At 36.3% G+C, this 72,089-nt stretch overlaps 1 protein-coding gene and 7 pseudogenes across 1 annotated transcript; 7 read left to right on the forward strand and 1 right to left on the reverse strand.

The window, feature by feature from the left end:
• The first annotated feature begins 1,160 nt into the window (after positions 1-1,160).
• Positions 1,161-2,205, forward strand: LOC105106270 (olfactory receptor 5AP2-like; annotated as a pseudogene).
• Positions 2,206-7,666: 5,461 nt separating this feature from the next.
• Positions 7,667-9,890, forward strand: LOC135319980 (olfactory receptor 5AP2-like; annotated as a pseudogene).
• Positions 9,891-14,943: 5,053 nt separating this feature from the next.
• Positions 14,944-15,940, forward strand: LOC135320014 (olfactory receptor 5M1-like; annotated as a pseudogene).
• Positions 15,941-22,395: 6,455 nt separating this feature from the next.
• On the reverse strand, positions 22,396-23,679 carry LOC135319981 (olfactory receptor 5M11-like; annotated as a pseudogene).
• An 8,233-nt stretch (positions 23,680-31,912) lies between these two features.
• LOC116155483 (olfactory receptor 5M5-like) lies at positions 31,913-32,970 on the forward strand (annotated as a pseudogene).
• Positions 32,971-40,541: 7,571 nt separating this feature from the next.
• Positions 40,542-41,814, forward strand: LOC116155454 (olfactory receptor 5M11-like; annotated as a pseudogene).
• A 10,929-nt stretch (positions 41,815-52,743) lies between these two features.
• On the forward strand, positions 52,744-54,268 carry LOC135319967 (olfactory receptor 5M5-like; annotated as a pseudogene).
• Positions 54,269-63,185: 8,917 nt separating this feature from the next.
• On the forward strand, positions 63,186-64,224 carry LOC116155485 (olfactory receptor 5M8-like). The gene has a single exon (XM_064482313.1). It carries the CDS (start codon positions 63,186-63,188, stop codon positions 64,122-64,124), a length of 939 nt encoding a protein of 312 aa, XP_064338383.1. The 3' UTR covers positions 64,125-64,224.
• Positions 64,225-72,089: the final 7,865 nt, after the last annotated feature.

Raw genomic sequence — 72,089 nt, forward strand, 5'->3', positions numbered from 1 at the left:
TGCTGTAAATGATAAATGATTTAATACTTTAAGCTATAATTTGACAGCTAGATTAGTACCATTTTATCTACTGTTTAATAATTTGAGGTCATTGAGTTAGGGAGTTAGGCTGGAAATGGAGAAGAATTCCCCTGGAGCTGTTGCCTAAACTTTTTCTTGAGAGATCTAAGCTGGACATCTATTTTGATTTCCCTTCCTTCCTTCCTTCCTTCCTTCCTTCCTTCCTTCCTTCCTTCCTTCCTTCCTTTTTTCCCCTCCCCCCTCCATCCTTTCTTTCTTTCATTCTTTCTTTTTCCTTGTATCTTTCTTTTTTCTTTAGTCCATGATTTCACTTCATTACACTCTGCAAGGGGTGAATTTTAGTTCCACTTAGATGACCTAGTGTAAAATTATTCCCCAGACTGAATACAGTGGAATATTCCACTTGCTGGTGGTGATGTGTTCTGGTTCTGTGGTAATTCTGTGAATCTGGGTGTTACATAGGAGTTTTCATTGCTGTATCTGATCTATTACTTTCATCTGGGATGTCTACTCATTCTTACAACTTGACTCTCTAGATATTGAAGGCAACTATCCAAAATGCTCAATATTTATTTAACTTTTTTTTTTTTTTCTGTAAATGCTGATACTGGGAAATTAGGGTAGGGTCAGAAACATGCTAGCTGTATGGGAACTGTCTCCTGGCTTGGCCTTCAGTTTTTAAAATTTCTCCCAGGCCCAGGAAGTTCAAACTTCTTTTTTATTATTATTATTATTTAGTTTAGTGACTTATTATTGTTTAGTGATGTTTATTAATTTTACTAACTTTCAATATTTTATATACACTCCATTAGTACTGTGGAGGAATAATCAGTGGCCTGAATTCATTTTGATCTTTTTTTTCTACAAGTTGTGTCTAAATGGTATATTAATATATCACTTAATTTATTTATCATAAATAATGATGCATCTAAAGGATAAGTTCCTGCAATTTCCCAATAAATAGTTAATGCCAGAAGTGACCTTGGTTAATGGATATTAAGTCACTCGTGTCAAGGTCATTTCTTAGTGTGCAACAAACCTAGAACTCAACTGTCTTTTCATGTCTTTTGACTTGGCATCAAGTCCAACACACTTCATAGTAAGTTTTTCACTTTGCTCTCTTCTGTTAGAATTTGCATGTGTACATACCAGTAAAATGATGTTTATAGCTCTGTCATGTATCCATCTGACCAAATGCCATGTTCCATCTTCTCTCTTGCTGCAGCTCAGATGATCAGGCATATGAAAGAGATCCAAGGTGAGAATCAAACAGAAGTGACAGAATTTATCCTCTTAGGACTCTCAGACAATCCAGATCTACAAATTGTCCTCTTTGGATTGTTTCTGTTCATCTACACGGCAACCATGGTGGGTAATTTGGGGATGATTCTGCTAATTAAGATTGATCCCTGTCTCCACACCCCCACGTACTTCTTTCTCAGCAGCCTCTCCTTTGTTGATGTCTCTTACTCTTCTTCTGTTACTCCTAAGATGCTGGTGAACCTCGTGTCTGAAAATAAGGCCATTTCTTTTAATGGGTGTGCTGCCCAGTTTTACTTCTTTGGCTCCTTCTTGGGGATTGAATGCTTCCTGTTAGCCATGATGGCATATGACCGCTATGCAGCCATTTAGAACCCTCTGCTGTATCCAGTTCTCATGTCTGGGAGAATCTGCTCCTTGCTAGTGACTACCTCATTCCTAGCAGGCTTTGGGAATGCAGCCATACACACGAGAATAACTTTTAGATTATCCTTTTGTGGCTCCAATAAGATCAACCATTTTTACTGTGACTCTCCACCCCTGCTCAAACTCTCTTGCTCTGACACCCACATCAATGGCATCGTGACCATGGCTTTCTCCAGTTTTAATGTCATCAGTTGTGTTGCAATTGTCCTTGTTTCCTACCTGTGAATCCTCATTGCCATCTTGAGGATGCCCTCATTAGAGGGTAGGCACAAAGCCTTCTTCACCTTTGCCTCTCACCTCATGGCTGTCACCATATTCTTTTGGACAATTATCTTCATGTACTTGCACCCTACATCTAGCTACTCAATGGAGCAGGACAAGATTGTCTCTGTCTTTTATACAGTAGCGATCCCTATGCTAAATCCTCTAATCTACAGTTTGAAAAATAAGGATGTGAAAGGGGCCCTACAGAAGATCTTACAGAAACAGATACTGTAAAGCCATATTACACATCACCCTGTTACGAAGAAGAAAATATGTTTTTGTATTAATTGTATTGTCAGATTGCTTAAGCTGTTTTTCTGTGTTAAGGCAGATTGTTTAAAGTGAGGTATGCTTCTTAATCTCTTGGTGTCTTAAATGTGTATTCATGGGCTTATAGGATGAATCAACATAGTGGGGGACGTGGTGTCTGGTAAAGTATCAATACTTGGAATTGGCTGACCTGGGTCTAAGTCTCAATGCCAATATTTAGCTTTTTTCACTCTCAGTTTTATTATTTACAAATATTGGTGTCTTTGATTGGGACCTGGGCAAACAGACTGTGAGACAGATACTTGCATGCAGGAAGTTGACTGGAGAGTGTTCCCAGGAATGGTATGTGTAAGGGAGTAGAAGAACCAGGGCTGGGTAGAAGTTGAATTGTGATGAAGTCACAACAGGGGACCTAGCCAATTCCACATAGAACCCTGGGGTTGAGATGATCCTTTAGATATATTCCAAATTGTGAAAAAAGGGCCAGGTATTTGTAATGCCACAATGACCAGTTTTGGATATGGGTCCCCTACTGGAAGGGGGTATAGTCTTGGGCATGACAATTCCATGCAGCAAAGATTATTCCAAGAGTGGAACTCAGCTGTGAGATATCAGTTGCCAATACACTTAGAAGCTGGGGAAATAAATACTTCAACCCTGAAAGGCAAATCTGGACACTGTATCACAGCATGCATTATAAATAGTGACACTATTCCCCTCACATGAATGTCAGGAGTACCAAACAATACACAAGAAAGAGTGTTATCGGGTCTTATAGCAACATGGATACCACACCAATAGCAGGGGAATATTTTACTGACTTTGTGAATTGGAATATTTTGAGGGTAGTAATCTCAAAGTTAAAGTAATTTAAAATTTTATGTCTAGCCTTGTCAAAGTTTAGATAGTTTTCAATAAACATTTACCAAATTAACTTATCTACCTATAGCTTATTATTATAAGGCTGGGGGCTGTCAATCTTAGAGCAATGGGAAAAAAATACTTCTTTGATAGTATGGCATACTGAAGAAGGACTAAATAATGATTTGGAATCAGGTAAATGTCTATTTCCTATTTCTGTCCACCCCACTATCTACGGAAGACAAGAACAGAGAACACTAGTGTGCCACATGCTCCAGGTTAGACCACCTCATCCCTGAAAAGCTTCTGAGAGACCACAAAGGAAGAGAAAACTCATCCTATCCACCCATAACAGTTCTCTGGTCTCCCTACAACTTCCTCTGTCAACTACTAACCATGGTTTCTCTCAAAGACATTCAAAGCTATCATGGCTGGCACCTTCCTCCCTGCTCCCTTTTATTCTAACTCATCCAATATAATATCTATCCTTTAACTGCTTCTTATTCACCAATCTAAAAAAGAAAAAGGTGATATTTTGTCATTATTCATCAGTATTCCTATATCCACATTTCACTGATTGCCCATCTGAGATTCCATGGTCCATTATATAATGATTCATTCTCAATCACTTTCCATTCCATGGTTCTACATTTTCTTCATGTATGCATCTGATTGAATCCCAATCAGTTAAACTTAATCGTTAACTTCTCCGTGTCCTCCGCTTAAGCTACTTGGTGCAGTTAGAAAAAACCCTCAGTATTCCACTGTCTATTGCTGATCTTTGGGTGGGAGCCAGTGCTGGCTGGGGTTACCTGTGGGTGAGACAGGGTGGGAGCCAAGAAGGGTGCTAATACTGGATGGGGCTGCCTGCCAGCTGGGGTGGAAAAGAAGCTGGTTTGGAGAACCTGTCCATGGTAGAAGGCTTGAGTGAGCTGGTCCTCAGGAGAATGCTGGGGAAGGGTGTATGATGTTGGTTAGGTTGATGGACAGTGACAGAAACAGTCCTGCCAGCACTGGGCCAGCTAGGTGGAGGGAGAGAAAAAAAGTAGGTGCCCACTAGCACTTTCATTACTAGGGAAGGTTTCACTAGATCCCTGCCCCTCTGGCACATATTGTAAAATCAATCAATGGATCTTCTTCTCATGTGGCTCCAACACTTTTCAAGCTGCTGCCTCTGTACTGGGACTCAGTAGTGAGTTTGTTGCAAGCCCTTCAAGAGTGAAGTTTCAGTTTCCCACAGTCCTCTGGCTCTCCCAGAACTCACCCCCGCTGGTTTTCAAAGACAGATGTTATGGGGGCTCATCTTCCTAGTGCAGGTCCCCCAGGCTGGGGAGCCAGATGTAGGTCCCAGACCCCTCACCCCTCAGACTGGACCTTTGAGGTTGTGATGTCCCTCCTGCTTCTGGGTCTCCACACCAGAGTGTGGGTTCTGACCAGACCATGTCTCTGTTGCTCCCACCCATCTCCATGTGGCCTTTTCTCCATATCCTTAGTCGTAGACAATCTGCTCTGTTTGTCTTCAGGTCGTTCTCAGAGACAGGTGTTTTGCTGTGGTTGTAGTTTTGGTGTGTCTGTGGAAGGGTGTGAGCTCAGCATCTTCCTACTCTGCCACCTTGATCCAGCCTCCTCCCCACTCCCCCTCAACAACAACAACAACAACAAAAGTATTAGTGGAAAAACCAGCATGTAATGCAAACTGAAGATACACAGGTGAGAAAACAAAGTTTCTCATTTCATGAAACTTGTATTCAAATGAGGAAGACATCATTGTCTGTACTTAATTTGTGTGCACATGTGCATAGTCATTTGTGTGTGTGTGTGTGTGTTTGTGTGTGTGTGTGTGACATGGATATGAGTGGTGCTTTAAAGAAGTTAAAGCAGGCAAGAGAATAGGGACTGGCTGTGTCAGAGATGAGCTTGCTGTGGAAATGACATTTGAGCAAGGCCTGAGTAGAGTGATTATCACATGAATGTCTGTGGAAGAGCCTTACACGTAAAATTACAGTGAATACAAAGGCCCTGAGGCAAGACTCTCTTTGGTTTACGAAAGGAATAATAAAGAAAGCTGATAAATAGGACTTGGACTTTATTTTTTTATATCACTTTGTAATAGCTGTTTTCCCCCCACCGCAGACTGAAAACTGCATGAAGAAATAAACAAGATTGACTTTGTTGGTTCCTCTATCAGTACCAAGGATGCTTCTGCTACATAAAACAAATTCACTAAATATTTGTTGAATGAATTAATGAGTGCGATGTGAATTATATTCTAATAGAAAGGAGTAGACATTTTATTTTAAGCGCAATTCTGAAATTTAGAGGCAGGATCTAATCAATCCTGTACCATTTAATTTAATGTTGTGCACAATGGAGGCTCAAGAATATAAAAGAGATTTTGTGTTTCTCTCAATGCCTAAGTAACTCCCCAGGGTATAAATGGTTCATTGGGGAGAATGTAGTTCAATTATCGGAGTGAAAAATAAATGAATGTCTTAATTTTGAATTAGCACATTTCAAGCTTCAGATTTTTTAGTGTTTTGTAGAGATGATTAAATCTCAAGAGCATTGTCACAAACTTAATAGGCTGACCCTCTGCCTCAGATTCAGAATCAGCATTGTTTCTACTCTTTCTGCTCATAGTTAATTAATTAACTATGCCTTAACTCTACCACAGCTGAATTTGTGATGCCACTTCCATTTTCATCAAAGCTGTGAACTTCACATTGTAAAGAAGAAAACTTGTATTCCTCCAAAACCCAAAAAATAAAATTAAACTAAACTAAACTAAACTAATAGACACCACTACTTCCAGGGAATATTTTTTAAGGACAAAAGGTAAGATGATTTAATTTACTTCAAAGTGTTGAGGTATAGAAAGTTTCCAGGAGGACTCAAAAAACATTCAAGTAATTAAGATTAAATATCTTTAATTGCAGTATGTTTGAAACACTGAATTTAATAGTATCAACTGAACTAACGTGGATTTTTTTAGAAGAGAGAAATTTAGAATGACTAATAACAGATGATAATTTTTTCAAATATTCAACATGTGCATACACATACATATAATTATATGTATACAAGCATATGTGTGTGAATATATGTATATGTGGTGTGTGTTTGTGTATGTGTATAAAGCAGGGAAATTTAATTTTGTGCAGGGAGAGTGACAAAGTACCTGGCATGTGTGCATGTAAGAGCAAATTACTTTATGCTTTTTATGCACCCATTGAGAAAATGACTGCAATATTCAGCCTTTATCTACATACACCCAAACACATATGTATACACATACACATACATATAGGATCATATATATCATACAGGCTAATATTCCATTTATGTCACTTTATGTGTTTGTTACATATAAAATTTATATTTGTATATGTATGCATACAGTAGGGCTTTATAAAATGGCTGTAAATTTTTAAAAGTGATATTTTACCGGATAACATTTTAGCCAAGTTTAGGGATAGAAAGATCAGTCAAAGGACTGTTGTAGTTATGTAGGTGGAAGATGATGTTGGCTTGAGCCTTCACAATAGGAATGGAGGTGGTAGGAGGCAGTTGGATTCTTGATATAGATTTCTTGAAGGTAGAGACAATATAATTACCTTAGAGACTGGTTATGGAGTGTGTGAGAAAGAAAAAAGAATGATTTCTCTAGTATTAATTTGTTTATATTTAATTTTGTCTGAACAAATATGAGTAGAGAGCTGTCACTGACTTGAGGCAGGGAATGCTATATTTGGAATATATTAAAGAAGGTCATGAGTAAATCAGATCTGGGTCATGTTGAGCCACTATTCAATAAATTAATGTGGAGACACAAGTAAGCAACTGAATTGTAAGTTGAGTTTGGAAAAGAGGTCAGGGTTGAATATGTACATTCAGGAGTTGTAAGTATGTAGACAGAATTTAAAGTCATGATACTGAGTAAGATCACCAAGGTAGAGTGTAAGCAGGAAAGAGAAGAGGGTCATGATGTGAGTTCTGAGTGAGTCTAACCTTAAGGGTCAGAGAGAAGAAGAGGAATAAATGAAGACTGAGAAGGAACAACCATATCGTAAGAGGGACACTCAGAGTCTGGTGTCCTGGAAGATAAGAGAGGGAACTTTTTCAAGATGTAGTTAGCCATCACCTCTGCCCAATGTTATGGATAGATCAAAACGATGGCTGAGAACTGACCACTGGATTTGGCAACATAAAGACCCCCGATGACTTTGAAGAGATCAGTTTCTGTGGAGTGATGGGATGAAAGCCTGATTAAAGTGGGCTTAGGAGAAAACAGGAAAAGCAGAACTGGATACAGCAAGTCTATTCAACTGTATCACACATTTAATTGCAAGAGGAATGCAGAGGAATTGGACGACAGATAGTGAAGGTAGTATGATCAAGGAGGGAGGAGATAAAATTTGAGGGGTAGGTTAGGATATAGAAAAATATACTATCAAAGCCTTCACACACACACGAGCATAAATATTCATTTTTAAATAAAATAAGTTATTTTACTGTTTAGTTACATTGTTTTGTTGTTGTTGTTGTTGTTTGGCAGTAAAAAAAGAAAAGGTTTTTTCATGTTCTTAGGACATCTTGGAAATAATCTTACCTACAGCAAAGAACAAGTTGTTTGATTTCCCTGATATTTTTGTGTAATTTATTTCCTTGGTTTCTTATCTCAGCAAATGACTCACCCTTTTGGAGACAAAAGTATAAGCAACCATTCAACAGTGACTGAATTTATTCTCTGGGGATTCAGTAATCATCTAGACTTACAGTGTCTCCTTTTTATGGTATTTCTAGTCATCTATATGATCACTGTTTTTGGAAATCTCGGCATGATCCTGTTAATCAAGATTGACTTGCATCTCCACATGCCCATGTACTTTTTCCTCAGCAATCTGTCCCTTGTTGACTTCTGTTATTCTTCTGTCATTGCCCCTAATATGCTAGTAAATTTCTGGACCGACAACTTAGTCATTTCATTCAATGAATGTGCCACTCAGTTCTTCTTTTTTGGTTCCTTTGCTGGCATTGAGGGCTTCCTGTTGACTGTGGTGGCCTATGACCATTATGTGGCCATCTGCAAGCCCTTTCTTTACACAGTCACTATGTCCCCCATCTTAATGTCATGCTGGTGTTGGCCACATATTTTGCAGGCTTTATAAATGCTGCCATTCACACTGGCCTTACCTCCCAACTGTCTTTCTGCCACTCAAATGTCATCAACCACTTTTTCTGTGACATTCCACCCATCCTGAAACTCTCTTGTTCTGACACACGTGTCCATGAAGTTCTCATTTTTCTTTTGCCAGTTTTAATGAACTGAGCTGCCTCCTGACTATTCTCATTTCTTATCTCTACATCCTCATGACCATCTTGAGGATCCATTCAGTGAACGGGCAGTACAAAGCCTTCTCCACCTGTGCTTCCCACTTGATGGTGGTCACCATCTTTTTTGGCACAATCCTGTTCATGTATCTGTGCCCCAGCTCCAGCTATGTGATGGACCAAGACAAAGTGGTGTCTGTGTTTCATACAGTGGTCATCCCCATGTTAAATCCTCTCATCTATAGTCTGAGAAACAAGGAAGTCAAAATTTCCTTAGGTAAAATTTTTAAAACAACCTCTTTTTGCTTCTGTACTTAGAATCATCAAAGCATGGGATTTTAGGGCTCGGAGGTAACTTAGAAATGATCAGTCCTCTTCCATTCACCCTGGGTCCATTTCATTATGTACTGAGGCTTTTTTAAATTTTTCTTTTCTTTTTTATTTTTTGGGGGAGGTAATTAGGCTTATTTATTAATTTTTTAATCTCTGGAGGTACTGGGGATTGAACCAAGACCTCGTGCATGCTGGGCAGGCACTCTATCCCTGAGCTGTGACATCCCCCAGAAAGGCTTTTTTCTGATAGCAGAGTTGGACCAAATGTCCCAGGCATCCTGGGGAATATGGTCACTCTGCATAAATCTCACTTATTCCACAGAGCCTATATGCTTGAAAATAACCAAATATCCCATTTCAACTCCCTGTTCAGAGGTATAAAACCCAGTACTGGCATACCTCAGAGATATTGTGAGTTTGGTTCAAGACTACTCCAATAAAGTGAATATCACAATAAAACAAATCACATTTTTTTGTGGTTTCCCAATGCATGTTTAAGAGTTACGTTTATACTATAGTCTATTAGGTGTGCAATAGCATTATGTCTTTAAAAAAATGTACATACCTTAGTTAAAAATACTTTATTTGGAAAAACTGCGAACCATCATCTGAGCCTTCAGCGAGTCATAATATTTTATTGCTGGAGGAAAATATTGCCTCCATGTAGATGACTGCTGACTGATAAGGACAGCAGCTGCTGAATATTAGGTGGTAATTTCTTAAAATGAGACAACAATGGAGTTTGTCACATCATTTGATCCTTCCTTACACAAACAATTTCTCTGTAGCATGCAATCCTGTTCCATAGCATTTTATCCACAGTAGAGCTTCCTTCAAAATTGTAGTCAGTCCTCAAAAACTCTGCCACTGCTGTTTCAACTAAGTTCACATAATATTCTAAATTCTTTGCTCTCATTTCAACAGTCTTCACAGCATCTTTACCAAGAGTAGATTTTATCTCAAGAAACAACTTGCTTTGCTCATCCATGAGAAGCAGCTCCTCATCCGTTAAATTCTGATCATAAAGTTGTAACAACTCATTCCCACTTTCAGGCTCTACTTCTAATTCCAGTTCTCTTGCTGTTCCCACCACATCTGCAGTTACTCCCCCACTACATTCTTGAACCCCTCAGACTTGTGGATCCCTTGATGGTTGGGATCCATGTTTTCCAAACTCCTGCTAGTGTTGATATTTTGACATCTTCCCAAGAATCACAAATGTTCTTAATGGCCTCCAGAATGGAGAATCCTTTCCAGAAGATTTTCAGTTTCCTTTGCCCAGATCCATCAGAGGAATCACTATCGATGGCAGCCATAACCTTACAAAATGTGTTTCTTAAACAGTAAGACATGAAAGTCAAAATGACTCCTTGGCAGAATGGACATTGTGTTAGCAGGCATTAAAAACACATTAATCTTGTTGTACATCTCCATCAGAGTTCTTGAGTGACCAGGTGCAACATTGCTAAGTAATCATATTTTGAAAAAAAAGTTTTTTCTCTGAACAGTAGATCACAGAAATGGGCTTAAAATAGTCAGAAACCACACTGTAAAGAGATGTGCTGCCCTCCAGGCTTTATTGTTTCATTTATAGAGCACAGGTAGAGTAGATTTTGTGTACTTCTTAAGGGCCCTACAACTTTTGGAATGGTGAATAAGCATTGACTTCAATTTTAAGTCACGAGCTATATTAATCTCTAACAAGGAAGTCAGCATGTCATTTGACACTTTTTGGTTTTTTTTAACATTTTTTATTGATTTATAATCATTTTACAATTTGTGTCAAATTCCAGTGTAGAGCACAATTTTTCAGTTATACATGAACATATATATATTCATTGTCACATTTTTTTCTCTGTAAGCTACCATAAGATCTTGTGTATACTGTCATTTGACACTTTTAAGACAGAGACTTCTCTCTAACCACAAAAGTTCTAGCTGATATCTTCCAATATAAGGATATTTCATCTACATTGAAAATCTGTTTTTTAGTGTAGTCATCCTCATTAATTACTTTGGCTAGATCTTCTGGGTCTGGTGTTATTGTAGGGTTATTAACTAACTTAATTCCAATATTGTTTCTCAAGAAATGGGAAGCCCTAGTAGAGGGAAGGAGATGGGGAATACTGGTTAGTGTAGAAGTCAGAGCACACACAATATTGATTAATTTTACTTATATGGGAACAGTTTGTGGTGCTCTGAAGCAATTATAGTAGTAATTTTTTGTTTCACAATATTTTCTGTGTTGCAATTAATGCTTTTTCTGTCCTTCCTAAGAAATTTTTGATTACCTCATGATTATAAAGACTTTCTTCTATTTTTCCTTTCCCAAGAGGACTTGTAGACTTAGTATTTACATTTAGTCTTATGATTCACATCAAATTAATATAGAAATATTTTATTATGGTGTGATATAGGGATTGAAGTCAATTTTTATATATAGATATCAATTTTTCCAATAATATTCCCCATTGAAATACATTTGTACTTTTGTTCTAAAATCCATTCACTATATATGAGTGGACATATTTCTGGATTTTCTATTCTGTATCATTAATCTGTTTGTTATCTTTGGATCTGCACATTGTTTTGAGTACTGTAGTTTCTTGTTAACTCTTAAAATTAGATAGTGTGAATTATTTAATAATGTTTCTTCTCTCTCATAATTGCTTTGGTGAATATAAATCTCTTTTATACCTCTATATATTTTACAATCAGTTTATCCATTAAAAAATAAGCCAATTGAAATGTAGACTGGACTGGCATTAAAACTATTGATCAATTTTGGAAAAAATGGCAACTTAAAAATATTAAATACTCCAAACCATGAAATATATTTCTCCATTATTTAGGTCTTCTTTAATTTATCTCTGCAGTGTTTTATAGTTAAGTACATAACTCTTCCAGGTTTTTAATATTCATTTTAAGTGGTTTATGCTTTTGTTGTTATTATAAGAGTTATTAATTTTTTCCAGTTGTGGTTGGTTTCTACATAATAATGTAAATAATCTATGTATATTGATCTTATAGTCATATGACCTTCCGAAACATACTCTTAATTTTACTTTTGCATATTAAAAAATATTCGGATGTATAACATGATTTGATGTTAGTATATATTGCAAAATGGTCAGCACAATAAGTCTAGTTAATATTTCTTTTGCATATTTTAAAAGGAGACTCTATGTAAGCTCTCATGTGACCTGTGAATAACATGATTTTGTTTTCTCCTTTCCAATCAGTGCAACTTTATTATATAGATTAGAACTTCCAGTACAATGTTTAATCTGCTATAACTCAAAAAATATAGCCAATTAAATAATCACAAAAACACAAGTAACAAATTTACAATGGCAGTGGGATGTTTCCAACTATAAGGCTGCTGTGACATTTGTGTAGCTAAAGTCATTAAGTGTTCTTTTAGCAGACACACATCAATTAGTCATTGCAATTGAAGCAGAGTGATATTAAGGAAGGAATTCATGTCTTCAAGTATAATTTAAACACAATCATCTGAAGGCTTTCTATAAAATAAAATAAGAATGCATAAAACTCTTTTTTTGAGTTAGGATCATACATCTAGGTAAAGTCTGTGCCCTCTAATCTTATTCATCATGATATATAAAAAAAAAGCATCAAATTCTTGTTGTGGGTTTCTGATCAAGGGATCGCATACTGAAAAATATTGATACTTTGCCCTTCCAGATCTGAAATAGCAAATACACTACCTTTCGGCTACCCATTCAGTTACTGTCGAGTAGTCCTATCTCTTGTTCTAAAAAGCTTTTGTAAATGTTATGATTATTGTAATGCTATTATATTTTAAAGTATATCATAAAACACATACATAAGTACTTTAGGCAAAATTTTCCTTCAAACTAAAAGCTGACATTCTACTTAAAGATGGACCAAACCTTCAACTATGTTTTTGTAAAACAAGGACTCTCCACGTTAAGGGAACAGGAATCATGCACTTTACAATCCTATAATGAGCTCTAAAATCAAACAAAAAACTGTTATTTCATGGGAATCTTTAAGCAATAGATTTTATTCTTTAAATTGTATTATTTTATTTTTGCAAAGAATCAGGAAAGAGCACATCAAAGTTGAGATACAGAAGTCTTTCCATCTCAATTTAAAAAATACATGGTACTGCTCAAATTTTCTCTAATGTGATACATTGGTAACAATCTGCATTTTTGTATTGCTATACAGATTTATCTCACTTGCTGCTTTCTCACAGTGTAACCCATCATTTGGAGATCTAACATAATTAAAGATGCCTCTCTTGTCTTGGTGAGAGCACACTTTTACTTCCTGTGACTGTGTTGACTGGAATTAACAGTGACTTGGAAGATACAGACTAGCATGGTCATCTCTTGATTCCTTATTCTCTAACAAACACAGTGCTAAGGAATTGATACTGTCCAAATAATCTTCATTCCACTTTGAAACCTCCTCCTAAATCACCAGCTTTATGAATCATCAATTTTATGAATGATCTTGATACTCAGACCCATCTTTGTTTCCTAGAGTATTGATGAAATCAACTCATTAGGGCAGATTGATTCCAGGATAAGCCCATGATGCCACCCTCCAAATGAGCCTTCCCCCTGACTTCCTTCCTCCCATGGCTCACTTTTCTGTTCCTCACACTCTGCTCCTCAAATCTTGCATCTCTTTTATGTTCTTACTTTTCACTCTTATTAGATGACTTTACCTCAGTGTTTATGGAGAAACACTGAAGCCTTCTGATGAGGATACTCTCATTTTCATATACTAAAAATATAAAAGTTATCTACCCACATTCTCCTCCTCCCATATTCCATAAAACTGATGGCTGATTTCTCAATCTGTGTTAAAGATCTCAGGCACTAATACTGAACAGAATACACAGATGTTTGGCAGAGATTTTGGCTTCAAAGAAGAATCTGATGCCTCAATACATCAAAGGTTATATCCTTGAGAAATATAAACTACTTTAATTGGCTTTTTAAATTTATTGTAAAAATACTCTACGGAATGTTCCTAAGAAATGTATTATAAATCTTCCCACCTTGTTTTTAGAAAATATAGTAAGTCAGCTTTGGCAGGCTCTTTTGATGTATATGTGAAAACTAAATAAAATAGCCTTAGGGTGAAATTATTAATGCACATTTTTTTCCAGTTATACCTTATTTTCTTCAAAAAAAACCCCAAAAAACTAACAAACCGGAGACAGTGGATCCAGCTGCGATCTAAGTCCATGTTTAAACATTATCCTAATGTGCGTCCCTAAACAAATTTCTTTTATATGTTAGTTGCAAAAAATGGGGACAAAGAAAACTTCCACATTTTTCTTCAGATACTTGAATTGTTTATTTACTGTTCCATTTCTGCCTTCTCAGAGAGAACTTTGCTGAATGGCCATCTGAAAGCACCCCACCTTTATTTTTCTTCATAATATTTTCTTCTAACTGAAATTCTGTTGTGAATCCTTGGCTGTGTGTTTAGTATCTATTCCTTCCCCTACAATATATGCTTATGAGGCTGAGGAATTTCTTCACTGCTGTAACCTCGGAAATTAGAACAGAAAAAAAATCAATATTTGCAGTGTACATAAATAATGAGTGGGTGAATTTACCAAGCAGAGAGAACAATTCTTCATTCTGTACCTTCTTAGCCATATAGCAAGAGATAAATTTACTAAGTCAACATCCTGTGAATGCAATTAAGCCAGACAAATATGAGTTTCAAGTGAAAATGCTGTACTTAGTGTGTCTTCTATTTTGTATCTGAAACACTAGTCTATCAAAGCTGGAGGGAACCTAGAAATTCAGCTCCCTTCATTTGTCCACTTGAATGATGCAAATAATCTGCTGCTTTTCATATCTCATTTTTATTCCTTTGGCTTTCTTTTTCACAAAATTTGAAAAAATACCAAATATGAAGCTCTTCAAGAAGACAGGTAAAAATTGTACACACACAAACACACACACACACACACACATACACACAATTAAGACAGAAAGAGTTTGGAAGTGTGTGAGATATATAGAGAGAATTAACATAGAGATGTAAAGTGAAAATAATTATGGAAACATTCTGATGCATTAGTTGAGAAGAGTAATTTCCCCAGAGATAAATAGATCAAAAGTAAATGATACAAGAATGGAATAAATGCAGAGTCTGGGTTAGACAGAATTCTTCATCTTTTTTGTCAATTCAGTTTTTCAAGGGACAAGAAAATGTCTTCCCCAAACCACACTCTGGTGACAGAAGTCATTCTCCTGGGACTCACAGACAACCCAGTGTTAGAGAAGATCCTGTTTGGGGTGTTTCTGGTGATCTACCTAGTCATGCTGGCAGGGAATCTGGGCATGATGTTGCTGATCAGGACCAACGCCCACATCCAAACTCCCATGTACTTCTTCCTCAGCCACCTGTCCTTTGTAGACATTTGCTATTCATCCAACATCACTCCAAATATGCTGTACAATTTCCTCTCAGACCAGAAGACCATCTCCTATGCTGGATGCTTCACACAGTGTCTGCTCTTCATTGCCCTGGTGATCACAGAGCTTTATATCCTTGCTTCAATGGCATTGGATTGCTATGTCGCCATTGGCAGCCCTTTACATTACAGCAGCAGGATGTCCAAAAGCATCTGCCTCTCTCTAGTCACTGTCCATTACTCTTGTGGCTTCCTTCATGTGGTCTCTCAGGCACTGCTGACTTTCTACCTGTCCTTCTGAGGCTCCCGTGAAATCAACCATTTCTACTGTGCTGACCCTCCTCTCATGATGCTGACCTGCTCTGACACCCAAGTCAAGAAGATGGCAATGTTTGCAGTTGCTGGTTTTACCCTCTGCAGCTCTCTCCTCATCATTCTCCTGTCCTACATTTTCATCATGGCCAGCATCCTGAGGATCAGCTTTACAGAAGGCAGGCACAAAGCCTTTTCTACTTGTGGTTCCCACCTGATAACAGTCACTATATTTTATGGAACCCTTTTTTGCATATACTTAAGGTCCCATCTGAGGAGTCTGTAGAACAGTCCAAAATAATTGCAGTCTTCTATACTTTTTTGAGTCCAATGCTGAACCCGTTGATCTACAGTTTACGGAATAAGCATGTGATCTGTGCCATGAAGCAAATGGTTAAGGGAAATCCCTTTCACAGAATTGTACTTTAGCCATCTGTTTGTAATTACTAAGTATCTGTAAGAACATAGTGATTCCCTCCAAAAGAAAACCTAGTCCTTTATAGTCATAATTTGTCTTCATAAAATCTCCTCAAAATTAATACCTTCAAGACAAATTATTTTAATACAAACTTTAACGTTGAAATGAAAATATAGTTTCTTTAATGGAGAACCTCTGAAAATAAATTGAGTAATATTCAGTAATTCCATATAACAATTTAATGTCTTTACGTATTTGAGTGTAAATATTATAATTAACTCATTCTGATGGTAACATTAGAAATTCATCTCATTTGAATTTAATGGTCTGCAGAACTACCATGAGGTTCTAAACTGAGTGATTAAGTTTTACACTTCATTTTTTAGAAATGTTATGAGCTAATTTCTTCTTCAACCTGTGATATAGAACAATGGCTCCAGTGCCCAATTAATCTCTGGATTCATCTTGGGGAAATTTTAAATATATGGATCTCCCAATGCTTTAAACTTTAATTTAATTTTTCCCCAACTCACAGCATAGATATCCTGAGAAACTTTTTGTCCATTTGTAAATACTGGGTTATGCTCCTCAATATTGAAAATAAATTGTCAATGTCTCCATGAGTTTCCAGGGATATGGATCCAATTCAGTCATCAAAAAGTTCAATGGCATTCTAGTTGTACTTTTCATGTAGTAGCTCTTACTCAGGTCTACTTTATCAAGAGTTAATAGACTCTATCAATTGACCTGTAGATAGAAAAATTGCCTTGAAACAATATACAGATGAATAAATGTCTACCCATCTCTCTGGAAGAGAACACCCAATGTTTACTTTGGTTTATAAATCTATCTATGAAACATTATTTTCTAGATAAGATTATTGTAGTCATTCTCAAATTTTCAATTGAGAAAATCAATAGTATAGAAGTGTATATAAAGAGATATGTGAATCATTCACATTGTACGTATATTAGTGGTCAACCAGATGATTGTATATTGAAAAACTGATTTAACGTTTTTTAAACTGCTTTAAATGTTTGTATTCTAATATCGTGCACCCTGTTTTTAACTAAGACCACAGTACTAAGTGCTTATATGAACCAATGTCTAAATTTACTGTAATGTGTTCAAATTAATTTCCAAAAAATCATCCAGATGACCTGCAGTTTTAGAAAATTGAATTTCATTCTTAAGTCTCAGTTGATTGAATAAGGCTGATTCTATTGAATACTTTCACTATAGATAAATAAATATGGGGACAGATGTGAGAAAGTAGCACTTACCAATGATATGTCCCAAACCAAAGGAAAATTCCTGTATGTATTTGTTATATTTTTTCAATAAATTGATACATTTATATACTCTTATAATTAATAAGACACAGTTGGAATATTATGCCATATAAGTTTGAATATTGATTTTTACTTGATAGTATAATGTTTGTTTTTTCATACAGACTAAATTTTTAGTGAACATAATTTTTAATGTAGTGTAATACAAAATATCAAATCATACTTAAACTTAACTATAAAAATATTACATATCAGTTGTAGAAAATAAAATTGAAAATACTGAAAGCTATTTCAATTTTGGAACAAAATGTAGTTTCAATTTTGAATAAAAGCACAATTTATTTGTAATCTCTTATTAAAAGAGAGCTTCTCTCTGCATTTGATGTATTTTTTATTTGTTTATTTCAGAAACCATTATTCTATCATATTTATCCTGTTTGTTTTTATGATTGTCTCATATTTCTATGTATATATCCTTCTGATTTTTCCTTTAGGATAGATTCCTAAATGTGGAAATGCTGACTTAAGTGCTAAATTTTTCTGTGGGTAAATTTTTCTCCAGAAGGCATCAGCCATGTACACTTATAACTAGTAATGTTTGAGAGTAAACATTTCACTGTACCTTTTTCCTTTTTTTTTTAATTGAAGTATAATTGATTTACAGTATTATATTAGTTTCAGGTGTACAACATAGTGATTCAATGTTTTTACAGATTATAATCCATTTAAAGTTATTGTATATGAGTTCATTAGTGTCTCCTTTTTCTTTTTTTAAATTACAGATACGAGTGATATGATACGGTATTTTCTTTCTCTTTCTGGCTTACTTCACTTAAAATGATGATCTCCAGGTCCATCCATGTTGCTTCAAATGGCGTTATTTTATTCTTTTTTTTATGGCTGAGTAGTATACAAAATGGAAATAGACATAGTAAACAATCTTATGTTTACTGGGGGAAAAGAGGATGGGAGAGGATAAATTTGGGAGTTTGAGATTTGTAAATATTAACTACTATGTATAAAAATAGATAAAAAAACAAGTTTCTTCTTTACAGATTAGGAAACTATAGTCAACATCTTGTAATAACTTTTAGTGAAAAAGAATATGAAAACGAATATATGTATGTATATGTATGACTGGGACATTATGCTGTACACCAGAGATTGACACATTGTAATTTGAATATACTTTAATTTAAAAAAAAAAAGAAAAAAAAGAAAGTGATAGTAAAATCTCCACTATACTTCTTGTGCTGTACAATATTTTCCTGCAACTTATTTATTTTATGCATAGTAGTTTGTACCTCTGATCTCATAGCCCTGTCTTGCTCCTTCCCCTGTCCTTTCCCCATTGGTAGCCACTAATTTGCCTTCAGAATCCCTCTGCTTTGTTACATTCATTCATTGTAATTTTATTAATGTTAGAAAATAGTAGTTAAGATTATTAGCTTCTCTGTTGTCTCAACTGAAATTCTTAGGAAAGGAATTTTTAAAATGGAACAGAAGAATTCAATATATATATATATTTAACCAGTAAAGGACATACATTAGTTAAATATTTTCACAGCCATATTTTACAGAAGTATCTTGAATATTTGAGATACAATGTTGTTGTATGTTGTAATATTACATATAAAATTTTTCTCACATTTTAACCCATTTCCCACTGCTGTTTGTTAAGCAATGCTTTATTTTCCCACAATTTGTGATTTTATCTTCTCTGTACAATGAATGAATCTTTTTATTTCTTCTTTGACCAATCTATAAGTATTTTAAGTTAAATTCTTGTAATTTATGTGGATTTAAAACACACTTTAATTCCTAGTAGAGAAATTCCATATTCATTATTTTTCCCTTTCAAATTTATCTCAGGAGAATACAAAGCAGATATTGCTAGCTATCCAATATTTTCAACCCAGAAATTATGTATATAGTGGTTCAATTTATGAGCTATATGCATACATATACATAAAAACAAACAATTGAATATCACCATACACATGATAAATATTTACTGTAAATTACTGGAAAATGTTCAAACATATTTTATTATTTGTAATATTGCTATAGACCTACTGCATAGCACAGGGAACTGTATTCAATTTCTTATAATAACATATAATGGAAGAACATCTGAAAAGAAAATGTACATGCATAACTGAATCACTTTGCTGTAGACCTGAAACTAACATTGTAAATTAACTACATGTCAATAAAAATTTTCAAAAATTAAAATAGTAGTATCGCTATAGTTCAGTCCCCAGATACAAAGAGCAGATGTATGGAATGGGGGCTTCAGGGAGGGCAGCTTAGGGATGAAATGTACAGGTGACTTAATTTTTTTTTGCCAGAAAGGTCGTGGCCTATAAATGAGGAGGAAATCATGTAACCTAGGGACATTAATGCTGTTTAATTATCAACATTTCTAAAAACATATTTTTGCACCATCCCGGTGTCCATAATGTAACATAGTTTTCCAACAAAGATATCTAAATACAGACTCCTATTCCTACTGGAATTTCCTTTTGCCAACCACTGCCCCTCTAAAGAACTGACATGCCATGCATACCCTCAACTGTGAGTCAGTCACTGAAAAAATTCCGTGTTGATCAAAACTGAAATAACTGAAATATTTCTGCAATGTGAAAGGATGTCTCTCAGCTTAATAGCAGTGCAAGAAATTCACAATAGAAGTCACTTGAATTTGATCATAAAACAATTTAAAATTAAGCAGCACCCAACAAGTTGACAAAAGGTTTTACTTCAAATAAAACAGAGTGGAGACAGTACCAAAATATAAGTTCATAGAAATCATTCAAATAACAACATGTTGAAGGCTATGAATAGAAAATTGATAAAAATTTTAAAATGTTAAAATTAGTGAGTAAAACTCTTGGCAATAAAAATATGAATTAAATACTGTTTTGTGTATTATATTTAAGAGAGTTGAAAGACTGGCACTTTTTTGTACATTGATGATGTCAGGAAAAATAGTAATACATTTTTTTCTAGAAATTAATTTAACATTATGTTTTTAGGAGCCTTAGAAATGAACACTTTTACTCAGTCTACTTTTCAGCATGTGCTGAAGGAATAGTAAGAAACTTAGGTGAAGATTTTCATCATAATGTCAGTTTTATAGTTGAGAAAAAGGGAACCACTGACATATTAATGCAGGCAGATCTCACTCTCCGTGATCTCCTATAAATGAATCTGGTGGAACCTGGAAATGTGTCTTTGCTTTGCATGGAACTCTGTGACCACAGCATATTCAAAGTGAGGCCTGCCTACATTTAATACACAATTAAGCACAGACATATGCAAATAGAACTGAGTCCTGCTGTATGTAACTAGAACCCCCGGAAGGTTGTGCTGGCTGTGATCTTAGAGGAGAGTTTAAATATTATGTGACATGTTTTGCACTAGAATGTATACAGACATTAAAACAAAGAAGTTCCCAATTTAAAAAAGGACAAATCATTTTATATGTATTTTTATGAAAAAGAAGGGTACTTCAATATATACATTATGATAGTTTATAAAATACTAGGGTTAAGCAAAAATTAAAACTTGTTCTTTATGTCTTATGCACCCATTTCCCATGATAAACAATTATTGCTTTATAAGCACAAAAACAAAAAGTACATATATCCAAACTCATCGAGGGGGAGAAAGTAAAGCTCAGTGGTAGAGTGCATGCATAGCATGCACTAGGTCTGGGTTCAATCTCCAATACCTCCATTAAAATAAATGAATAAATAATCTACTTACCTCCCCCACTAATAAAAGGGGATAAAAAGAAATTTAAAAAGAAAAAACAACCAACAAACTATCCATATCCCAAGATATAAAATTAAAGAATATTTATTTATTAATGTTAGAATTGGAATATGAAAATAGGAAAAAAAAGCAGGGACTCAAATATGTTCTGTAAAATTGTTGAACTGGATGGCCACTCAGGGTCCTTCTAAATCAAGCTTCTATTATTTTTCCCTTTAAATATATTGTTCTTCAGGATAGGCTGAGATCTTCAGAGGTAATCAGAGCTATCCTTATGTGTCTGTTAGGAGTGAGTGATGAGGGCCACTGACTGTCAATTTCTCTACCTACAATGTTTTAATCTGGAACCCCAATTTTTGTTTCATTCAGAAGTTTACTTCTCAAGAGAAATTTCCTCTGGATAAAGGCTCTTTTCTTCTTGAGATTAAATATCACTGTCATTGTAGCTAGCACACTATGAAATTGAGAAAAAGTAAAATAAGTAAAAGTTGAGTTCCAACAAATTGTATTTGATGCATGAATGCTTTCTGCATTGCATTTATATCTACAATATTCACACATGCACACAATCAAATGAGACTCCCAAGGCCATTAAGGATGTGGGGAAACTAAAGTGTTCATTGGCTGGTGTTGCTTTCTTATATCACTGAATTCAAAATGAGAGAAATATAAAGCAACAATGAATAAAATGGTGGAAATCTATCTTAATATAATAACTGATCAGAAGCAATAAATTACAGGTGTAAAGATTTTCCTAAAGAGGCAAAAGTAAAAACTCCCTAATTATTAAAAGGAGGTGGTGAACTATATATGTCATGTCAGTGTTGTTACATTATGCTTTTAAATAAAGGTCAGTTCCAAAGAGTATCAAGCAGCCTGAAATATGCTTATGCTACAATTTAGTTGCAAAACACTAAAACCAAATTTCATGCATATTAAACTAGATGTTATTTTAAAATTGTTTGTGGCGAGATGTGACCTGAAAAGAGATGTGTAAAACTGTGGCACAAACAATTGTTAATATTGTAGGGACAAGATTATATAAATATCTTATTTAAGAAATGAAAATTCTAAATCAGGAATGGGTATCTCATATTAATAAGGGTGTTTTATTTAAAGGAAATGAAATGAATCATTGGGTCATTAAAATGTAAAACATCAGGTTTTTGATTGAAAGAATAAACATATATGGGTCTCCATTCAAGCAAAGTAGACATAAAAATTCATCAAAGATTTATTCAGAGCAAACACAGAAAATTAGAGAAATGAGATTTTTCTGAGAAGATAATCAGATTTCTTTAAGGAATATACATAAGTTGTACCAGGGAAGAAAACCAGGTTCTTGAGGAAATTTACTACAATGCACATCACTTTGCTGGTGAGAGCAGCTTAGGGATGCTCCATGCTGGTGATCTAGGAAGTGAAAGGGAGAACTTCTCTGCTAACTAACCAAGTGGAAATGAGTTCCTGAGTGATGCTAAAACCATGAACCGGCTGAATCGTAGACAACTGACTTCTGCTGTCGTGATTCCTGCCCACCGTCATTTCCACTCAGCTTTGCCATTCTGTTTCCATAGACTCTCACTCGACCCCAAGCCCTGCGTGCATATAAACTATGACTGCTGTTCCAGAGGGTTGCATCCCAATGTTGGCAGAACCAACAAGGGATACTTTTGGATTGTTTTGAGGGATTCTTTCTTCTTTTATTGGGAAACTGGTAAGATAGAGCTTTTCCCCATCGTACCAAGGCTTCTCTAAATACCCTTCTCAAAGCCTGTTTCACATCCTTGTTTCTCAGGCTGTAGATAAATGGATTCAGCATGGGACTCACAAAAATACAAAACACTGAGACAATTTTCCCTTGTTCAACAGATTGCTCATTTGCTGGTCTCAGATACATGCAGAACAGGGACTCATAGAACATAGAGACAGCTGTCAGGTGGGAGCCACAGGTGGAGAAGGCTTTGCCCTGCCCTTCACTGGAACGGATCCTCGTGATGGTGATGAAAACAAAAACATGGGGGATGAGGATTATGAGAAGGGAACCTGTGAGGTTAATCCCGGCGGACACAAACAGGGCGGTTTGCTTTACATAAGTGTTAGAACACGTCAACATTAAGAGGGCTGGGTCCACACATTAGAAATGGTTGATGATGTTGGATCCACAAAAGGACAAGTGAGAGGTCAGTATCACCTGCATTGTGGCCACCATGGACCCCCAGAAGTAGGGTAGGGTGACCAGGCAGATGCAGAGTGGCCTGGACATTCTGCTGTTGTAATGTAGGGGACTGCAGATGGCCACGTACTTGTCATAGGCCATGGCACCAGGCATGTAATACTCAGTAAGGAGCAGGGTCACAAAAACAAAACATTGGGCCAGACACTCCACGTAGGAAATGGCCTTCTTCTCAGATAAGAAGAGCGCAAGCATCTGAGGAGAGACATTCGTAGAATAAAACACATCTACGCACGCTAAGTGGGTGAGGAAAAAGCACGTGGGGGTTTGCAGCTGGGAGCGAATCTGATTAATAAAATCATCCCAAGGCTCCCGGCCAGTGTGAGAGGTAACTCAGGAGGAAGACCACACAGAAGACGGGCTGCAGGTCTCGGTGAGTGGTCAGTCCCAGCAGAAAAAACTCGGTGGCCTCGGGGCCATTGCGCCAGGGAAATAGCTTCATTTTCATATTTTCTTTTAAGAGAAGAATGCTTTGTCATGTGTAAAAAAGAGAAATGAATTGTGTGCAATTCAAGAATAGATAAAAATGAATCAGACCCCAAAAAACTGGTTTTGAAAAGAGAGGTTTCAATAAGTTGTTACCTCCTTCAGAGATGGAGGAATTTCAGCAGGTGCCTCCCGCGGTCGGTGGTGCTGCTTAAACGGGACAATATATTTGATAAACATACTTTGAAGTCCATGTACCACCTGTGCTGGCTGCTTTGCAACACCCACCTTACCTTTGAAGTCCATGTACCACCTGTGCTGGCTGCTTTGCAACACCCACCAACACGTCTGAACCTGAGTTGGCCCTTTCATGTCCATCTTTGGAATCAGAACCTCGGATGCTCAAACGTAACTGCTGCCCGTGTCTGACCATGACATCAGTGCTCCATCAGGGTGGGAGTGGAGGGGGTGACTGGCTTTCTGGAGATTGGTTCTATCATTGCCAGTGCAGGCACACCTGCTGTAACTGGAGTGGCATATACTCCTTGAGAGCCTCATTGTATATTTATTCAGATTCAGTTTCTTCCTGATTTCTTACTTATTCTCCAACAGCAATCAACCTCTTGGGTCCTTTGAATTTCTCTTCATCATGTCACCTTTGTTTCAAACCAATTGATAGTCTGCATTTTTCTTCCCCCAGTACTCCTTATGATTTCACTAATCTCTTTGTGTCCCACAAAATCCCAATTTATTTTGTATTATATGTTTAATATTCATTGTATTGTATATTTAATATTCCTATTTCAGTTAACCTCATACCTTTGACGTCACACCTTCCATCTAAACTAGCAGGAAATCTCTGCTCTACTTCAGCACATTGCCTATTGAATCTTAGAGCAGCTTCTCAGCATCTCCTCCACTACCAGTCAGGTCTAAGATGAAATTATCTCTTGCCAAAGCTACTGTTAATGATTTTCTCCTTCCAGTTGGAAACTTTCTATCCTCCAACACGAGCCACTGATCTTGTTATAAACATAAATCACATCCTGTTAGTGACCTAAAGTGTTTGGCTAACGTTCCATCACACTTGGGCTAAAATCTTCACTTCATACCAGGATCCACAAGGACTTACGTGATCTCTTCCATCACTCCAAACACTTCCACCACTTTCCCTTCAGTCCTTTTTTTCCTGCCACAGTGACCTTCTGGTCGTTCCTTAAACATGCTGAGCACATTCCTGCCTCAAGGCCTGTGCACACACTGGTCCCTCTGCCTAAAATGTTCTCCCCTCAGACCTGTAAGTGACTCATTCCATCGCTTCATTTAGGTTTCTCTTCTAATGACGCCTCCTCTGAAAGGCTGGCTTGACCACTTGTCTAAGTGACTCCATTTCACATAGCTTTTTTACCATGAACTATGATCTATCTTTTCTACCATTGATCACTTCTGAAGTTATTATTTACTTACATAAATAAGTTTAGTTTGGTGTTTTGTCAGCCTTCCTATGTTTAGAATTTTAGGGAATTTCTTTGGGCCATATCCCCAGAATTTGGGCAAATGCCTGAATCGTGGTCAATGAGTAGGATCCATTAGTTGAATGAATGGATGGAATGAGTAATGTACACTTTTCCACTCACGTCACCTGACTTTTCCTGGTATGTAGATTTCTTACTTCCCTGATGATACCAGTGGAGACTGAGTTACTACACAAGGCAATGTAAATCTGCTTTGATTATTACGGAGGGAGCAATGCTACCACTTTTCAATGTAATACTGAATTGAAAAAACCTAACAGAAGCCTTTCCAGATGAGGAAGGAAAGGTGTTCACATATTTTTTTCTTCTCATCTTTAGCCTTACACTCATCCAAATCCCTTTAAATTTTTCTCTTAAAAATAAGTGTCTGAAATCATTAAAGGCATATGGAGTGGGAGTATATTTTCTTGTAGCAAATTTTTAGGTTATAGGCTTGGGGAAGGAAAACAAGTTAAAAGAGAAATATATCTTTAAAATTCCTTGAATTAGCTAAAGCTCCACATCTAAGCTTGCTTTTCATCTTAGCTGTGTTGGAAAATGCATCTGTAACTAAGGTCTGGAGTGGTGGTAAGGCCTGCCTGACCTCCTGATACATCACAAGTCACCTGCTGTCTTTGGCAGAAGGAGTCTGGACTTTGCCTCCTGTTTGGTCTCAATCTGGCAATCTTATAGTCACTACTAATTCCATTTTGTGTTCCAAAGAAGAAACAGTAAGAAAACAAGCAGTATTTCTTATGAGTTCTTGATTTTCAGAACATTCAGACTTACCTGTGGAGAACAGTGGTTTCTTGGCCTCCATGAAGGTCCCCAAATAGGGGGGTTTATATCTGAATGGGATCCGGCCCTGAAGGATTCATCAAGAAATCACCCATGGAACGTCATTAGAACTCCCTCCAGAGGTGCTGATGAAAGTTACATCTTAATGAAGCAGATCTTAATTTATGGGTTAATCATTAGATGTACATAGTGTCTTTTAGAAAATGCAAAAACACATCCTACTGATTTTGATACTGAAAGTAGTTCTTGGGCAGATAAAAAGCTATTCCTCCCTTTATACTGAAAGGTCTCTGCCATGTGTGTGCGTACCTTATCCTCAGCTGGGATAATGTTTCCCTCTTCCTAGTGCCCACTGTTGTCTCTACCTCTCTTGTGGTCCATGCCTCCTTCTTAACTTTTCTATTCTTTTAAGGACAGTAATTGTCTAAGGACAAAATTAACACCAATTTCATCTGCTATCCCCAGTAGCAATCTGTAAACACTTTGAGTGCATATTTAATCTTTAAAGAAGAGTTACTGAATAAAAAAATAATGATGCTAGGCAGAAAGTTGTGAATTCATGGACTTTCATGTAAACAGTACATTATCCCATTTTTGTGAGTAATCTAAGAACATTTCATCTTGTGAATTAAAACACAGGGAATCAGTTTTTAGACCCTCAGATCCAACTGAAAGATCAGTTTAAATGAAATTAATTCAAGTAGACATTAGCATAGACCACTTATCCAAAGATATTTTAATTCATCACTCCTGATATATATTAACTCACACAGTATTTTTCTTTAGTCCTTATCTACATTAGTGCTTGAAATTAGAGTCAAGTCCTAGTATTTCTGACCAGATGTATAATAATCCTACTATAAATAAGAAAAATAATGCAATAATATTATAACTTCTGTATGATTAAGCCAATCTTCCTCTCTTTAACTCCATCTACCATTCACTACTCACATAAAAAAATGTAGATTATTACAGAAAAAAATAAACAGCAGTAAGTCTTGCCTTTGGGCATAGGCATACTAATAATCCATTTTAAAAAATGATTTAAGGCCTTAGGAGAGCTCTCTGAGCCTGGTTGTCCCACACTACTTGCTGGAGGCGTGGCCCTGAGTCAGTCTGGTGGGCGGCCACAGCGGAGTAAACCTTGGATTCACACAGCAGTTCATCCACACTTGGACTTGGGTTAATGCTCCGACAGTTTCTCATTTTCATGGGACATAAACAGCACCCAGGTTTCCAAAATTCCACATCTTCCTAATAGAGGAATAGGCAAATAGCTAAATGGGATGACTGGGACAGGTGCACCAGTGAAGCTGAGAACCCACAGCAGATGTTCTAGGCCAGGACTCATGATGTAGACAGAGCAGACCTAAGCAGGGTCTGTAATTCCCTTAAGAGCCAAGATGCAGCTGGGTTAGCAGGGAGTGTCAGCAGGGAGGGTCAGCAGGCCCTGTCCAGCCCAGAGGGAATAGTGACCCCAAATTGCACTGGTCCTGGTGGCCAGCAGCAGAGCATACAGTAACCATCCATGTCAGAGACCAAGACAGACCAGAGAGAAGCAGGAAGGTAATGAGTGCAGATCAAAGCCTCCCTTTCCAGTGCTGGGAGGCCTCCTCAGTCATATGAGGGAAAAAAAGATGAGAGTATGAAGGGCTGGCCATTGCCTTGAAGGGAAGGATCCACCAAAAGAGTTTATTTAAATTATTGACTAAGCCCAAAGCTGCTCTTTAAAAGAAAACCACACTTCACAAGTTCATGTATGTAATTACACATTGACGTAAGGCCCCAGGTAATATAATTAGATATTGGGCCATTAACATTTTTTTCTGAAAAGATGAGTGAAATATATATAATTTTTATACACTAGTTCCCATAAAATTGCAAGGAAGAAACAAAAGCTCTTGGGCAAAGATCTTGCAGGTTAGGGAAAAAACAAAGCCATGTTTCAACAAACCTACTGGACAAAAACTATTTTCAGAATAGTAAAATAAAGAACTTGAAATGGATGAAAGTTCTTCTATAATATTATAATTTATTCATAGTTTATAACACTTGGGCCTAAATATAGGCCACTGCCAAATCCTTCATTAAATATGTTGGTTAGAAGAAATTATGTTTCAACAAGTAGTTAAGAAATTATGTTTCCTCATTAAAGTGACATGTTGGGTTCATTACAGAAATTCAAATTTGCTCACTAATCTTATGATAGTTGACATGTTGAGATGGTTTTGCAGATGTTTTTACAGTCATCTTCAGCCTTATAATCTTGGATACATGCCCTTGGTAGTCTCCATTATCTCTGGATTTTCCTAAATTCAGGTTGAACAAATAGAACTAATTGGTTTTATAGTTGATTCACTAATAAAAAACACACACTAAAAACTTGTTTTACCATCTCTCTGCTCAGCTGGATTGGACTCCTGTGGAAGAGGAGAGCACTTCCAGAGATTTTCAAGCTACATTTTCACATTTTCTTTACCCTGTCTGGCAGTGGAGCACATATATTTGCAACCCTGTTAGCATGACAGCTGGTATCCTCTGCTGAGTGCTTATCAGATAGCAGCCATGAGTATGCTAAGTACTGAGAAATGGTTGTACGCATTCATTGCCAAGGAAAGACAAAGTTTATTGAACATTTGCAATGTCCTTGTGATACAGATATTGTAAAGTATTTCTTACAGATTAAAGACCTGAATATCAGAGAAATTAAATCAATTTTTCCTAGAACACAGAGCTAGGTTTCAAATCAAATACTGCTGTCTTATGTATTTCTGGGCTGGCTCTGAAATCACTCCAAACCATAGGGGTTTAGATGTTTAATAGTAAGTTATGTTTCAGATTTCTCAAAATTTAGGAATATATATACATATATTCATTACATAGACATATACTTATATACAAATGTATGCATTATATAATATATATTATAAAATATATTATGATTTCTATACATCTAGGCACAGAGGACTGGTAGTAGGCTGACAGTGTGCTGGCAGTGGATGAGATAAAAAGTGGGCAGAGCCGTTACTTACTTTTCTTGCATCTTTCAATTCCAGATCATGGCACTTCCTTAAAGTTGAAATTTTTATTTAAGAAATGAATTAATAAAAGTTGATTGGCTTTTAAGAAAGGTGATCTCCCAATAACTGTCAAAGGAATGTTGCAAACTCCTCTAAGGTTACTTTTAATTGCAGGAATTCCTTCCTTCTTCTCTTCTCCTCCTCCACCTCGTAATCTTCCATCTTCTCCTCCTCCTCCCCATCCTTCTCCTTCTTCCTCATGTGGGAAAATTTGACTCTTAAGGCATTTAAAAAGTCAAGGAGGTGATATCTGGCTGTGGGAGGGAGTGGGAGGAGGAAATCAAGGATGACGGAGACTTCTGGGATGTACACAGGTGAACGGGGGTGCCAACTGCAATAACAAGGATTGAGGCAGAGGTTTTTAAATGACTTTGGAGGAAAAGAGACTGAAGGACATTTCTGATTTCTCTCCATCGACCCCCACAGGCTTGCTGTGGTAGGGTGAGTGGAGATTGGTGAGATGATGAAAAGCATCATCTGCAGCTGCCTGGCTGTCAGTACAAGACATCCTCTTCTCTATGTGACTGACACGTGTGTCTCATCTCAGTCAGATGTGCTGATGTGTCGTGGCTCTGGAAAGGGAAGGAGGGAACAAGAGTTGTCTCACAGCTCTGCTGTGCCCAGGTGACTTCCATCCAGAGGAGAGGGGCAGGAAAGCATGTCTAAGCCACGTTCTGAAACCGACTTTACCTGTGGCGATGCCAGTAATATTAATATCTGACTCCCCTGTGTAGTGTTCCACCAAATCAGGAGCCAGAAGGAGGGTGATTCAATGACCCCTTTAACATCCAACAATGATGAAGCCAGGGATATCTCAAACTTTAACAAGAGGAGTAATTATTACAATAATGACTATTACTGCTCCAACTTCCAATGTAATATTTATTGAATAATTACCATGTACCACTCTCACCTGAATAAGGGACATGGAATAAAACAAAATGCTACTCAGATGGTTTAACTGAAGGGAATTTAAGGAAAAGACAGAGAATCAGTGAAAGAAATGTTAAAGAAATCAGTCAAAGACTTAAGCATCTGGAGGCTGATTGCAGAAGGCAATTTCCATCGTAGCCCTGATGTGGTCCAGGCAGGGACAACTGTCTGGAGTCCAGGGAGGACCAGAACCAGGAAGAGCCCTGGCCACCTTCTTCTCAACACACACCCCAGCAGGAGATTGCTTGGAAGGATGCAGCTACTCCAGTGCCTTCGCTGTGAAACTGGGAGAAAAGGAAAGGGCAGTTTGGCTACTCTTCTCTTCCTCCCACCTCTGACATGCTGCTGGTTTCTCCCACTGGCAAAAATCAGCTGGAAACAAGACAGCGGGTCTGGGTGGGGCATGCTGACAAAGGAGGAATCACTAGCACATTTATATTATCTGAATACCCACAATGACTCCATTGCTGTGCAGTATAATACCTATTAAAAATAAAATAAAATCAGGAAATAACCAGTCCAAGTTCAACAATACTTGATTGATCTCCAACAGTTTTCTAGACCCCAAACTTACTCCGCACACCATGCTCTATTTTATCCTTTGTAAGCAAGATAACTTAATATTTCCCCCAAGAAAAGTCTCCAAATATCGAGGCACTCAGGCATAAATTAAAATAAATAATGAATCCATTGCTTCAGTTTCAGGAGATTTGATGTCTTGATGATACTGGGGAGTGGCAAAAAAAATCATGTTCTCAATCAGGTTATAATTTAAAAAGAGTAAAACAGTGGTGGTTGTCTATAGACTGAATGACTGTCTGCTGGAAATAATTGCACCACAGGGAGCTGGTCCCTCTATGACGATTCTGCTATAAAGTCCTCTGGTCCTTCCCAGCCACGCTGTCACTGGGAATCACTCTTCTTTCACAGGTAGGGTTAGTCATTGTTAAAATATACTTTACACCCCAGAAATAAATATTTTAATGAACAAAAATAAAATTATGGCCTGAAACATATTCTGATGAATTATCAAACACCTTAATCTAAATTCTGCTATTCTTCTGATGATTGTCTCCTCCCCATCCAGGGTGTCTTTTAATATTTTATTTTTCCCCTAACATCTCCCAGCTTGAATATTTACTATCACTGTCATGCGTGGTGTTACGTGCCACAGGCATATGGTTCATGTGCGGCATGCTTATCTGTTTCTACACAAAGAGCACGGATTTACTTTCATGCCCCATGAACACACTCGTGCCCCCAATAACTGGCTATATTTTACAAAGGCTCAGATATCCTGAGCTGAGTCTTAAGCTTTGGTGATATGTGGGCCATTTGATACAGACAAGAGCAGGGGAAGTGGTCATGCATTGCGGGGTGAGGGATCGTCCTGAAAATGATCTTGAGTTTAGAAGGGCTGGTGGACAGAGTCCAGTTCCAGAAGGATCCGTGTCATTTATCAGTGCCACCTCCTTGAGTCCATGTAGCTGTGAAAACATGTGACTGATGCTTTGATACCACATCAAAAGGCATACTGATAGTACAGGGAACTATAATCAATACCTTGTAATAGCCTATAGGGAAAAACAATACAAAAAAAGAATGTAAATAAATACATATGTATAATGGGATCACTATGCTGTACACCAGAAATTAACACTGTAATATAATAATATAATATAATAAAAAAGGTATAATAGGAAACAAAGGATCCTAATTTCAAGGAAAAGTAATGTTTAAGGGAAGTATAAGTAAACAATTTATGAAAACTAAATCAGGAAAGAATACAAGCTTTTCAAGTATGAAAAACTTTCAAAACAGGATTTGGAAGTGTGACTGCCTATACACAAGGGAACTCTATTAGTTTAGGTACCTGAAACATCAATCTCATACTTGCTATGCTATTTCCTTGTGTTACAGCTTTTACAAGTTGGAGAGAGGATTAAGTATCCGACGACATGATGTGGGTAATGGAAAAATGACCAGAGACAAATGCATTTTTATTTCCTTTACTTTAGACCTCATTTGAAGTTAAGCAAGCATAATGGTAAGGACAAACTACACTGTGGGGACTGAGTTTATTCTCCTGGGACGGACAGACTGGGCGGAGCTGCAGCCTGTCCTTTTGGCAGGGTTCCTAGTCATCTACCTCATCACGGTAATCAGCAATGTGAGCGTCATTTTCTTAATCAGAACTGACTCAAAACTTCACACTCCGATGTACTTCTTCGTCAGTCACCTCTCCTTTGTAGATCTCTGTTACGCCACCAGTGTCACTCCTCAGATGCTGCTTAATCTCTTGTCCAAGAGAAGAACCATTTCCTTGCTAGGTTGCTTTATACAGTTCCACCTTTTCATTGCCCTGGTGATCACAGATTATTACATGTTCGCAGTGATGGCTTATGGCCGCTACGTGGCCATCTGCAAACCCTTGTCATATGGAAGTAAAGTGTCCTGACGTGTCTGCCTCTCTCTTGTTGCTGCTAATTATATTTATGGGTTTGCAAAGGGTCTGGCACAGACATCCTGCTGCTCTGCCTCTCCTTCTGTGGACCCAATGCAATCACCCACTTTTACTGTGCAGACCCACCTCTCATGGTCCTGGCCTGCTCAGACACTTACGTCAAAGAGACTGCCATGTTCGTGGTGGCTGGTGCCAATCTCACCTGTTCTTTCACCATCATCCTCATCTCCTACATCTTCATCTTCTCAGCCATCCTGCGCATCCACTCAGCAGAGGGGAGGCACAAGGCCTTCTCCACCTGCGGGTCCCATCTGACTACTGTCACTATCTTTTATGGGACACTGTTCTGCATGCATCTGAGGCCCCCTTCTGAGGCATCTGTAGAACAGGGGGAAATTGTAGCTGTCTTTTATACTTTTGTGAGTCCCATGTTAAATCCTTTGATCTATAGTTTTTGAAACAAAGATGTTAAAAACACAGTAAGGAAAGTGATTCAAAAGAAATTGTTTGCCCAGTAGCATAGACATTTGGTCACAGGTATGTAACATATCAATGTTCTCTACCAATTAGTGAGCATTTAAAATAACAAATCACTATCTGTCATGGAGTTTGTTTTTGTCTCCTGTAATTTGCCTGTGAGACTTGGAAGAAAGTGTCAAAGTATTAGCTTGTGTTCACAGCATTGCCTCATTCTATTTAAAAAAAACACACACACATAGAAAGTCAAAGACAAGACTAGATAGCATTGTTATTGCTCTAAAATTCAATAGTCAATAAAGGACAGATAATTTTATCCACAGTAGTCATACAGGTACAAAGTTATAAAAGACATAAGTGAAAGATGATGCTACAGCAATGACAATTTGTTAGAATTTGGGGGGTTTAATGACTTCCAAACTATTTTCCAGAAACTTGTTAACCGTAGCATGAGAGGTTTTTGTTTGATTATTTGGTTGGGTTCTCCTTCTGTTCAAATTATTTATCAATGAAGATCTTTAGGGATCTCAGGTCATTACTCTAAGAACTATCTTTCCATGTTAGCACTGGCCCAATAGAATCCTCATTCATAAAGCTTTTTGATGGAAATGCCTGATTTCCTTCAATTTTTTTTTATTATTTCTTTTAATTTTTTTAAACAATATATATCCCTGTAGTGAAACTGGTTTTGTGGTTTCATTTTTTTCATCATAAACTATTACCAGCATGGACCCCAAAATAGAAAATGCCATAAAGACCGCTCATTCAAGCATATCTGATCACTGTCAAGTCTTCATTCAAAGCTGCTTTTGTTCCATATACTGCGCACCTCTCCAGTCATGGGCCCCACCGCATTCTTTGGTGTCTCCTCCTCAGGCACAGAAGGCAGGGAAGCCTCTGGTGCTGAAAATCTCTCATAAAAGATGGGAGCTGAGCAGAGCAGGGGTCTAGTAGTCAATCTAGTTGAATTTTCTGCTTTTTCCAGGTCTTATCCCTCCAAGCATTTGTTTCATACATACAACTGAGAGAGATGTTTGTGGACTTTATTTCTTTTTGCAATTTTTCTTTGTAAACCTTGAGGTTAAAATTAGACCATGTCAAGTAATAAACTCATAATATTCCTTTTACTATTTATAGTTTTCATCCCATCTCTGATACTTACACTCTAAAAGCCTGTTCTGTCTGATGTGCATTTACCATAAGCAGTATTTTTTAAATCATTTTTAGTTACTTAACACCTATTGTGTGTATTTCTCCCTTTTTCATATTGAAGTATAGCTGATTTAGATATTATAGAGTTCTGGATTTATAGTACAGTGACTTACAATTTTTAAAGGTTATCTTCCATTTATAGTTATTATAATATATTGGCTGCATTCCCTGTGCTGTACATATACCCTCATAAGGTATTTACTTTATATACAGTCATTTGCATCTCTTAATTTCCTACCCCATCTTGGCCCTTTGCCCTTCCCTTTCCCCACTGGTAACCACTAGTTTGTTCTCTGTATCTGTGAGTCTGTTTCTTTTTTGTTATAATCACTAGTTTTGTTTCATATTATGGATTCCACAGATAAGTGATAACATACAGTGTTTGTCTTTGTCTGACTTTTTCACTTATCACAATACTCTTATTTTCAAGCCCTGAGTCTTTTTAATCACCGAGTTTCTTATTTTATTGTGAATATTGATACTTTGGGATTCTTTCTAACAGGTTATTTTGTGCTTTAAAAAAATTTTCCCTCTGCCTTTCCCTTTACTGACTAAGGATTCAATTGTATTTTCTAAATTCTTTTTCTTTTTAATTCTTCTTTGATTATTACACATTCCATGTTCTATTTTTAATAATTCCCTTAAGTTTTAATATACCTACTTGAATTAACTAAGTCTCCATTGATCAGTAAGTCTACTTTGCAATAAAAGAAACTTAGACTGTTTAAGTCTGGCTACATCCTGCTTCTAACATATGCTTTCATTTGCAGGCATAGAATAATAAATTATTTAATGATGAATATTAAATATTAGTATATATTTTACATATGATAACAATTATAATTGTGTTTAATATTTATTCAGTATCAATGTTCATTTAACTTTAGTGACCTTTTTCAAAGCATCTCACTGTTCTTTCATGATTTCTACCCTTTCAGGATTTTTACCCTTCATTCATGATTTCGTTTTCTTCTGTGAGATGAATGCCCTTAATCAATTCTTTCAGTGAAAGTTTCTCTGTTTTCACTTGTCTGAGAATTTCCTGTCTTAACTTTCATTCTCAAAGAAGAATTTATTTAGGTATGAATGTAGACAGACAGATACTTGCATTCAGTATTGAAAAATGTTTCATTTTCTGGCTTCTTTTAGTTTGGTTGTACAGATGGTTGCCCTGCCAGATGATTGGTTATTTCTCTGTAAGTAACATATTGGCTTTTTTTAATTTGCTAATTTTCAGCTTCAGTTTTTGTCTTTGTTGGGATTTAGTTATAGATCTCCTCTTGCATTTTCAGTGCCTACCTGGCTGATCTCTCAACGTCTTATCCTCTTAATATACATTCTCACAGTACCATATAACTTTGATTTATAGAACTTTTCCCAACTGTAATTTAACATTATCTGTATGATCAATTCATGGTTATATTGCCGGAGAATTGTCAGCTTCATGAGGGCCAGGTCCATTCTAGTTTTGCTCACTAATTTAAGGTCAGCATTTATCCCCAAGCCTAGAATATAAATGGCTCTCAATAAATATCTATTAAGTTAATAATCACTATGCCCTTTACAGTATAGTTCTTTGAGCAGTGCAAGCTCTATTCTCTTGCCTTCCCAACATGGTTTTCACTAATTCATAATAATCTGAAACCTGACTGTAGACCTTTCATGCCTCGTCCCTCCCATCATAAAGCAGAAGCACTTTAAGGACACAAATCACCTTTTGGCTTTCTCTTACACCCTCTGTGTTGACCATATGGTGGCAAATAGAAGGTTTTCCCTAAATATTTAACTATATGGATGAATGAATGAATGCCCCTGTACCCAGAGACTGTGTACTATTGTGTGAGCTTGTCACATGTCTTTCCTAAGCAAGATGATTTGGAAGATTACATATCAGCCAGTTTGAATCCCAGCCTCTCAACTTACTAGCTCTATATACAAGTGAAAGTTGATTCACCTCTACTGGCCTCGGTTTCCCATCTGTAAAATGAAGATAATAATACTAACAACCCACGATGTTTGTGAGGAATAGTGAGCTCAGTCTTGTGAGGCAATAAGGCTAATGCCTGGCACAGACTAAGTATTCAGTGCCTCGTACCTATCACTAGTTACTCCAGTTTGTTTTCTTTCCTCTTTTTTTAACTTATTCACTCATCCCACATCATCTCTCTGCAGAGCTTCACTTTTGAGGGCTGAGGTTATACATTCAATAAGAAGCAAAGTTACTTGGGAAGAAACACCCAAGATTTACTGTACATTCACTGAATTAAACATGCACACTCCCTAAACCGTTCAGCAATATTCATTGAACAGCTGTTATCTCCGCAGCCTGTACTTGCAGTCGAGGTTACAGTCTTTGTTCATAAGGGTTTGCAATCTAATGCTGGCTACAGAATTATCAGCAGGTAAATAAAACACAGGGTGTTACCCAAGGATGGGGCAGAGTGGTACCACAGCATGGGGGATGAAGGTCAAACCTAGTTCTGGGGAGGCAGAGAAAGGATCTTTTGAGAAGACTTCAATGTGATCCCTTCAATTCATGCCAGGACCAAGTTAAATCTGATGAGAATAAGGAAAGCACTGATGAAGGGAAAGCTAAGGGAATATTTCAAAAAATGTGAAGAAAAGGAAGACAAACTGTGACTTCAGGTTGAGGGATGGCAGCTACCTACAATAGAAAAAGAAGTCAACTTGGTATGTGAAAGTAGGCATTCAAATCCCACCCCCCACTCGACAGCCACGTGGCAGGGTGAGTTAGACATCACTGTTCCTGGAGTGGCGCTTCTACTTCTTTAGCTAAGACTTCAGAATAAGTCCCTATCTGTTAGTTTTTGTTTTTTCTTTTGAGAAATCATCTAAATTACCTGCATAAAAGGTGTTTGCCAATTACCTTGTCTGTTTCTGCTTATGCCTGATCCTGTTCCAGACAGCAATGCCCATCAAGGAGAACTCTGATAAGAGCTCTGGATTTTGGAGAGGAGACAGTTTCAGTATAAAAGAGGAACATAAAAACTCAGACGATCATCAGAATTTCAAGTTGAAATTCTTCGTGTGGTTCCCATAAAAGTCTTAGGGTAAAACAGTAATTTGAAATTATGGAGAATATGACTGAGACTTGCAATTTGCTTTCTGATCCCCAAGTGTTCCAATTAATTCTGAAAAAAGTGACTCCCAATGCCACACTCATTCCTGCAGCTCTTCAGTCCTTCTGAGATCTGCTTTAAGGGCAGGCCCCTGCCTCCCATATCCTGCTAGAAATATGGTTGCCTTTGTGGGCTTACAGAGGCATTAGTGAACTCCCTCAATCACAGTTTGAGAAAATAGATGCTTATCAGAACCAGAAGTAAGTCTTTGTGTTTCTACTTTATTTTCAGTCAAGAGGAGATTGTATTAAAGTCTCAAACTGATGCCCACATATTTGTACCTTGTTTGCTCAAAATATATACAAGCAACCCTTTCTGTTTTCAGTATCAGAGTTTGAACTGCAACTAATTTCCTGGACAAAAAACTTATTGAAATTCTATTGATCTTTCTGGACAACATTTTACAGACCCATTGCTAGAGCAAAAGAACCAAGAAAGGCAAACACTCTGTTCACCCCACACAATTATAAGGACATGTCTTCATGCATAAGACAGAGCTGATCCTAAATATAAGACTTCTTATCCTCAGAGCACAGGAATCTAATAGCCACCTGCAGAAGATGTTCAAATCTTTCCTCTGGCCTGACTCAGGCAGCCAGACCAGCTGTGATTTTCCTTCTCTGTAAACACGTACTCTTTATAATCCTATTTTTTAAACCTCTTTCCACTTATCAGCACTACTGCTCTACTTCAGTTGGTTACGTCTGTATCCCACATAAATTTCTGAGCTTGTGAGTTAAAGATATTTCAGATCCGACAGGCAATCATTAAGTGACATATAATAAATGAGACCTTCTGCAAGTGAAACCTCAAGTCCAGTTTCCTGCTGTGTCTTTATAACTTTGGAATTCCAGCATCCTGATCTTTGTCTTTCCATTATGTTCTGTCCTGGTAACCGCCACCTCTCTCTCTCTGGGTGCTGAAGAGTATGAGGACTCTCTTGAGCCACCTTGCTGCTGTCATACAAATAGATACCCTTTTTTCTCAGAGTATTTCTTGCTGACACTTCTTGCAGAGAAGCTGCAACTAACCACCAACTCCTGTTCTCCAGTGGAGGTTGTGACATTTTGGCAGGAAACTGATAGGTAGAGATGGATCAGATTCTCAATGAAGTGAAACATCTGTGTTTTAGGAAACACCTCACTTATGACCTTCTGTGCTGCTCTGTGTGAACTCTGTACCCATGTGTACAAGTTTCAAAGAAAGGTCACGTATGGTGTCTTCATATTTTCTTTTTTATATAAATTTCATGTTATATGTATTTTACTGTAATTTTTATTGAATGAAAGATTCTTTAAATTCTGTAGTGCTTTACAGTTTTCAAAAGTTTCACACATAATTTTGTATAATCCCATAACAACCCTTTTCCTCTACCCCAACTTGCCTCTCCCCCTTTCCCTCTCCCCACTGGTAACCACTAGTTTGTTCTCTATATCTGTGTCTGCTTTTTTGTTTTATTCACTAGTTTGTTGTATTTTTTAGATTCCACATAGAGGTGATATCATACAGTATTTGTCTTTCTCTTTTTGACTTATTTCACTTAGCATAATGCTCTCCAAGTCCATCCATGTTGCCACAAATGGGAAATTTTCATTCTTTTTTATGGCTGAGTAATATTCCATTTGCATATACGTTGTATCTTCTTTATTCATTCACCTGCAGATGGACACTTAGATTGTTTCCATACCTTGTCAACAGTAAACAGTGCTGCTATGAGCATTGGGGTGCATGTATCTTTTCAAATTATTGCTTTTGGTATTTTTCTGGACATATGCCCAGGAGTGGGGGTGACAGCTCAGTAGTAGTTCTGTTGTTTATTCCTCCTAGAACACCCTTCTTAAAAGAGCCTTGTTGCTTGCTTTCGTTCTCCTTCAATTTGTTGCTAAAAGAGTCAACTTTTCATGAATTTTGTTGGTATTATTATTAAAATGTGAACTTCCTGTCTTCCAAATTCCATTTGAACCACTATGGACTTACTTACAGCACAGTCTGTTCACTAGAATCTGGGTGCCACAAAGGCAGGGGTTTTTGAAGGTTTTGTTCATTTTGTAACTGAAGTGCCTAATCACACAATATGCTGAGTACCAAGAAATACTTGTCTTATGAATATCTAGTCTGACATCCACAAAGACGTGAGAAGGAGACAGGACAGATATTATGTCCATTTGCAAATGAGAAAAATGACATGAATCTTGGTTAAGGATCACTGTATGTTATCAGTAACTATTATTAGCATATTCAGCAAATATTAACTAAGCACATAATGTTCTTGGTGAAGGAGATATAGGTGCAAAATAACTTGTCACTACCTTTCTAAAACTTATAATAAAGTAACATAGAAATGAAACAAGAATTGTGTAGGTTTTGAAAAATTAACCAAAAGTGAACAGACAAAAACAAAAGCATCTGGGGAGAAAGGAGGAGAGGACTCAGGATAGTTAAGTGGTGAATGTGAGATAAAAATCCATCAGGACTGTAATACCGCTGGATAAATACAATTGTGATCAACAACTTAAATACTAACCGCACCAAAGTTACTTCTTTTCTTTATCAACATATTATGTCTTTACTGTAGACTGTTCTCAAAATACTGCCTGAGAATTCATTTGATTTGATAATTCTTTATTCATTTATTTGACATATTTGACTGTGCCTTTTTAAAGTGTGATTCTAGGAGCATCTTCATTAGAGTCTCCTGGATAATTGTTAAACGTGAAGATTCCAGTATCCCACGTGACACTTTCTGAAACCAACTTTCTGTCAATTTGCTTGATTAAAAAGCTTCTCAAATAAAAGCTTTGTACACTAAAGTTAAAAAAATCCTTAGCTCTTCTAAGGATCTGACGTCACAAAAAGCTCTGTAGGGATACAGAGATGAGTGCAAGTTTTCAAATAATTCATTCTTTCATGCTCATACTGTTTTTTTTTTCTTTTCCTTTTTACAATTCAGTATATAAATATATGCCTAGAAGTCACAGTACAATAATGAACTAGACTTTGTCCCAGACACTGAAGAAATAATATATGAGTAGAAAGAGGATACATTATGGGGATATAATGCGCTCAAAATAGAGTATGTAGGGTGTGCATGAAGCAAATAGTAGAGAGGGATTAATTTATACTCATATACGACAGGAATGGGCTGAGACATTCTCAGAAAGGACTGGCTTTTAAATTGAGCCTTATAGGGAGAAAACAGTGCAGGGAGGTAGGGGATATGCAGCTTTGATGTATAGATAGGTAGAGCTGTAGGTATAATTATGGTTATCTATAGGTACAGCCTGCAGGTAAGAGAGAGAAATACAATAGTATTTCGGTATATAGACAGCTTAGACAATGGCTTAGGCATAAGTATACTTATCAGTAGGTACAGCCATTCATACAGGTGAACCTAGGGTAAATATAATAGTAGTGCAGTATAGAGAAAATGGAAATAATGATTCAGCAGAAGTATGACATCAGGTTACGGCAGTATTTATTTGGGATAGTATCTGGAGGCGGAGAGGAAAATCATTTCAATAGTCAGTACTGCGATTTGCACCTTCACGTCTGCTTTCATTGCATTTGTTCCAGGTGCAGGCACAGGCTCAGAGATTGCCCATCACCAATGACAGTGTGATAACACAATTCATTCTCCTGGGGCTCATGGATTGCCCAGAGCTCCAGCCTCTGCTCTTTGTGCTGTATCTGGTTGTTTACCTTGTCACCCTCCTAGGCAACCTGGGCATGGTGCTGGTAATCAGACTGGACCCTCGCCTGCACACGCCCATGTACTTCTTCCTCACTAACCTGGCCTTTGTGGACTTGTGCTCCACGTTGAATGCAACCCCCCAGATGCTGACTAACCTGTTGTCAGAGAGGAAAACCACCACCTTTGCTGGCTGCTTTGCACAGTGTTACCTTTTCATAGCACTACTCCTCACTGACTTTTACTTGCTGGCAGCAATGGCCTATGACTGCTAAGTGGCTATATATATGCAGCCCTCTGCACTACAGTATGAAGATGTCCATGCGTGTCTGCCTTTGCTTGGCCACATTCCCTTATGCCTGTGGTTTCTCAGATGGGCTGTTCCAGGCCATCCAGACCTTCCACTTGAACTTCTGTAGACCAATAACGTCAACCACTTCTACTGTGCTGACCCGCCACTCATCAAGCTTTCTTGTTCTGACACTTATGTCAAAGAGCTTGCCATGCTCATATCAGCTGGCTTCAACCTCTCCAAATTCTTCACCATCATCCTGGTGTCTTATGCCTTCATCATTGCTGCCATTCTCAAGATCAAGTCAGCAGAGGGAAGGCACAAGGCATTCTCCACCTTTGGTTCCCACATGCTGGCTGTAACCCATTTTATGGGACTCTCTCCTGCATGTATGCAAGACCACCATCAGAGAAGACTGTTGAGGAATCCAAAATAATAGCTGTCTTCTACACCTTTGTAAGCCCAGTTCTCAACCCACTGATCTACAGTCTGCAGAACAAAGACATAAAACGAGCATTGAAGAGAGTCCTCAGATAAAATATGGTCACTAAGGCGGCAACGCCTTCAGTTTCCAATAAACCATAAACTCTAAATTCTTGGCTAAATATCTTTGCATTTTATGATGAGTTTTCATATTCTTTATGGATATGTCTCAGATGTCCTTGGGTCTGAGAGAAAATGAGCTGCACTTATTAGTCTAGGCTCTTTCCCCTCAATGTTTTGTCCGTGGACCAGCATAAATGTGAGATCATACAGTGTTTTCCTTTCCATTTGTCTGACTTATTTCACTTAACATAATGACCTCAAGGATCTTTCATGTGGTAGCAGATAGCAATTTACTTTTATTTTTAGGCTGAATAATGTTCTGATGTTGTGTGTGTGTGTGTGTGTGTGTGTGTGTGTATGATATCATCTTTATATATTAATTTATTGATTGGCCCTTAGGTTGTGTCCATGTCTTGGCTGTGATGAATAATGTTGCAATGAACATGGAGCAAAATCCTCTTATAGGTCATGATTTTATTTCCTCTGGATATACTTCTAGTCCAGAAATGCATTTACTGAAGCATACGGTAGTTCTATTTTTGAATTTTAAAGACATCTCTGTATTGTTTTTCGTAGTGACTATACCAATCTGCATTTCCATCAGTAATGAGTTCCCTTTTCTCCACATTCTTTCCAGTACTAGTTATCACTTGTCTGTTTGATACCAGCCATTCTGACAATGTAAATGTATATCTAACTGTGATTTTAATTTCCATTCATCTCTTGACTGGTGATTTTGAGAACATTTTCATCTACTCGTTGGCCATTTGTATGTCTTCTTTTGGAAAAATATTTATTCAGGTCCTTTGCTTATTTTTTAAAAAATTAAATTATTTACTTTTTAAATTCAATTTCATGGGTTTCAGTTTTAGTTTTGTGAATATATGTGATTGCTTCTTAATTATACATGGTTTACAAATACTTTGGTTAAAAAAATTTGCAAATATTTTCTCCCCAAACCATAGGTTTCATTTTCATTTTGCTGATTGTTTCTCTTCTTGTGCAAAAGCTTTAAGTTGAATGTAGTCTCATGTGTCTAATTATGTTGTTGTTGCCTGTCTTTTGTTGTCATACACAAAACACCATCACCAAGACCAAAAATTCAAAGAGTATTTCCACTATGTTTCCTTCTAGGTATTTTATCATTGCACATCTTATGTTTAAGTCCTTAATCCATTTCAGATTAATTTTGGGGAATGATGTATGACAGGAGTTCAGTTTAATTCTCTTGCATGTGGTTGTCCAGTGTTCCCAACACCATTCATTGAAGACACTAGCCTTTCCTCATTGAATATTTTTGGCTCCCTTTTCATAAATTAATTGACCACATATGTAGGGGTTTATTTCGGGCTTCCAGCTCATTGGTCAATGTGTACATTTTTAAATGTCTGTCCCATACTGTTCTCATTACTACAGCTTTGTGAAAGAATTTGAAATCAGGGAACCAGGAAGTGTGATGCCTTTGGCTTTGTTCTTTCTGCATATCCCTTTGACTATTCAGGGTCTCTTGTAGTTCCATATGAATCTTAGGGCTGTTTATTCTGTTTCTGAAAAAAATGCCATTGGAGTTTTATAGGGATTGAATTAAATCCATAGATGGCTTTGAGTAGTATGAACATTTTAACAGTTTTAACTATTCCAGTCCATGAACATGAGGTATCTTTCTGTTTATGTCATCTTCAACTATTTTCTTCAATGGCTTGTTGTTTTCAGTATACAACCTTTTGACATATTAAATTTATTTCTAAGTGTTTTATTGTTTTTGCCGCTATTGTGAGGTTGTTTCCTTTCTTTCTTTCTTAAATAGTTCATTGTTAGTAAGTATATAGAAATGTAACTGATTTTTACATGTTGCTTTTGTATCCTGCAATAAAAAAATAAATTTTTTTATTAGTCCTGATAGTTTTGGGGTGGACTCTTTAGGGTTTTCTATATATAAAGTCATATCTGCAAACAGAGACAATTTTATATTTTCCTTTCTGATATTGGATGCTCTTTTTTCTTTCCTAATTGCTCTAGTTCAGACTTCTAGTACTATGCTGAATAAGAGTGGGATTGTGGGTACCTTTGTCTTACTTCTGATCTTAGAGGAAAAGTTTTCAACATTTGAATTGAGAATGATGTTAACTGTGGACTTGCCATGAATGGTCTTTATTGAGATATATTCTTTCTATACTCAATTTGTGGAGAGTTCTATCTTGAAAGAATGTTGAATTTTGTCAAGTGCTTTTCCTGCATCTGTTGAGATGATCATATGGTTTTTATTTTTCATTCTATTAATTTATACATCCATTTCTTCACAAAAAAACCTACTCCCTGTGGAGAAGGTGTATAATTATAATATGGCACAAATGAATTTGAATATTTTTTTCTAAAATTTGATATGTGTCCTTTATGCAACTGATTTAACTTCATTTGGTCGGTAATAATACAAAACATTATAGGATTTTTGAAGCTTTATTTTATTAATCTGTAATTTTCATGCAATAAAGTGTATTCACTATAAGCACAGTTCAATGTGTTTTGACAAATGTGTGCGCCCATATGACTACCACACAATTGAGATATAAAACTTTTCATCACTCCCCAAATTTCCTTTTTATTTCTTTGTGGACCGTTTTTTCCTTGCATATCCAGCCCTTGTTAACCACAGATCTGCTTTACTAACTATAATTAATATAAATGAAATCAAAATATGCCTAGCCATTTTTATGTAGGTTCTTATACTTAACAAAATTTTTTGGGAATTATCCAGTTGTTGGTTGGACCAGTAATTTGACATATTTTCTGTTATTGAATAAAATTACATTTTTTAAAAAAAAATTGAAGTACATTGTGTTAATTTCTGGTGTAACAGCATAGTGATTCAATTTTATATATATATGTGCGTGTGTGTGTGTCTGTGTGTATGTATATATATACAAACACACACATTATATATATATATTCCTCTTCATACTCTTTTTCATGATAGGCTATTACAAGGTATTGATTATAGTTCCCTGTGCTCTACAGTAGGACCTTGTTGTTTATCTATTTTATATATAGTAGTTGTGTCTGCAAATCCCAAACTCCCAATTTATCCATCCACCCCTCTTTAGCCCTTGGTAACCACAAGTTTGTTGTCCATGTGTTTAAGTCTGTTATGTTCTGTTAACAAGTGATTTGTCTCATATTTTTTTTAGATTCCACATATAAGTGATATAACATGGTATTTTTATTTCCTTTTCTGGCTTCATTCAGAATGATATATCTGCAAGTCAATCCATGTTGCTGCAAACTGCATTATTTTATCCTTTTTATGGCTGAGTAGCATTCCATTGTATACATATACCACATCTTCCTTATCCAGTCATCTGTCAATGGACAGTCAAGTTGCTTCTACGTCTTGGCTATTGTAAATAGTGCTGCTATGGACGTTGGAATGTTTATATCTTTTGAATAGGATTACATTTTTAAGATACACCATAATCATTTACCCATCCACCTGTTATTATAATCTGGGTTGTTTCATTAAGTATCAGGCTGTCTAAAGTACCAGGCTAATGACAATGTGATTTCAAGGGCCAAAGACAATTCTTCCACCAAATTGACATAAACTCACACAGAACAGATATTATTATGACAGTTGAAAATCATGACTTTCTACCCTCATGAAAGAAGCATTGTTCTGTCTTCCTCACTTGATCAAAGAACTGTGGATATGAAGCCATCACCTATAAGTTACATTGTTAGACTTTTGTGAGTAGAAGTAATCATTTTCTCCATTGTGTTCCTATTCTACTTTGTAACTAAAATGTTTAGTGAATCTCACACTATGTTCAATATTGTGGCCAAAAAATGAAATAAAGTTGTGAAGTTGGCATGAGGGTTAGAAGATCACAATAAGTAGTTTAGCAGCTCTTGACAAACCATGGTGCATTTACCTTTTAATGGAAGAAGCTGCTGCTTAGCTTTAGTCATGTATTTCCACACCAGAATGCAAGCCATGGGGAGTCAGATTAGTTTGATTTAAAAAAAAAAATTCATAATACTGTAATTCACACAAAATTTGTCAGTTTGAAAACATCATGTGAACAAAAACAAAACACACTGGTGGGTGAAATCTTGCTCTATTTTTTCAATACATTTCCTTAGTAAATATTTATGGGCAACTTAGCATTTTCCCATTACTGTACTGAATGCTGTGTATATAGTGAACATGAAATCGCAGTCTGCTATCCTCTTGGAATTAATAGTCTGGAAAAGAAAACAAATCTTAAGTGAAAAAAATAAAGTACTATATTTACAGTAAGATTGTAAGGAATGTCATAAAGAAACAACAAGGTAAGATAAGCTGGAATAATTGTGGTGGTGAGCAGGTTTCATTTGGGTAGAGAAATTGACCTTTAAGTCATTTAAATGATAGGTAGGCAAGAAGTTGAGGAAGTCCGGGAGAAACAGTATTCAAGGTAGTGACAAGAGCTGTGGGAATGGCCTGAGTCTGAAAGAGGTTCTCACAAGCCCAATAACGGCTAAGCAGACAGACGAGGGTGAGAAAAAAATCTAGAGGTAGATCATGGTAAAAGCTTTGATTCAAAACATCATGGAAGGATTCACATGTCTTTTGCCTTCACAATTACACTAATAACTATTTAAGCATATGATTATATCATTTTTATCTTTGTACCTCTTGGATCAGAGGATAATTGAATACTTCATAAATAGGAAGAAAACATAGACATGCTGTTTTTACTTTTAGCCTGTGTATTTTCATGTGAGTTCAACTAAATAAAATATTGCTAAATTACATGCTTACCAGATTTTCCATAAAATATTACTTTCCAACACTTGGGCCCAATTCCTTAAACTCACTTTACTACAATTCATTATGATATCATGTCCAAATGATTTTACTCGCCGGGTTTTATCATTTAACCACTTTATTCTAGATATGAAAGTATTTTTAGCAAACATTCATGCAGAAGTAGTTTTGTAGAAGGCATTTACAAAACACGTTTCAGACAGGGAAGATATCATAGAAACATCCATGTCTATGAATTATGTAATCATTTTATATCTTTATTAATTATTCTATTGATCTGATTAGAATAAGTAGTGATCCATGATGCAGAAATTCCATGAGAATAAACTCCTGATTACCCAAAGCAGTCAGCTCAAAATGATTACAAACTGATGCAATCCTGCTGTGCAAATCCCAAGACTCCAATGAGTATGACTCCGCATAATCACTCTTTTCCCTGGAGTTTTCTCTTACAGCAATGTTATAATTATTTCCTCAGAGTGTGTTGAAAATGCTTTAGGGGTAAAAGCTCCCAATTACAAGGTGGGTATAAATTATTCTTAACAATTCATCACTTGGACCACTAGTGTCTCTGAGAGAATCTTTCCTTGGGTCAGGTAGAGATGAAAATTCTGACTTCTGTTCTTGCATTTTCTCTTCTTGTTTCACTTCTGGGTCTTCATCAGTAGGAGTCTAGTGACAACAAAAGCAGCTTTGAATGTGAGCTTAATTTCTTAGCCAGTTAAAATTAGTCTTTATGTATTGCTTATTTAGATTGGTCACTAGAAAATATAACATTTTATTGGAATCATGTCTTTACACCAATCATTTTCCTTTACAAATAGCATTCTTTCCATCCATTCAATAATTCAACACACATTGAATAACCATATTACAGTAAGCACTTGACAATCTTTTAAACTTTTTTAGAATAATACTGTTGAAAGAACAGTTCTTCTCAAAAAATATTTGTGGAATAATTCAAATCAGAAACAGACAAACTGAAGCAGGAATTATACTCATCCTAGCAAAAAAAAAACCATAGAACTTTATAAATCTCTCTTTAAATTATTGAGGAGAGAGACTTAGGGGGAAAATTTACATATTAACTAAGCGATACATGACTAGTAATGAGGTTAGGATTTGTAACTACATAAATAAATGCAATAAATAATGGAAATTTAAAAATTATTTAATCAAAGTCTGATATTGAATAGATGAGGACTCTGAAGTCCACAGAGGAAAATCCCTAACAACAAGATAAAAATACTGTTTTCTAAACGGAAAAGCACAAGAGTTTTTACTAGTTTTTACTACCATTGACTAGTATGAAGCCACAATATGCAGCATGATCTAAATTAGGTTCACGGTTTGTAATCAGTCAATGTATCTTGCCCTTATGTTTATGAGATGTTGGAATGGAGAGGTAGGAGGAAGGTGCTGGAGCTCATTACGGTAGAGTAGACAAGGAAGGTGATGCTTCCCGGGAAGTTTATATTCGCTTGAGATGCATGGCTCCACCAACCACATGACTTAGCTACCATTTTCTTCATTGCCTACCTTAAAATATCACTATTTGCCCAGCTATTCTTGCAGACTGATCTATGTCTTAATGGCAAATTGAGGTAGTTTCTAGACTGCAACCAAACTTCAATAACCCTTACTTATATTTTCTGTGATCCCTTTCTTGGGTTCAATATCTCCTATTCTCCCACTCAGTCCATTTTATGGGGCTACAAAATGGTGGCCCTATGCATGTGCGATAGCTAGTGAATGTGACAGCATTTCATTGTTATTCTGCTACATCAGACATATGCATGTCAATTGAACCCTGAAGAGGGAAAATTTTCCTCAACAAATATTTAAATGAGTAGCATTTCTGTTACCAGTGACACTTGTAAAGGTGAGCTTTGCACTATCAGTGATTGATTTTTTTGAGGAGGAGAAGAGGAAATTCTTGGAACTCCAAATTTTCACCAAATATTGACCATGTTGACAAATTTACCATAAATGGCACCTCCAGTTTTTCGCTCAGTGATTCCAAATAAATTATGATTAATGCTTTTTTCCTTGCATCTTTACATAATAAAAAAATTAACATCTGTGAGTATCAATATCTTTGGGAATCAGATTCATTAGCATAAACAAACCTATGTTTTCTTTTTTGCCTAGTTATTTATTTTAATTCCAATCCAAAAGAAAGCAATTTGATATTGGTGAGTGAATTTAAACTAATGTGGAGTTTTATTTCAGTTATATTTCTTGAAATAAAGAACACAGACTTTAAAAATCTCATTGCTACCTACACTGACTACTAATGACCCAGAGCTTTCAAATTGGACACTAATGTCATAAGAAAAAACCTTTTAGAAGAGTATCTGGTTCCCTACCTCCCTAAAGTTTAATTAATTTTTTGTGTGTGATATTTCTTTTACAGAGATCAGAATATTCATGGCTATTTTAAAGTGGATTCAGCAACCTCTCCAGTAATTTAATATGAATTATTCAGTATTGTATGCTGGAAAAGGATTTAGAAGATGAAAGAGTTATGGAAATAAAATTTTGATACTTACTGCATAAGTATCAAATAAATAAACAATATTTCTAACTACAAAGGCACATTGGGTGCAGTCAAAATTAAGTAGGGAGCTATCAAAGACATCCCCACAGCCATTAAACATGAGCCTCTGACACATCCCAGCAGCACCCACTCTTCAACAGCATAATCTTCAGTTGAATTTCTTTTAAGTATTCCAAAATCATTCAGATAACTTATTTTCAGTGGAGTGGGGGGAAGACTTTTGTTCTAATGTAACTAGCTTGAATTTACCATTGAAATTTCTCAAAAATATTTAAAATTTGCCAGCTGTATTTGTCATATGCACATTTCAGATCTCAAAGATTTTTATTGAGATATTGAGAATCATGTTTTCCAGGTACTTTGGGCCTTTAAAATATGAACCAGGCAAGAAACTTAATTAGAGTGGTCTTGGGAACTGGGTCATGGATGACAAGATAGAGCTAAAAAAAGGGGGGGGAGGAGAATTTTAGAGAGGCATGATTTTTTTTTAAAAGAGCTTCCCCTATGTACTAATTTAAAAGCAGAAAGATTAAAATGTGTGCAAATTTTATGAGAATGTTTAAAATATTTAGAGCTTGTCTTAAGGCATATCTACATTTAGGTTAATTTACCATGTGCCTTGTCTCAAATAGAAACTTAAGAAGCAACCATTTTGTTTGGTGCAATATAATGAGCAAAGAAGAACTAGCACGTGAGATTCAGCTGTATAGATCATGTTTTTGAGGGTAGAAACGTTTTGTGTCTACCTGTGACTTACGTACAGAGCTCTGATGTCACACTGTGTGCTAATTCCTTCAGAGTTCTTAGATCTTTCCTGCTTCTTTCTATTCCCTCTATATTTGTGGGGTTCTTCCATGTTCTGTATTTTTTCCCAAGGATTTTTTTGAGAGTGCAATTCCAAGATGTAGTACATAATATACCTTCCTCGTATTTTGCTCAGCTGGCGAGCTGTAAGAATTCTAATAATGTCTGGTGCTCAGTGTAGAATTAGGGATTCTTAACCTAAAGAGAACACTTAAGATTCTCCAGACTCATTGAATGAGGAAGCTTGGGAAAGGCTGCATATTCTTACCCTGCTCTGTAGTTTCCCAGTTACATGGACATATAAATGGCTCTGAGATTTCCTGCAACAACAACAACAAAAAAAATATTTTCTCTCTCTCTTGCTCTTTATTTCCCCAAAACTAAGTATTTTCCAAACTTGTTTTTTTTTTTTTTTTTACCATAGATCTATTTTGTTGCCTAATGTCCATTTGTTTTGCTAAACAGTTTTGAAAATAACTCATCTAAAAACTTAGGTGACAGCAAGCTTCACATTTATTTGTACCCATTTTCCCCATTCCTAATTGTACTTGCTTTATATCAATTGCAGGATTCTTCTAAAGGTAAAATAAAGCAGAGTAGTGTAATTGTGCTGTAAAACTGAAGTGCCTGTGTAAATGAGAAGAAGTACTATTAACAAAACACAGTCTTTTCTTCTTAAATTGTAGAGTGTGGTTGCTGAATTTATATAAAAGAAAGGATAGGAAACAGGCAGATTAAATTCTTTTATATTTTATCATCTTTATTTTTGCCTGTATTAGTTGTTAAATGTAATATGATGACCAAACAAGTGCTAATATTTACGGCATAGTTGTATAAATTTAAAGATTAGGTAAGTGTCTTTAAGCCATTAAAATGGAAGATTTGCATATACGAAGTGTATGTTTTCCAAATGGACTCATCGTTCTGGTGAAAGTGCTCTGGAAAGAGCATTTCTGTCTTTTATATATCCCAGTCCTCTAATTATTGTACTTTCCTCCCAAAGGCCAAAGCTGTAGATTTAAGCTGCAAATTACTTCTTTTTCAAATTAACAGGGAATTTTTGTTCAAATGCATCACCTTAACATGAATGTAACACACATAAACACATACAATCCAAAATAATTCAAAAATATGCCACCTTGTAGCTATCAGGAGTATTCACATTTCTTGGCCTGTTATGGGGACTGTCAATTTGTTTGGCTACTTGCCATTTTAAAATGTTTTAGTTGACACAACAGATCAACCCTACATTAATACGGGATATTGTCAATTTCTCTTGAAAGCTTTCTGCCTCTCATGAACCCTTTATCCTATCTAAAAGTCCTTCTTACAGTTGTCCTTCTAGAAAAGTCTTCATTATCCTTCAAGCCCTAGTTAAATGTTATCATTCTGTGATCCATATCCTAATTCCAGAGCACAATTAATTACTGTGTTCAAATCTTGTTATTGAACTAATTACTTCTAACTTTAGTTTTCTCTTCATATATCTCCTTCACCATGAAGACACCAACCTGATCTTTCAAGTCAAGCACTGTTACCAGTTATTTTTAATTCCCTTGCAAAGTGATTTGCACACACATAGTGTTGACTGTTCTTTATGTACAAAGATTATCATATTATAATGACAAACTCATACAAGATCATAAAAATATTACAAGATCAAAGTAGGTAACTTCTGAGGGTACTTGGTTCAATATCTAGGAATAGCTTAGATATTGAAAATATAATTGGTGAATTGTTATTTGAACCTCAGTGGATCAAGCCTACAGATTTCTTTTGTTATGCTCTGGTTAAGGATAGGTTTAAAACTTGAATTATTTGCCAACACTATATTTGATAAGTTTCACATAAAAATAATAATAATGAATTCTGATATCTATTTAAAATTGGATGTGTAAGTTCTTGGAACACAGGGCCAACATTACCATACAGGTAAAAGTCAACTGGCCTTTGTGCCTGCTGACCCTTTAGTCTGGAACAGCCCTCTAGTTTCCTTCAGTTCACTCTTATACCCAACCCACTTTACACACTTAATCTCTAATTGGTTCCCATAGGCATTCCAGTTGTGATACTTATCTTATTTATTGTATAACTTATAAAATAACACATGAACCCACTGAGGATCCATAATGAAAATATATTCTCCAGACTCCTGGCACAAGAATTTCTCAGTCTATTCTTTCATTATAATCGATATTATCTGGAATGATAATTTTATCTGAAAGTGTAATCCTTTCATTATAATTAATGTCACCTAAACTCTATACTAAGGATAATTCTCTCTCTCGATTAGTTTTTTTTTTCTTTTTTGGGGGGGTGGGGTGGGTTGAGGTAATTACATTTATTTGTTTATTCTTAGAGGAAGTACTGGGGCTTGAACCCAGAACCTAATGCATGCTAAGCATGCGCTCTACTACCTGAGCTATACCCTCCCCCAATTCATTTCTTTTTATAACTTCTGGGCATTATAAGTCTGTAACAAAGATGGTTGAACCATTTATATGGGCTGTCAGAAAATTTAGAGTCAAATTTGTGTTCCACCTACAGCTCAAATTTGCCAGCTGTTTTTGTATGCTGTAAACTCCTTAAACATTTTCTGGGATAAACGAAAAATAAATAAATTAATTAATAAGTGAAGAAAACTGTGGTCTAAGTTTGGCCACTTCCCTTTTCCTCTATCCAAGTTTCTCTTGCTTTATTCACACAAACTCTTCTGAGTGAAAATTCCTTCATAAGTAATTCATACAGGACTTTGTTATTTCCAAATCTGGATTATTTATCTTTGGTCTTTTCACATAAGAATACCACAATCTCCTGTATTTTTTGGATATAGTAGTAAAATAGGTCCTGCAGAATTTTCTTCAAATCTCTATAATTTGAGCTCTCTAATACAGCAAGTAATGAGTGCGATTCTCAAAGGTCAGACTTCTAAATATGCAGGCACTGTTAAGATCTGCAAAAGTGTTTTCTATCACATCACTGTTTTGTCTCAAAATGTTCCTGGGATCAATGATAAAGCCCATAATTTTGTAGTAAATCATAGGTGGCAGTTAGTGGTTCAATCGATTTTAAATAAACTTTAGGTCATAATTCCCTCCTTCTCCAACAAGTTGGAGTCACAGGAACCATCCTCTTTGGGAATCATCCGCACATTATACACCTAGATGTTACAGGCTATGACCTTCTTAAAAGTCCTACTTCCTACAGCTCCTGACTCTGTCTAATTGCCATGTGTGATGGTAGTTGAGAGTAGAAGAAAAAGAGAGAGAATGAGAGAGAGAAGAAGTGTATGATGGACTTCTCATTCACTTCTTAATTTATTTTAATTCATCTAAGTGAACAATGCTGGCACCTAAGAAAATGGTCAGAAGAAATTCCAGCTTAGTGACTGAATTTGTTCTCTTGGGATTAACGGATTGTCCAGATCTTCAGCCCATTCTTTTTGTGTTGTTCCTGGTGATCTACTTGATCACTGTTTTGGGGAACCTTGGGATGCTGGTCCTGATCAGGATAGATTCTCGCCTCCTCACCCCTATGTACTTGTTTCTTGCCAGTCTGTCCTGCTCGGATTTGTGCTGTTCCACTAATGTGACTCTCAAGATGTTGATGAACTTCTTATTAGAGAAAAAAAACATTTCCTATACTGCTTGTCAAGTCCGGTGCTATTTTTTCATTGCCATGGTTATTACTGAGTATTACATGTTAGCTGTAATGGCTTATGATAGGTACATGGCCATCTGTAACCTTTGCTTTATAGCAGCAAGATGTCCAAAGGGGTCTGTATTTGCCTGATTGCTGGTCCATATGTCTATGGGTTCCTTAGTGGACTGATGGAGACCATGTGGACACATCACTTGACCTTCTGTGGCTCCAATATCATTAATCATTTTTATTGTACTGACCCACCCCTTATCCGGCTCTCCTGTTCTGACACGTTCATTAAGGAGACCTCCATGTTTGTGGTGGCAGGATCTAAGCTCTCCAACTCCCTTCTCATAATCCTCATCTCCTACATCTTCATTCTTATTGCCATCCTGAATATGTGTTCTGCTGAAGGTAAGCACAAAGCTTTTTCCACCTGTGGGTCCCATCTGGTGGCAGTGACTGTGTTGTATGGGACCCTGTTCTGCATGTATGTTAGACCTCCCACGGGCAAGTCAGTCCAAGCAGTCCAAGATCATTGCTGTTTTCTACACTTTTGTAAGCCCTATGTTGAACCCCATCATTTATAGTCTGAGGAACAAGGATGTGAAACAGGCTTTCTGGAAATTGATCAGAAGAAACGTACTTTAGAAGTAAAATTACAGTGCATCTTTCTTTAAATATTAAATAAAAGATATTTATGAGAACTGGATACAACTTTAACTGCATTTACAGAAAAGTCAATTTTAAATCCATGATGAAAATCTATATTCTAGCAACAAAACAGTAAAGACATAGGTATAGAAGACTTACAGTTTTACACGTGACGTGTGAGTGCATTGTGTGTAAAAGACTGGGCATTATACGTGTCGATATGGGGGATCACTTCTCTTTCTTTACATACTTTGGTATTTATAACTTTATAGGTTAATTTTACATTATAAAATTTATACATTCTCATAGTAAAACATTCAATCTCTAGAAGAATATACGGTGAAAGAGTAAAATATTTCCTTTTCTCTGCCTTACCCTGATCTTCTATTGTCACGTCTCAAAATTCCTATTAAGAATTCCTTATATTTCCAGGAAGTTTCTGTATATCCACAAACCAATGTATGGTATGGCCGTATACATATACCTATATACACAAAATTGTTAATACACATGTTGACTATCATGAGCTAACTTTTAGTGGTTTTAATTCTGTATCATTTACTATGTAGAGGCTTTGATTTAATGGTTTAGAGGATGTGGCCACAGCTGCTGTTGACCTGCCATCACCTCTGGGAGACAGAACTTAGGATAACACCCTTGTGTCCATGACTGACATCCATTTATTTCCCTCTACCTGTGACAGTAATTTTCAATAAGATGTGTTCCTCTTTAAGTCCTAACAGGAAACAAGAATCTTCAAATAATTTATTTTTCAGATATTAACTCTTGAAGCAGGCAGAGAATGGCAGGTACAAAGATTTAGGTCTTGCCTCAGAAGGAATTTTGGCTTCTCTAGAGTTTATCAATAACATTCCAGTCTCCTAAAGACTAAGCTTTTCATGCCTTCTTTCATCCCTGCCTTTTAAACTATTTTCCAGGATGTGATGGATATTTTCTATTTATCCCATAGTTCAGATTTTACCCACAATTGTTTTTTGTCACAACTAGTTATCATGAATCCAATTTTAGAATTAATTATTACTTATCTAGAAGTATTTTAATGCTAAAGGATGCACATACAAGTTGATTTTTTTAAGATGTTAACATTTCAGGTGACTTTGAAGCTACATAGCATAGGCAAAGTTGATGAATGTTTGCCAATTACCTGTAATGAGTCAAGTCCTGCTCCAAGTACCAAGGACACTTCAAGGAGCACTAGGATTGTATAGTTTTATGAAACTGCAAAGATAAAAATCAATACAATTTGCTAAGTGCTAGAGTATAAGAAAATGAAAGGGCTGATGCTCTAGAGGAATCAATTCATTTTGAGTAAATTAAAGATCATCTTATGAATGTACAAGGCAAGAATTTGCTCACCTTTTGTGCACCTGCTCCAACATATGCATATTTCCCAGCACAATGTTATGCCAGACCAGGCAGGATCTGACCCAAACAAGTGTCAGATGTTACATTCAAAGGAAAAGGAAAGGACACAGAACTGTAATGTCTCCCAACTGACATATTTTTCTCAGTTGTATTTCAAAGCATCCTTTGTCTCTTAGAGCTTATTTTTGCTCAGCACTTCCTGCAGAATAACATTCTCATATTCATTGACTCTATATTATCCCATACAATTATTTCCACCTTTCTACTGCTAGAGCTTGTTATTTAAATAAATTTATTTTGAAAGTCAGGTTGTCTTCAAATTTTGTTCAAACACAAATAGGTAGCTATTCTTGTAACTTTTAACATTCAATTAATAGTTTGTCAGATTCTACTTAAAGAAATATCTGGAGATATACTGCTTTTAAGCACACACTCATATAAAGTTGTGTAAAATTATTTCAAATGTTAACTCAAGGTCCATGTATCTATCTTTACCACCTAGCTTGGCTTGACACCAAATAAAGTTTCCCTAATGATTGTAGTGTTAAAAAAACATAAATGAATGTCCATTTTGAAAGTAAACAAAGTGCCTCCATTTTTACATATATAAGAAAACTTTTTTTGAATGGACCAATAAGTGACTCGAAGCATATTAGTTACAAGCCAGCAGTACTGCTCAGAAATACAAGTGCCCCATGTCACTGGCACTTATGACCGACACTAGCAACATGAAGCCCATGGTTTTGCACACACACACACAAGTCTCAGGTAAAAGAGGTTTTTCACTAAGTACTTTCATGAATTGAGTGGCTGGCATTAGACAGTCTGTTTTTCAGTTCCTACTATGCTGTGCTGGCCATAGAATACGCATATGCTCATGAAGTACCTTTTCTATTAATGAATTATTTCAGTAGACCCTGGGTTTATACCCCAAAATTAGAAAATTCCCTTATTAATGATAAAGTATTTCATGAAGAATGTTAAAAACATCTCTTACATCCTTGCTCTTCTCTTTTTAAAGGTAAATCTTTTGGATTCTGCATTTATTGAACAAACTAAGAAATGTGATAATGGAAGAATTTAAAAACAGAATATTTACTAAACTTTTCTAAGGAACAATAGTTATGATATGATAGTTTATATTTTTCTTTCCACCTATCTGAAAGATCATGACTCTAATTGGTAGTTTTTCTAATGAAAACTGATCTATGTATATTTAAAAAATAATTGAATATTTCAGGGAACAGTAATGCTATAAGTCTAACATTTTTATTCATATATCATATATTTTATATTGAATAGTGGACATCTGAAGAATGTTTACATTTCACACTCATACATGCATACATGAAGGAGAGAGAAAGAATTAATATTTCCCAAAGATCAAGCACTGTTTTAATACATGTTGTCTCACTTAACGTGGTCACCAATAGTATTATCTCAATATTATAGTTTCTCTTTTAAAAATGAGCCTACAGAGACTACGGGTTAATTATTAACCTAAAATCATGTAGCTTAGAAAGGAAGGCCAAATATATCTGGTTTCAAAGGTTACTGATTATTTTTCTTATAATACCATCCTTATTCACTGTATTTTTTGAAGGGGAAAAACCATGTCATGAATAAAACTATCCTATTCTGTCTTCCAAAAATGCTGTTGATCAGGTATTTGCTAGCTGCATGCACCCTGAATGATACAATACATTGTAAGAAAACCTCCTGTTTTATAATCTAATAGCAAATTTTGCTTGTTGAATAAAGTGAGCTTTATAATCAGATCCTGACTCCATCATTTATCAGCTAAATTAATAGTTAAAAGCGTGAACTCTGGAATCAGATTTCCTGAGGAGGTTAGTCAACCTCTCTCTGCCTCAGTTTTCTCCTCTATAATATGTCTATATAGGGAAGCTGTGTGGAAGAAATGGTTTAATACCTAAAATACTTAGGACAGTGACTGTTACTTAGTTTTCCCTCAGTAAAAGCTAACTCATTGCTATTATTAGCTAAAAAATCACTTCACCTATTTGAGACTCATTTTCCTCTCACAGATTTCTGTATTTCTCCACTGTTACATTTAACATTTTTAAGATATAATACCCTTAAAAGTTTGGTTATTTAACTAAAAATCTGTGTTCCCCGTGCAGTAGTAAATGCTGTAAGGTCAGATGTAATGCTTGAAAGCAATTATTTCTCTATTGCTTAGTCTTGTACAATAGTCTGTGCTCCCTAAAAAATAGAGAGATGATAGATAGCTAGATAGAAGTATAGACAATTTTTACAAAGTGGAGATTGTGATATGACTTACAAAGTGATGGGAACTAGAAAACTTGAAACACACTGATGGAATCTTAAAAGTGTATATTTTATTCATGCATAATAAATCTATTTTTATTTCTTTAAACAGAAGAATTCATCTGGAAATGTTCAGAATAAGTCAGACAAGAGTGAAGTTTAATTTCCTGTGGTTGACCAGTTGTCCAATTTTGCAGCTTGTCGTCTTTGTCTTATTTCTGTTTATTTGTAGTATCTTTATTGTGGAAATATTAAGCCTAACTCTGGGGCTCACACCCTCATGTTGTCTCTTTGCCAAGCTGCCAACCTCACACATTTTGGTTAACTTTTTATTTAAGAAGGTCATTTCCTTCTCCAACTTACCTGAACTGTATGACGTGATCACATTCCTGTTAACTCAGTATTTTGTTCCCGTTGCCCTCTGTGATAATGAAATCTACATAATTACCTGCAATTCATGTAGTTATAGCTTTGAATCCAAAACGTGGTGCATTGATATGGCCACCGTTGCCTGCATAAGTGGTTCTGTATAGACTTGTTTACCGTCAGAGTTGTTATCTCCAGAGCTGGCAACGTGGAACATCATTATGGCGGCTTGCCACTTTGTAGCTACTCAGACCAAATAAAATCTTTATTTACCAGAGACCATATTGGAACTATAGTATATGCCTAGAAGTATACAGGAGCCTCAAATTAGCATTTTTAAAACACATTTTCAATACTTTAAATCTCTGTAAGCCAGAGAAACCTCTCTGCTTTTGAATCTTATAAACATGGCTAGGTAATGATGCCTCCTGGAAAGAATCAATAGCAAAATTAAAATACTATCTTTCTTATATGTTTGTCACTCTTCTTTAAAACTGAAAAATAAGTAGAAAAAGAACTGCAACATTTGAAAATATGAAGAAATCCAAAGTTGAATTACTACATAGATCTTTTTTTTTTCCAGAAGCATAAAGAATCACTATATGAAAAATTTGAAAGGTTCATATTTGATCATGTTTTTATGTATGAAGTATTATAAACATGATGTTTTTATTTGTCTTTCTTGATAGGAAGTGATTCCTTATTTAAATAACAGAATAAAATCTTATGAATTTTCAAAGAATTTTCAAGTGAGAGTCAAGAATAATAGCTATGTTATTGACTAACTGCAAATCTTTGGTTCTGAAGCCTTAATTCCTCAGTTTATAAATCTTATCTGTCTTGCAGTCTACAAATAGATGTCCAATGGTAATTCAATTGTGGAATGAATTTTCCTGATTTTAGCAAATCAGAATGCATGTGAAGGTAGCCATTGATTTGGGAATTGCAATATATTTAAAATTTATATTATTTTGATGGTCTTGGATTGGGAGATCTATTAGAATAAAGTGGATTTTTTCCTGGAAGACTTACTCTATTTAATGAACTTAATGGCAGCCTGTTTCACCTGGGCAAGACTATATTGAGGACAAGTTTCCTCTTATTTCACACCTCAGTCAATAGAAATATCTTAATGTGCTTGTGGTCATATATTAATTTAACTCAGCTTAAAACAAAGTCATTAAAGTTTATCAAAAGCAAGACACTGTAGGTTTTAAGAATGATTAAATATATGCATACTGCCTATGAAAGTGATGTTTATTCATTGAAAAAACTCACAACTATTTTACCATGAGACTTGCTAGGGTAAGAGAAAGAGTTAATGTATTTTAAAAAATTGTTTTGTGAGCACAGAGGAAGAAAAAAATAATTCTGGCTAAGGCTTGTAAGGTAGATCTTCCAGAGGAGATAACTATGGAGCTGGGCTTTGGAAGTTGTGTAGAATTTTAAAAGGTAGAGGTTGGGTGCAAAAGCATTTTCTAAAGAAAGAGGCAACTGATGGAAGGAGAATAGCTTGGTTGTGCCTGGGACACCAATTACAGACAAAAAATCCAGAAGAGGTGAGGCTCAATAGTAAACTGGATCACACGAGGAGTGAAGGGAGAGCTTTGTCAACATAGACTTAATTTGGTGTAGATAGGAACCATCAATACTCTCTAACCTGAGTAGCACCATGAGGGGCATATAACTTTTTCATTTTTCAACATGTTTTAACATGTTCAACATGAGAGACAAGAATTCTGTGAAGAGCAGTGCTTTCTTTTAACTGAGGTAGACAGTGACTGCATAAATGGCCACCATTGTTAATCAAGTAAATAACAGTCTCCTTCGCAGACCGTTTTTAGTTCTCTCCAAGATGTCTAACTTTTTCCTTCCATCGAGGGATTGGTATTAGAAAAAATAATAAATTATTCACTTATCTATTTGTTCTTACTTCTTTATTGCTATTTTAGCACCCAATTTCTTTACAGATTTAGTGTTGTGCAGTTTCTGATTATCAAGGTCCTGAAGTGTATGGTCATGAATCACCCTTGTCTCCCAAACTGCTGAGCAGGAGCTGAGTTCCACTAACTTCTCAGGGGAAAAAAAAAAGAAAAGCTATCTTCAAGGAACTGTTAATTGGCAGAATTGGTTCCTTCATCCTGACTTTTTTTTCCAAAATGCCATCGGGAAAAGGAATCAACCTTATAAATACAAGCAACCATTTCCTTCATTTGTAATTTTTGAAGGCCCATTGTTTTCCTTACATCTTTATAAGGAGGGCTGTCCATTTTGTGTGTGTTAGGAACTAGCTTAACTAGTGTATTTATACAATTTCTTATTTGCTAGGAATAAATGCATGGTTAGAGGTAGTTAAAAAACTACATAGAAAGGTTAGAGTTAATTATATGGGAAGTGCTAATGCTCATACTTTGAGAATTTTTATTTCTTCTAAATACTAAACAAAGGAAAGGTAGAAACTAAAAATTCCATGTGGCTTTTTTTGCCTCACACATGGTCAGATATTTACACACATTCTAACTTTTCAAATCCTCAAAGAAAACCCCTGGGACAACATTTCCAAGAACACTGAGACTTACAGAGGTAAGTTGTCTGCACAATTACAGAGCTTATGTGCAGCACAGTTGTGATTTTTCAGATGAAATCTTGCCAGTTCCAAGACTTATGTGTTGATTTTATGAGGTGAATATCAGTATTAAGGTGATCAGAAATATTTCACTACAAAATATATATTTTTTAAATTTTGGAAAGCACCAAGATACGTTGGGAGACCATTTGTAAAGAAGGCAAGATTGAAGAATAGGATATAAACACACAAGAGGGTAAGATGTGATGGCTCAGTGTCCTCTGCTGGGAGATGAGAAACAGATAGCGAGATATTCTGCAGGGAAAACCAAGCACACACACTGGAGCAAGAGGTGAACTGCTTAGAATAATATGAAGAGGAAATAGGCAGTCCTTGAGGTGGTTCCAGGGAATAAGAGAGAGAGATAAGAAACAGGAGGGAGGAAAAATAAGAGAAACTGGTGATGTGTTATGAAGCTGGGGATTAAATACGGGATCAAATACTATAAAGCAGCCAGGGGAAAAATCCCATGTTAGGGTGCAGAGGGGAATTTAGAGAATAAACGTCTAATGTTTAAATTTTATTTTTTTATTCTTTTTGTAACAAGTATTATCTTTCACCTGTGTTCCATAGAACTGCAGTGTGTGTGTGTGTGTGTGTGTGTACATTTTGGATGTCTAAATGGCATGGAATGGATAGAAAAGAGGTTGAAGGCAATTTTGAAAGATCTCAAGAGGCTAACTTCTGGGCTACCTAAGCATTGTCATCACAGCTTTTAAGTGAGTTGTAGCATGGTCCTTGAGTGTAAACTCTGAGGGATTAATTAAATTTTAACTAACAATTATCACTTGATGTAGATTTAGCTTGTATAGCAGTCAGACTTGTGGGAGTCTTGAGCACTGATTGCATTAGTTGGGTAATAGTTTCAATTCCTACTAGAGTGAAAGAAAATAACTTAAACAAGTTAGAAGTTCAATTCTCATTTACATGAAATTCTGAAGTTCAGACATGCCATGATTTTAGGAGTTTCATTCTGCTTTTTCCACCATCCCATCCGGATGATCTGGGATGGCTTAGCACTCCACCCCTATTGCAGCCAGTGGTAGGCAGACAAGTGGAAGAGGAGGGCAAACCTGCATTATAAAGGGACAGATACAAATTGCACATTTCTCTTTAGTTACCTTCTCTTGTCTGGGACCTACTGTTGGGTGGTAGCAAATCTAGTTTGAGAATAACCAAAGAAAAGGGAAGTTGTTGTGGTTGTCTGCCTTGTTTACTTTGGTTTTGCTTTGTTTCTTAACTGCTGCCCCATAAAAACCAACTCTGGATCCAAGGATCGAAACTCATACAGGTATGGGGGAGGTACTGCTTCTAGTTTAGACTCTGCTCAAATCCAAGCCTGTGGGTCTGTCCTGTCACATGACGCTTCAATCTGTTCTCACAGTGAAAGCAACATGCTGGACTAAGGAATTTCTATGGTCTAATTCAGGTCCTGCAACTGAAAAAGTAACTTTGTCAAAGTTTATTGAATTAACTAGAAAAATGTTAAAAAGGCTTTTGAAAGTTTTCCTGTACATTATATTGGTTCCCATTCATGATAAAAGGTTTGCAACTGTTCAGCTTTTCAAAGATTTATCTTTTCTTTTATTTTTTCCCCCAATTAGCACCTAGTCATTGTAAAATAGGAATATGAAGATTTCACATCTTACAGAGGTGAATTAAGGTATATATTTTAATTTATCACTTAGTGCCTTATTACAAACAAAATAAATGATTTCAACTGTCATGTCCTGGAAGAAATAATTGTTATCAGAGAAAGAACTTTTGGTATAATATTCTTGACTGCTAATTAAGTTATCTGGTAAATTCAATTAGATAAGTGGTGACTGTCCATTTGTTTATTGGCACTGAGTGCTAAATCTGGGATGAGAAATTTGTTGTAAGCTTAAGCAAAATGTGGAGAACAGACAGAGTAGAAGTGGAAATGAGTAAGAAATGTAGTGACAAAAACCAAAAAGATAAATAGACAAAGAGAAATAACAGAAAAATTAACAAAGAAAAACAATTGAAGTAGTTGAATGACAGACACCCAGCATCAGTTTGAGCTTATTTGCTAGTGTTTAATTAGATCTAGTTTTAATCAAACCACTATGTCTGGGGTCTCTTAGGACAAAGACAAGTCATAGAAAATGAAAGCAAAAAATTCAGAGAAAAAAAATAATGTTCTAAGATTCTGTGATATTTTTTGCCACTTAAAAAAATCCTGTGTTGATCCAAAGTTCTCATTTTCCATTGAAAAAAATTATGAGAAGAAACTTCACTTCAATGACTGAGTTCATTCTTTTGGGACTGACCAGTCACCTCGAATTGCAGATTCTCTTCTTTGTGCTGTTTCTGGCCATTTACATGACCACGGTGGCAGGAAATCTTGGCATGATCGTCCTCATCCGGGTCCACGTGCGGCTCCACACGCCCATGTACTTTTTCCTGAGCCACTTGTCCTTCGTGGATCTGTGCTTCTCTTCCAATGTGACTCCAAAGATGCTGGAGATCTTCTTATCAGAGAGGAAAACCATATCCTATTCTGCTTGTCTGGTGCAGTGTTACTTCTTTATTGCCCTGGTCCACGTGGAGATCTACATCCTGGCTGTGATGGCCTTGGATCGGTACATGGCCATCTGCAACCCTCTGCTTTATGGCAGCAAAATGTCCAGGAGCATGTGTGCTTCCCTCATCACAGTGCCTTATGTGTATGGGGCACTCACTGATCTGATGGAGACCATGTGGACCTACAGCCTCGTCTTCTGTGGCCCCAATGAAATTAATCACTTCTACTGTGCTGACCCTCCACTGATTAAGCTGGCTTGTTCTGACACCTACAACAAAGAAACATCAATGTTTGCTGTGGCTGGATGTAACCTTTCCTTTTCTCTCCTCATCATCCTGGTTTCCTACCTTTATATTTTCCCTGCTATCCTGAGGATTCGTTCCTCAGAAGGAAGGTGCAAAGCTTTCTCTACCTGTGGCTTTCACCTGACAGCTGTCACCATATTCTATGCAGCTCTTTTCTTCATGTACCTCAGACCACCCTCGAAGGAATCCGTGGCACAGGGGAAAATGGTGGCCGTGTTTTATACCACTGTGATCCCCATGTTGAATCCCGTGATCTACAGTCTGAGAAACAAGGATGTGAAAGAGGCTCTGATCAGAGAACTGTTCAGCAGGAAACTGCTTTCTAAATAAATTTGGGCGCTAATTTTAGTTAAACACTTTTATTTTATATGTCTTATGACCTTCTCTTAGATCTTAATACAAAAATAATTTGTCCAAATCCATATCCTTTTCTTGAAAGGCTGGGGGAAATTTCCATAGAGAAAATTTAACTAAAAGGAATCTGAGTATTAATGTCAACTGTTAAGAATTTTGAATTCTCCAGGAAAACTTTTCTTGTTGAGACCCAAAAGTAAAGACCTGTACATTGATGGATCATTGCCAGTAAGAAATTCAATTTACCCTCTGGGAAAAAAAATATTAAAGCTAGAATTGTATTTTATCTTTGGAAGGTTTAATCATACAGTTTTAGCTGTCTCTTAATGGGGATTATTCACTTTAACATGTAGCCAATAACTTAAAAAAAAAAAACACTTTTGTACAACTTTACTAAATAAACGTGCCTTCCTTACAGCTGAAAACCAGCATTGCACTTGAAATTTCAGGGTGGGGAAAATTTCCCCCCTACCTCATTTGAGTTCTTTTGACTAGTCTAATAATTAAATGGACACAAGAAAGATAAATATAATGAAACAATTTAATTCATATGCAAAGTGTTGTCATAAAAAAAGAGACACTCAAAGTGACCAAAGCAAGCTGTTTACATACCATTTTTAGACAAGACACCATTATTTGTGAAGATATAACAAGACCAAGGCGCTTGTGCTGGGGTACTGAAGTAATGAAGAAGTCACGAGGTTTGTTAGACAGCTTTCTGAGGCCTGGATTCCCTTACTGTGCTGACAAAGATGCTCTCTATCCTCCTGCTATGGAAGATACCTTTATGTGGGAGATTTATTTCCCACATTTGAGGAAAAGAGGAGGGTCAGAATTTTTTTAAATAAATTTTTTTCACTACCTGTTTCTCAAGTAACTTTATTTCAAAGTAACCAGTATGCAACTGTGGTTCATCTTGGGGTGCCCTTCTCTGAGCCCCAGCAAACTCATCCAGTCTACAACACAAGTCTCATCTCATTTAACTCATCTGCAGCTTAATTCTTGGCCCTCCTTCCATTAAACTCAACTCTGGCCTGAAATACACCATAGCCTTTTTCCCCTGGGAAGCATGCTTATCTTGCCATGATATATTCCTGCCTATTCTCTTTGAACTCATGAAGAAAAACAAAGAAAAAATATTAATTGGTCAAATCGTATTTCTTATAAGTCTGAATGAAGAGATATACAGTTACTTGATAATGCATTGAACATGTGTCTAATACTAGTATATCAACCCATGATGTGTGCAACATAGTTATAATAAAATGTCACCTCACATTTGCAGAGCACTTTGTAAATTCCCTGGTCCTTTTCCTTACCCCCACTCGATTGCACAGAATATGAAGAGTAGATGATATTTATTTTCAATGGGAACCATGTGAACAGAAATTATTTTTCCTATAAAGACAAAAACCTTGCAGCTCAAATGTTAGACTGACCACAGAGAGTCAAATCCAGTACCAGCTCTTCCAGTCTTGTAGGTGTGGGTTTTCTGGGTACTGATGCAAACAGATCCCTTGAAGGTGATTGGAGCTTTAAGGATAATCAGCTGCAGGGAAGATGAGAAGCCAGCGATGAGGTGCACACAAGGTGAGTGGTGAGAACAGAGACCCCTCATGGTGCTGGGGCTGTTGAAGGGCTCCCATCTCTGCACCAGCAGAGTCCACGAGAACAACAACAAAACCAAAGTAGTCTGTTTAGGCTTTGACTGATGGAGACGTTAAAAATAATCCCATCTGAAAATTTAAAACAATAATTGAATTATTTTGTCAATTTGAGGTTTAGATTTACACTGCTTTCATGATCTGTCAGATCCTAAGCTCGAAAAAAAAAAAATTGAAGGGCTCCTTGTTTAGGAAACACTGCATGGGACTGGCACAGACATACACAAACACATGTCAAAGGAGTGAACTCTCAGCCACTCAGACCTCCAAGAATTTCCATAGAGAAAGCTCCTGTTCCTGCAAAGTTTCAGAAAAATAAGGAAAAACATAGGTGGATACTCTCAACTTCAGATATTTGCATTACTTGATGCAAATTATGGCAAAAATACACTTACTAGTTGAAAGCAATAAAGGTTAAATTTAAAACTATGAGACTATAGATTGCAATGTACAACCAGAACTTCAAAGGAAACTGACAATTTAGAATTGAGGAAAAACTGGGTTTGTCAGGAAAACCAGCTTCCAAGAAGGAGAAAAAATAGGTGACTATACACACACACATGCACACACACACACATATAAATACAGATGACATAGAGCAATAATACCATATAATTTGTGGGTTCAAAAAGATATAACTGACTTCCTGGAAAACAGTAGATTATCAAGAAGGAGGAAGTGATGGTAGCTAAGTTTTTTTTCTTTAATCTTTGTATTTTTAGGATAGTAAAAACATTGGGTATCTTTAGATTTATTAAGGTTAGTGTGGGTGTTAATCTACCAAATAGTATTAATGAAAGATTAAACATGGAATCTATCTAGCCAAAATTTGGGAGAAAGATGGTCAGTAGATAACACATTTATAGTGTTGACTATGTGCAGAATGATATTCAAAGCTCTTTACAGACTTTTTCCCAGATATTTACAGATGTTTTGTCAATAGTCATCAGAACAACTGAGACATGTGATGTTACTGTCTCAATATTAAACTCAGAAAACCTGAAACAGAGTCATTAAATGACTTGCCACAGGTTATACAGGAAGTAACAGGTGGAGCAGGAAATTATGATGTGTTCGAACTCTAATTTATGGTAGTATGTTTTAATACTACTGAATCAGCCCATAAGAGTGCAGGACAAAAAGTACAGCAAATTATGAACAGTTCTCAACAAAACACATTTAAAGAACCAAGTCACATGTCACGATGTGCTCAACTTCACTCGTGATCAGGAAAATGCAAATTATAACTACAAGCTATCTGTACCTACACATACCACCCAGCATAGGGAAAAAAAAAAGATTAAAAAAAACCCTCCAATATTAAGAATTGGAGAGACTGTGTAGCAACAGGACTACTTACATAGTGCTGGTCAGAAAGTAATTGATAGAACCAGTTTGTAAAACTTTTCTCAGTTTGTAAAACTCAATATCAGTTTGAGCACAATATATGCATATCCTGCAAACCAGCAACTCTACCCAGAGTTCTACCAGGCAGAAATGCATGAATGTGGACATACAGAGATATTTGCAAAAATATATTTTGTAATAGCTGCACCTGGGTGCATTCTAAATAGTTCTCAAAAATAAGAAGAATATATAAATTAAGTACAGTCATACAATGGATACTATGCAGCAGTGGTAATAAAAGAGCTACTGCTGTGCTCACTACCTTCAGCAGCTTGAGTGGAAATCATGCTGTAGACTGAATATTTGTGTCCCGCCAACATTCACATGCTACAACCTAACCTCCAGTGTGGCGGTGCTAGATGCTGGGGACTTGGCTGGTGATTACATCAAAGGCATAGCCCTCAGGAATGGGATTAGTTATTTAGTTATTAGAGTATGCTAGCTAGTCATTCATGTATTTACGTGTACTTGTTGATTATTTTCTATCAGGTGCTGTTATTGTCATGGGGAGTTATCAATCTCTCCTACCTGTCACATTCCATGTGTTTTTCTTCTGGAAATTAATCATCTACAGCTATTACTATTTATTTACATATCATAGGCATCCTTTCAAAGTGCAAACTCCTCTACAGGGAGGATGTTATTTTCATATTTGTATTCTAAAGATTAAAAAGCATTGAACTTTGTGTTAAGTATATTTTTGCTGACAACTTTTAATTCTCAGATGACTCATTTCTCTGACCTTAGAGCAACACTTTCAGTGTGTTCCCACTTTTAATATGTTCATTATTCTTGTATTAATAGTTGGTTATCTGGGGGAAGGTAATAGCTCAGTGGTAGAGGAGGTGCTTAGCATGCACGGGGTCCTGGGTTCAGTTCCCAGTACTTCCATTAAAACAAACAAACAAACAAAATTACCTCCCCATCCCCAAAATATATATAAACAAATAAAAATTTTTAAAAACAAAAAACAAACAAAAAATAGTTGGTTATCCAATATATACATAGATACCTCTGTCCTCTCTCAGTTTTGAACTCTTCTTCACCATGACCACCAACACATTGCCACCACCACTGTCATCACCGTCAACCACAATAACAAATACAATCTCTTGTTGGGTTCCAGAAAATGAGCTGGACTTGGTGGAAGACATAATGCATCAGTAGATGACTGAACTGGGAAATATGAAATGAAGGTTTGATGAAAAACTCACTTTGTCTTCATGGGATTCCGTTCGTCAGTGTTCAGAATGAACTTTACCTGTGTTATCATCAATGTCTTTTCTAACCTATGTATCTATATGTATATATGAAAGCATGTAGACAGAATTCCAAGCATTTCCAAATTTAGATTATGATATTTCTTTGACATATAACTTATCTAGATTTTTTTTTTAAATTTCCCTAAGTAATGAGATACTTAAATTTTTAATTTTGTCCTCAGTCCCCAGCTTACTGGCATAGTGTGATTGCAAACACAACCTGAATGCAGATCATTTGTTGAAAAGCTTTTAGACTTGCTGTATGGCATATGTATTGATGTCTAATTATGGAAACACTACTGAGATACCATAACTAAAATCTTTTGCTTATTTTTACAATATTTATCCTGGTACAGTTTTTTTCCCCTTTAAAGGAGGTACTGGGGTTTGAACCCAGGATAAGGTCTACCACTGAACTATACCCCTCACTTCCAGCATGGCACAATTTTTAACCACAGTTTCAGTGATTTAAAAATATTTTATATCTCTCCTTAGATAATCAACCAATGCCTCACATATGACAAAGACATGTTCAGAAGAAACCAAACTGAAGTGACAGAATTTATTCTCTTGGGTCTGGCAAGCTGTTGCAGGTTGCTTTCTTTGTATTGTTCCTTGCAGTTTACATAGTCATTGTGATAGGAAACCTGGGCATGATTGTCTTAATCAGAACTGATGCTCGACTTCACATGCCCATGTTCTTTTTCCTCTCAAGTTTGTCTGTTCTAGATCTGTGTTTCTCCACAAATGTCACTCCCAAAATGTCAGAGAATTTCTTATCAGAGAGGTAGACTATCTCATATGCAGGCTGTCTGGTGCAGTGCTGTATCGTCATGGCTGTGGTCCTTACAGAGCACTACATGCTGGCCGTCATGGTGTACAACTGCTATGTGGCCCTCTGCAATCCTCTGCCCTACAGAAACCCAATAAACAAGAAAGAGTTAGAATCAGGTTACTTGGCTGGTCTGAAAAACCTCAAATATTAGATCCAGAAACATACGTTTTTGGGGTCACAGGCTGAATTACTATGGGGTGAGAGAAGGAGTGCCCAGTGGAGGAATGTGTCCAGTAGTCCAAGTACTGGGCAACCCTGTGGTGTTTCCCTTCAAATCTCGACCTGTTTCATAAAAGATGTAAGAACACACTAAGCAGCAGTTCATGTATAATGATTATCACTGTCTTCTTAAGTTAATGTTAGTAAAATCTAAGCATTAGTTCAACAAGTGAGTCTTTTGCTTAAAAACAATTTTGCCAATAGAAACTCAATTTATCAATACTGTGATTGTTATGATCATGAGGAAATAGAATGTGGTCATCAGGGTTTGTGAGCATTTATTAAAAATGTGTTGACTGACAGGTGGTCCAAATGGTCTTGCTTCTCAATTATTATTGTTAAAAAGCTTATTCAGTTAATATTAGCTAATATTATGTAATTATATATTATATACATAAGAGGCAGGGAAAGGGGGACTCAGAAATAAATAATAAATGTGAAAGCTGAGTTTTTAACATCTATAATAGTAACTTATCTTTGGAGAAAGGGGAGAGACAAAAAGTAAGCTTGAAGTTTTCAGGCTATGTTTGCCTGAGAAACAGAGACATCTATGACCTTAATCCAATTTCTTTGTGTTAGATTTGGGAATAGAGGGGAGACATCACACTTATTCCATTAGATTTTTAGAATTCAAGTACAAGGGTGGCCTGTGTTCTTTTTTCTCATTGAACCACAAGCAACAAATCCCCCAAACAGTGATTGTCGCATGTGTCTGGCTGGAGAGGGAGGGTCTCAGTCTCCCAAGGGCTTCTGTGCTCCAGCAGAGTGTGGTAGCTCCAAAGTGTTTCCTGTTTCTCAAAGGAACAAAAAGCACATAAAATTAAAAAATTAAGAGTTTGCAGAGTTCCTAATATGGAGAAAGCATCCAGTAAGAATGGCAGTATAAAAATAGAATATGAGGTCCATGAGAGCAGGTACTATTATTATTTTTTTCCCTGGATTTCAGGCACATAGTAAATAGATAAATAAATAAATAAACAAATAAATGCATGTCACTGTCTAAAGACAATGACACCAAGGTTAAGAATGCTGTGTTTTCCAATGCTTTGGGGGTAGACTGTCTTCCACTTTGGAAAATGGAGCCTTAAAATATGAATTAAGCTCAATTAGAGGAATAAAGCTGCACAGCTTACAATATAGAGACTGTGGGCTAAAAATTATACCCATGGCATTTGCAATTATAAGTCAGTAAAAATTAAAATTATATTCCTCAAGTACATTAATTTATTTTCTCTTCAAAATGGGTAGAAACTATAGACATGAGAAGGATAGCTATTGTAGATCATCTTCTATCAATTAAAATAATTTATTAAGACAAGATTGGACACATTCAGGGTGGTATGGGGAATTTTTTTACAGTGTTAAGAAATAGAACAAAATATAAACAACAGCAATAAAAACTGGTCACCCCTAATGCAAGAATTAAGTTGGGTTTTAGAGAAGTTCATTAATTCTTTCAGACAAGGAGAAGCTCATCTGAGGCTCATTACATGTGTATATGACATCCTTTTTTATTCTCTCATTGCTTACAATTCTTTCTTACTGAAAAATGGGAGGAATGTTCTTCATTAATACAAAGAATTGTGCTAAGTACAGATTATTTGAAATATATGTTGTGGCTGATGCAATATCAACATGTTTATTATCACATGGGAAACTAAGAACCACTCCCACCAACAAATGCAGCACAGTCATCAGGATACAGAGAAAACACTGTAATAAAAAGAGGACAAAAAGCAAAACCTCAAGTCCTTTTAGCCTTTTAATTAATTAACTAATTTAAAAAACTCTAATTCTGCTGAGAGTTATTTTGCTCTTGAGTTTCATTTTCCATTACAGGTGATGCCATCTGTAGCATTTTAATTATCTCTGCAGCTTTCTGTCCATATTCTCCAGTGAGAAAGCCCCACAGTGGGAAATCCAGCTCTTACAAAGCCTTCTGAATCATGCAGTGGTGACACCAGATGAGATGTTCCCAAGAACATTTTTTCTTCATGTACAGGTAGGTTCATGCACAGGTAGAGTCTGTGTATTTTCATAAAGTCAGTCCGGAGTGTGAGCCCTCTAGGTTGCCCTTGTAATTCTCCATAGGAAGAGCATGTTCTGGAAGGGTTGTTAGGAGGTGTAATTAGAAAGGCCCCACTGTGGCAGTGGTGGTCAGCTGTGGTTGGGGGCTCTGGTTCGATGCTCTTGTCCAAGAAATGCAGTCATTCAGTGGCAAAAGTGTACACCATACTACATAACAATGAGAGTTCCCCCCATAAATGGTCACTACTTGGCAATCAAACCTTTGCGTTTCTGTTTTCTCTGCTAAAGACATTTTCTCTTTAGTGCAAGTGCTGGTCTCAGTCTCTCCCTCTCTGTCTTTCTGTCTCTGCTTCTCTCTCTTCCCCATATACAAACATAAAGTCATGAAATTAAACTTTTATATATACTAATACATATAAGATACCAGTAACATGTGTTCAAACACAGTTCTTGATAAAGAAGCACACTGGACCTCAAAACATTCATAAATGATCCTGTGCTCCTTAGAATCCAGACCATCTTTTCC

Source organism: Camelus dromedarius, chromosome 35 (assembly GCF_036321535.1).
Source record: "Camelus dromedarius isolate mCamDro1 chromosome 35, mCamDro1.pat, whole genome shotgun sequence".
Taxonomy (NCBI): Eukaryota; Metazoa; Chordata; class Mammalia; order Artiodactyla; family Camelidae; genus Camelus; species Camelus dromedarius.

Excerpts from the sequence above, each read along its gene's own strand:
- LOC116155485 (XM_064482313.1), top strand. The coding sequence starts at position 63,186 with ATGAGAAGAAACTTCACTTCAATGACTGAGTTCATTCTTTTGGGACTG.